This window comes from Nannospalax galili, unplaced genomic scaffold (genome assembly GCF_000622305.1).
Source record: "Nannospalax galili isolate Female #2095 unplaced genomic scaffold, S.galili_v1.0 scaffold671, whole genome shotgun sequence".
NCBI lineage: Eukaryota > Metazoa > Chordata > Mammalia > Rodentia > Spalacidae > Nannospalax > Nannospalax galili.
Window position 1 is genome coordinate 976836 of NW_008329133.1, and position 62832 is coordinate 1039667.

General features: G+C 41.0%; 2 protein-coding genes across 3 annotated transcripts; both read right to left on the minus strand.

Moving 5' to 3' along the window:
• Positions 1–7717: 7717 nt before the first annotated feature.
• Positions 7718–17671, minus strand: Morf4l2 (mortality factor 4 like 2). 2 transcript variants are annotated; one of them, XM_008832427.2, is made up of 4 exons: positions 17490–17671; positions 16089–16178; positions 10455–10555; positions 7718–9271 (listed from the first exon to the last, which is right to left on the minus strand). In XM_008832427.2, the coding sequence occupies exon 4, from the start codon at positions 9245–9247 to the stop codon at positions 8381–8383; it is 867 nt and encodes a 288-aa protein (XP_008830649.1). In that variant the 5' UTR covers positions 9248–9271; positions 10455–10555; positions 16089–16178; positions 17490–17671; the 3' UTR covers positions 7718–8380. The 2 variants fall into 2 exon arrangements, with proteins under 2 accessions (XP_008830649.1, XP_029419034.1); XM_029563174.1 differs by lacking the exon at positions 17490–17671 and adding an exon at positions 17391–17409.
• A 17490-nt stretch (positions 17672–35161) lies between these two features.
• Positions 35162–60319, minus strand: Glra4 (glycine receptor alpha 4). Its single transcript, XM_008832436.2, has 9 exons — positions 60086–60319; positions 55770–55900; positions 55428–55495; positions 54517–54740; positions 54294–54376; positions 52107–52247; positions 47677–47891; positions 42699–42848; positions 35162–37473 (listed from the first exon to the last, which is right to left on the minus strand). Exons 1-9 carry the CDS (start codon positions 60151–60153, stop codon positions 37183–37185), a joined length of 1371 nt encoding a protein of 456 aa, XP_008830658.1. The 5' UTR covers positions 60154–60319; the 3' UTR covers positions 35162–37182.
• Between the last annotated feature and the right edge of the window lie 2513 nt (positions 60320–62832).

Here is a 62832-nt window from a genome sequence, read left to right on the forward strand (position 1 = left end):
AAGTCAGAAAAGGTGAAATGATCTGACAAGTTCCTCAAGCTGTGCATGAGTGTGGTGCTGGAACTTACTCTAAATTTGTGGAGCTCTAAGTATACATGATTTGATTTAATGTTTTTTTAGTTTTATTTTTTATTTTATTTTTGAGGGTTTTTTTTTTTTTTTCTTTTTTTTTTTTTTTGAGACAGGGTCTCCCTGTAGCTCCAGCTGGCCTGGAACTCGCTATGTAGACCAGGCTGGCTTGGAACTCACAGAGATCTGCCTGCTTCTGCCTCCCAAGAGCTGGGATTAAAGGCATTCACCATCACACCCAGGTTTAATGTTTTTTGTTTGTTTGTTTTGTTTTGTTTTAAACCTAGATCCTAAACTAAGCTTCAAGGAAACACATGAAACAATTAAATATGATAATTATTGTCTCCTAGCTTTAAGTTCTGAAATGAAAATGTGATAATATTGTTCATTTTTCTATACCTATACAACTAATTCTGGAATACAGAAACAGTACTGAAGATCATATCTAAGCTTTCTCTTTGTTATATCTGCAAAAGCTCTTTATGATATCATATGTCAAAGGCATGATTCAAAGGAAGGGAAGAAGCAAATCAGGAAGGAAACTAATATTAGCTTGAGTACCCACCAAGGACCAGCTGCAAGTGTTTGGTGTTGCCTAATTCTCATAAAAATCCCATATGATGGGTAGTAATAATTCCACTAAATGAAGAAGAAACAGAATTCAGAGAAGCTGAGTATATGTTAAGTCCTTAAATGCAGTAAGTTGTGGAGCTTGGATCCTACAGTTTTACCATATGCCAAAACCCATACTTCTCCTACTCTGCCTTTTAAATGCCTCTTAAACATTAGACAGTGACCTTGTAGGACTAGAACACTGGTTGTTTTAAATTTGCAGGATAAAATGTCAAATTGTAACTTTCCTCTTAGGTACTAAGATATAGCAATTATGAAATAAATTAAAACCAAGTTTTCAAACAATAACCAAGACACTCTAAAACATACAAGGAGGACTAAAAAGGGACAAGAACAGAATCATGAAAAGGGACTATTTTAAAAATATTTTTCCTTTTTTGGGGGGGTGGCAGCGGGGGTTGGGGGAAGAGGATATTGAGTGTTGTGGATGAATCCTAAGGCTTTGTTAAAAGTTAGGCACGTGCTCTATTGGGATGTCTTCCCTAACCTATTCTCAAGGGGATTTTTAAAATTTTTATTTACTTTTTAAAATTTTATGTGTATGAGTGTAATGTCTGCATGTATGTAAGTGCACCTCTGTCGTGCAGTGCTGTTGGAGGACAGAAGAGGTCGTCACAGCCCCTGGAACTGTAGTTATGGACAGTTCTTAACTGCCATGTGGGTGCTAGGATTCAAACCCAGGTCTTCTGCAAGAACAGCCAGTGCTCTTAGCCACTGAGCTATCTTTCCAGACCCCTGAAGGGGATTTCTTTGGAACAGGTTTCCAGGGTAGAAGAGTGCAGTGCTTTTTCCTTAATCCCACAGGTTCAGCTAAACACCATGAAACTGAAATTGAGAGACAGTGGTTCCAGCCTGACACATTTTATTGGTTAGAGAATGGAACCGAGGTGGAAGCAAAGTAGATGTCACTGTACTGTGAACTGCCTGCATTTCTAATTAATTAAGTTGAGAAAAGATGCATGAGTTTTCCTGTGTACCAAAAATGCCTCAGGAAGGAGAGCCAGCTACTTGATATTGAAGCCAGCCAGAGAAATGTTTAAGTAGGCTATGGGTCCCAGTGGAGAAACTATGGAATGTAGAGCTGAATGGGGGAAGCAGCAATAGGATATTTGGTTGTTGGTACGTGAATTGCAGTCCAGTAGCCTCTAATAAGAGTCAGCTTTAAATATCTGCTAGATGCAACAAGCGTAAAACAGTTTTATTATGGTACTAGTCAAGCATTTACAGCTCCTGTCTCGCATACTCTTTCTTCACTACAACCCCAGACAGGCCTGAAAGTCAAAATTAGCGAGCTGAGGAAGGAGGATTAGCAAGGAGAGGAAAATTGGCACACCCTTTCCATCAAAAGTGATGTCATCTGAAGTTGATGCTAGTTGTTCCGAGGTTGATCTCTGTATCAAGTTCAGGAGGCCCTTTCTTATTTAGTAGTGGGCACTGGCACTAGCAGAAAGTGTAGCTCTAAATCAAGTTCACGAGACCTTTTATTATTTGGTACTAGGCATTCTAATCACTTAATTGAGGCTCACAGTTTGTGATTAAAAATGAGTGTATGGCTTTTTAGAGGATAGCAGAACCATGAACCTGAGACAAATTAAGTTTAAAGTTATAATATTATACAAATTTAAAGCTTCATTTTCATGCTATCTCCCCAGTAGTTTTTGTCACTGTACTGACCTCATTTGCTTGGTATGGTGTTTGGCACATGCCATGCTCCTGTGGATACTACTAGTGCTTTTACTTTAATTTTTCTGTGCCAGCTTCCTTCGGCTCTAAGTTTGCCTGCTATATATTTTTCCATTTTATTGTTTCTGGTTCTCAGGATTGAACCCAGGGCCTTGCACATGCTAGGCAAGCACCCTATCACTGAGTTATACCTCCAACCTCTCTCCATCCTTTTATTTTGAACTTTTCTGACTACTTCTAAATATACCTTTAAAACCCTGAAATATGTGCCTTGTAAAATAATCCAATCTGGGTTTTCTTTTAATATGTGGGTTTAACTCATACATCTTTATTATTGTTAACATAGATCTATTTCTACCTTCACAGTTCTTTGCATTTTCTTTTACTGTGTATTTTCTTTGCATCTTTCCACCCCCTTTTCTTGCCCATTGTTGGAACAACTGTTTTTTTTTTTTTTTTTTTTTTTTTTTTTTTTTTTTTTTTTTAGAAGGGTCTCCCTGTTTGTAGCTCCAGCTGTCCTGGAACTCACTATGTAGACCAGGCTGGCCTTGAACTCTCAGAGATCTGCCTGCCTCTGCCTCCCGAGTGCTGGGATTAAAGGTGTGCACCACCATGCCCAGCACAACTGAGGTTTTAAAAAAAAAAATGGAAGGTATTTTTTTAAAAGCAGCAAAGTAAATCTACTCAAAGCTAAGTAATAATAATAGTACAGATGAGAAAAGGATACACTGTAAAGATTAATAGCAGGCCACATGAGTGAGGGTACTCAAGGGCCTCAGGTTACAGCCTGGGGTCTCCTCTATGAGGTCTAAAAGACGAAGGAGTTTGGTTACTTATACATTACATTCAATTTTTAACTTTCAGTGATTATTGAAAAATTTTCTAAATTATTTGTCTAACTATATACTTTTTAACAAAATAGAATATCCTTCAGTTCTATATTCTATGCTTTCCCTTGTACAGTTTTTTACATTATAATTTAGATATGTATATACATATATATACATATATAAAACTTATGATGGGCATGTCTATAAGGAAGGAAATGATTAGTTAGTTGGTGTCACAGTATTAGCTCAGTTAATTATGCATTTTAAATTATATTATCTCATTTGATTCTAGGAAATTCTGAGCTAAATCTTACCTTGGAAATTAATAAAAAATACATATATAATGAAGATAAAGGAATTATCCATTTTTTTTTAAACTGAACTCGTGAGCATCCTTCCATACCCTTCCAAGTGCTGGGTACCACAACATCTGGTTTTCTCCAATTTATAATTTTCTCTTTAAAGACCCTTAGTTACCTTAGGCATTTTCTGAATAATCCTGAAAACTTAAAAAAAAATGAAGAAACGATATCCAAAGTAATAAGAAGCTACCTATGACTTTAACTAGAAAACATTAAATTGTCTGGCATTGAAATACTAATATCTATGCTGTGTTTCCCTGTATCTCCTATTTGCAACAGAGTCTCAAGAGATGGAAGTTCATGGCAAAACTGTAAGAGATGCTTGAAGCTAGCATCTTTTCTTATATTTTGATAAGGCTTTTCTTTTTTATTTTTTTTAAATGAAGGAGAACCCAATAGAGGGATGCTTTTGATAAGGCTTTTCTTATATTTGATAAGACTTATATTCATTCAAGAAATCAAGCCACATGTCTCTGGACAGGAATATAGTGCATTGAAAAAATAGCAAGAGAAGAGGTTAGGATTTTTAGGTCTCTTCAGAAGCAAAGACAAGGACATTTCTTCATGTAAGTATCCAAGACACATTCTGTGATAGGCCTGGGAAGAATGAGTGCACATATTCTTGACACAGACTCCTCTACTTAGAAAGTGGGATGGAAGGAACAGGGACAAAGGATCTGAATATATGGCATTCAGAAAGTGAGCAACTTATCTCTAACTAGCATAGACAGCTGATCTTATAGGGATCTCCTCAGGATCTTGTGCCTGATAAGATCATAGGATGGTTTGTACGAGTGGAAATGAGGAATTAACCAATAACAATGAAGTAGATTTTCTATCCGAATGCTAAGGGTCTGTGTCAGGGTCATATTTGTGTTTATTTAAAGACAATATATATTTTGTTAATATTTTATTTTTATGTGTATGAGTGCATTGCCTGCATGTATCTAAGTGCACCCATTTCATGCAATGCCTGTGGAGGACAGAAGAGGGGTTCAGATCCCCTGGAACTGGTGTTACAGACCGTTGTTAGCCACAATATAGGTGTGGGGATTTGAACCTGGGTCCACTGTAAGAGTAGCCAGTGCTCTTTAGCCCCAAGCCCCAAATTTATATATTTTTAAAGATTTTATTTTAAATTGTACATTTGCATGTGTGCCTATGTTTGGATATATGCACGTGAGACCAGAGAGGGCATTAGATCCCCTGAAACTGGAGTTATAGGCAATAAGATGTCTGGCATGGGTGTGGGAACTGAACTCAGGTCCTTTGCAAGAGCAGTATAAGCTCCTAACCCCTGAGCCATCTTTCCAGCCCTGAGAGGCATTTTTTAAAATGTAGTATTTCTTACATGCTTAAGCATGTAAACTAAAACCCATTAAGTGGTAGGCCACTCATTCAAAGTTTCATTAAATTGTCTCTTTTATTCCTTGGAGTGTTTCATGAATATCACTTAGGAACTATTTCTTGGATTGGATAAAATTTCTTAAGAACTGATTTAGTTGGTTCAGCCCTTGATCCCACAGGACTTGAAGATAAAGGGTCTCTAAACTTCTCCATATAGTCACCCATTAATTACCAATACAGGCTTGAATCACTTATGCCATCTCACCCAAATACTATATTCATCGAACTCAGATGAGCAACTAGACTGATACTTAGGTAATCACTAAGGTGCAAAAAACTGTCAACACCCCTTTATTGTTTACACTGGTCCCTCTGCTACTCCTCTTCTGTCCCTTAACCACACAAAAAAAGGAATTTTAAGAGGAATAATTAATATATGATGGATCTAGTCATTACACATCACAAATAATCACAGTGCAGCTGGGTTCTTCTGACTGAACACATAAAAGCATGCCCAGTAATCAACTTAGTAGTGTTCATTATATAGGGGGTGACAGTAACAGTAAGAAATATATTAAGAATTTATGTTTAGGATAAAGATACCTTACTTGTAATGCAGACTTTTAAAAACTAGTCTGTATTTCTGGCCCTATTTTCCTTGTCCTTTATTATTTGTAGGAAAAAAAAATTTCTAAGATATCAATTATTTTCCTTTTGTATGTGTGATATGCACATTATCATGCTGTTCATGTGCCATGTTGTCCAACTTCTTTCATCATGAAGTTATTTAAAATATTTCTGGACTCAAATTTGCCCATCTTTTTCTATGAACACTCTTGACTACACTCTAATGTTAGAAAGGCCATCAATGAGTCAAGATTATAAAAACCTCCATTTTAGGGCAGCATCCTTTAGTCTCATTTATGAAATATTAATCACTAATCCACTTGGAATGTACTTTGTAGTAAAGTATAATGCAAAACAAATCAAAATCACTCCCAGAAATATTTTCTCCAAATATTTGACTACCTTATTCTTTCACTGATTCAAATGTTTTCAACATACGAAATACAAATAGACATTCAGGCATTTCCACTGTGTTCCTCTATTTTGATGCCTAAAACAAAGTGTTTCAGAGTACCATTCAATACTGAATTGTGTATGTGGCAACTACTTTCAGAATTTTCCCATTTTGGTATTTCCACCCACTCATCTAAAAATAAATTTCTTTTTCATATCAGTTTGGGGACAAAAATAAAGGATTTTATATATATTCTTCTACTACCTTTGTTAAAAATGAGACCTTTATTTAAAATATCCATATGCCTAATTCTATGTATATATGGTAAAATAGTAGCTATGGTTAACCCAGGTATACTAGATATCCTCAATTTTCACTTCACCTCCTCCATTTTCTCCCTGCTCTGTGTAACACAGCCTCAATCAAAAGTGGTCCCTCTCTAGTTTCTAGTTTGCCAAGAGGGAATAGAAGGCGTAAGTGAAGCAGCTAGGTTAGATACTTACCTTGGCTTCTCTTCCTCAGGATTCCTGTGTGCGTCACAACTGCTGAGGCAACCCTTTCCAGTAACCCTTGCCCTGCTCCCCATGACCTCCTTTACCTAAGGGTACTAACCCTATGTGGTCGACTAAATTGTACATCCCCATTCCAACTGCCCTTACACTCAAAATGCTACTACATTTGAAAATAGGGTCTTTACAGAAATAATTAATTTTAAATGAAGTCACTGTAGTAGTCAGTCACTCCAATCACTGGCTCCTAAGAAATCTGGAAATAAATGAAGACACAAGGAAGGGATGGCCAAGGGCAAGCCGAGGAGAGAACTCAAGAAGCCAACTCTGTCATCACCTTGACCTTTTATCCTCTAGAAAGTAAGTTCCTATTTAAGTCACTCATTCTATAGCACTTGATGTCAACTCAAACTGATCAACATGTACTGTGATCCTACCCCTCTTCTGATTACTTGGGAAAACACTACTAAACTCTCAGATCATTTTGAGGTCCACAAAAATCTTGTTAGGACCCTGACTGATCCTGTAGGATTATTCATGATTCTTACTGCTGTTATTTGTCCTCAATCATATTTCCCCAAATTTCAACAAATTAAGAGATTATTTTTCTTGCTAAAGACATAAAACAGCCATAACCATGGCCAAAAAAAAAAAAAAATCCCCTGGGTAAATTTCATTTTGAGTCATAAAAATCTCCAAGTTTTTCTGATAAATATAATACCTAAAGTGACTATCCATGTTTCCTCTGGTGGGAAGCATGAAAGCTCTACATTAAATATAAGGAGCAGTTAAGAGCAGCCATTACATATCCCAGTATACTAGGCAAAATCTCAGACGTAAACAGCATCAGGAATAAATCTGGCTGGTACTAGCAGCACTATTGAGCAAGCTATCTAGGGAAGCCATGCTGGGGTGGGGGCGGGGAAGATAATGGCTTGAGAGGGCTTATACCGGAGGATTATTTTTTTAACTTAATTATGTGTATGCATGGACATCTGCGTGGTGTTCTGTACATGTGTGTGCAGGTGTCTGTGGAGGTCTGAAGGCTTTAGATCCCCTGGAGCAGGAGTTACAGGTAAGCTGCCCGACAAGGGTGCTGGGAACTGAACTAGGTCCTCTGCAAAAGCAGTGAGGGCTCCTAATCTGCTGAGCCCAAGAGAATAATTTTTTCCCTTGGGAGACACAATTTTCTTCTGTGATACCTTAATCTTGCATGAGCCCATGTTTGTCAGTCACCGCAATATTAAAGGCACGCTGCAAACATTTTTGCTTTGAAATTTAGAAACAAGTTTTATTTAAGATCTGAAATACAATTCCTAAAATATCAACTTTTCAGAAAACTGTGGCTACACAATAATGCATTGCCTCTATCATGTTAGAACGTGCATTAGACTCAAATACAAAAACCAGGAAACAAATCACCATCCTTCAACAATTTGCGCAAAGATAGAATGAATGCCTAAGGAACAACAGATGGATTTGCAGAGGATGGGCTGTTTTACGTCAAGCACCATGAAAAAAAAAAAAGAGCACAAATGCATGGGTTTTCAGGTATATACATTAAGTTGAACCTTTGGCACTAGGAATCAGGGCATTTTATCACGTAGCATTAACACATATTAGAAAATTGTGTAGTGTCAAAGGGATAGAACCACCAGCATTCAAGCAATGTTGTCAACTAGGCAATAAAATGTTCTACTGAATGTTTCTTCTTTGTCTAATTACTGCATACACTGGTAGCAACTCTGAAATGAGGAAAGGAGTCAGGCACTCCTTTTATTTTCTGTTTACAACAGAACAGGAAACAAAGTGAAACATAAGCCCTGTTATACATTGACAATTTTAAAGAACATCAATTATACAATGAAAAGACTAAGAACAGAAGTGTTTACAGATACCAGACAACAGTGAGTGGTCAGTAGACCCTCACAGGGCTTTGCGATGATACTCAGCAGAAGCCACTTTGTAATCACTGGCAGTAAACAGAGAGGCAGAATTCTTTGCCAGATATTTAAGGAAATCATGCAAATAGCCCAACAATAAAGCAAGGCTCTTCTCATCAAGGGGTGTATAGGCCAACATCGCCCCAATTCTCACGAATAATCTCAGTAGGTGTGGTGCCCCATAGACCTGAGACATTGGTGCATCAGGGTGAGCCAAAAGGATCTCAGCATACTGGGGCCTTTCAAACTTGTAGAGCAGCTGAGTGCCCAACATCACATTGAAATACTCTTTTATCCCTCCCACAACTTCATTAACTGCATACTCCTTATTATCAACATTTCCCTGCGATTTCTTACAATTAGCATACTCTTCAAGAATGGCATCTACATTCCTTTTAGCAGGGAGTTGGAATAATTGCTTCTGCCTAGTAACCAAGTCCCAGTCCTCAACAAGCCATGGTTTCAATTCTTCAGGAATCTTCACTTTAACTTCCATTCTATTCTTGAATGCCTCCTCGCTCTCAACAGTGGGGTCTGCCCGTGCCCTCTTCTTCCGGGGGGGCTGGGGCACCTCGCTGGTACTGCCGCCATCTCCATTTCCAGGAGTCTTCTGCTTGTTCTTCCTGGTCTTCCGCACAGATCCCGAAGGGGGGTTCTCAGCAGAGCGACCCCCCCATCTTCCTGGGAGAGATGGCTCAGGATTCTTTGGCTGTGAGCCAGCCGACTTCTTCCCGGAAGCAGCTCCTCTCATCTTACTTCTCTGCATGTTGCTTCTCGTCGGCTTCTTAAAGTTGTCTTCTTCAGCAGATTGTTGTCCACGCGTCTGAGAAGCCTGCTTTCTGGAACTCATTCAACCCTGTTTTTATTCCAACCACTGTAATATATAAAGTATTTTATTGGTTGTTTACTATGGTGACCTTTATGCTTCATAAAGCTCAACAGAGCTCACAACACATGCTAAACTGTGTTGAGTGTGGATTTCAGGACCATTCTAAGTGACTTTGTCTTTCCTCTCCCTTTCTCTGATCCTTACTACCACGCACTACTCTTGCCTCACCTAACAACTCTTCAGATACACCCACACATTCGTTTTTATGCCATTTAAAAGATAGAAATTTAATTTTAGAGAAAGAACTAAGTGTGATGAAACCAAAGACACGATGCTGAAATTCAAACTTTGGAACAGGGAGAATCGAATTTCAAAGAAATTAAACAAGATCAATTTAGTGGAAGGAAAAATGCTTTAACAGTAAAGGTTTGGGTATCCAAGTTTAGGTAGGCCTTAACTAGTGTGATGACAATGAGGAGAATGAGTTTATACTGAAAGATACAGTAAGTGAAGGGAAGGGAGAAATCAAAGGGGGCTCTACATCTTCAAGCCTGGGTAATTAATCAGTAAGAGCACAACTTTTAAGGGGTAGGCTGACATCAATAAATGCAAGAACATCACTCAGCATTCCTGGATATCTGTTCCTGGGCAAGTATTATTTCAGGTGCTAGGTACTAAAACATCTAATTATAAAACAGTATTAGTCCAACAATAGCAGCAGGCCTAAAATTATTTTGGGGAACACACAAAAATGGTATTATAATATCACTGGCTCCTGAAAGAGATGAGAAATTCACAGGAGTCAGTGACAACTCTCAGGTTTTGAGGATAGGTGATTCAGTCATCTGTATTACCATCAAATGAGAGGGCCGTTTACATGTAGGGTATGCTGTTAAACAGAACTGTCAAACTCAGATGAAATACCAGGGCAGTTCTAAGAGCAATTATTATAGAGCTGGTAGTATACTATATGAGCCAATGAAATCATTCAGGGAGAAGAGAGGCAAAATTTCATAGAGAATTCTGGAAAACCTAAGGAAGAAAGGTATTTGCAGAGTAAGCAACAAAAAGACAACAAATGAAACAAAATTGTGAGAACAATTGTAAGTGAATGCTATTTTGAAAGCTAAAGATGTTGAGTTTCAAGACAAATAATCTACATTGAAAATGCATTAAAATAGTCTTCTAATATTAAAGTATGACTCATGAAACAATCCCTTTGACTTACACAATCTTCCTTCTTTCCCTTCCAAGAACTCCTGGTGATTCCCAGATGGAATCTTACAGATCTTCTGGGATGGTCTGGAAAGATGAACTGGGAAACACAACCTAGAAAGGAAAGGAGGTATCTGCAATGAAGATGAACTTTTGTGGTATCACCTAATTTATAAACGTAACCTATACTAGACGAGTGAAAGATGATACAAGAGTTCTTTTTTGAGACAGACCTCTACTCCAATTAGGACCCATGACTGGGGAGTTATGAGAACTCAGACAAGAAATGTACAATCTCAGGCTCTTTGCACCAATACCCGGGGCAAACTATTCCTAGTCACTACAGGCTATAATAACAATGTTATGTTATGGCTGAACAGCTAGCACAGCACAATAGCAGGAACACTTCCACTTGTGGAAGTAGACACAAAGATGTTTCCTGTAGTTGAACTGTAGACATTTATACATTCTCAAGCAGAGACAATATAAATTATATTTGCATATTACAGAACATTCAAATAAATTAGGCAGAGATGCAAACAGGTAGCACAGAAAAGGATCCTGAGGTAGAATTAAGCAAAATTCTTAAGCTAATTCTTTTGAACAATATGATCATATTTGAGTATTGAATGTGTGAGAAAAAGATGACAGCCAAGTTTAAATGAAAGCCAGGTTTCTCCAATAAATTCTACACAAAAACCTTGCCAGCCAACCACAAGTTCTTAAAATGTGTCAGTGGGTATGGAAGCTCTAAGGAGTAAAATCAAGACTTGTGTCATGCTTGAAACAAGAGCTAGAGGTGCCACATAATCTTATGCAGTTTAAGCAAATATCCTTTAATAGAAAGGACACAAAGCTCTGAGCAGATAGTAAAGTGCAATACCAGGCTTCAGACCATTGAAATCTGTGAATAGGTAAGTTGACCCGGTAAGAATGAAAAGCATTCTGGCTGATGGATAAGAATATATCCTATAAAGGTTCCATGGAGGTAGTAGCAAGTATGTCATATTATATTGTACACTCTCATGCTCATAAAATGTTGCTTAAAAAAGGGGATCTCTGAGAATGAATCAATTATAGAAATCCCACCATGGGGCTGAGTGTAGAGGTTCCACAAAACAAAGGGATGGCAGATGGCAAAATCCAAACTGCTGGAGAGTGAAATCACCCAGGAATCATTTCAGAATTCACATTGATCATTTGCAATTTCTTACCAGGGAACTTGAGAATGATAGATAGCTGAACTTACTGTATAGCCTCATTATTGACTATATTCTTGCATACAAATGCAGAATTCATTCTGTAAGACTATTCCTGTCATGCATGTACACTCCAATGCTGAATGCAATGTCTAACATTGCTACAGGAAAAAAAAATCCCTGCAACATTCAAAGTTTGTGTGGCAAGACAGCATAAAGACAGGTATGCAACCTTTCTAAATAATTTCCTCACTGACTTTCACTATGTATCCCACATATCCAACAAATTACTGCTATCACCCAAGAAGGGCATAGCCATCTTTTGACATCTAGCTGGTATATCCAGCTCCTAGTTGTGATGTGAGTATAATGAGAGCTGTACTAGTTACTATGCTTTATACCTCCCTTTCCAGAAGCTTAGCATTGCTCCATGGATCTGTGACCATTCTTCAGTTTTATAAAGTTGCTGTTATAATTAACACATTGTTCCATCTTTAAATTTTCAAGTTGCCAGTTTCTTGTATTTTTCCCAGGTTACTAAACATTGTTGTTCACTTAGCATACCTACTCCTGGCTCCAGACTTCCTCTCCCTCATAAATACCATAAGTCCCACAATAAGGCTTGTGATACACCTATCTTGGATCTTTGGCAGCAGCACATAAGTCCTTAATAGATAGTCAAAGTGAGGAGAAAACAGGGGCATGAACTAGGCCAATATACACTACTTCCCACCTGCTTCCTACACACTAAGTCTAGAATAAGCCAGAAATGCTTTTGTAGGTTTCAAAATTATATTTCTATTATATATCAGCATTATACTTCTTAGTATGTCTAAGATGTTATCAAATCTTAGATCTTACCTTTTAAAAATTGTAAACAATTATTTTCCCATGTTGAGCTTATAGTATGTACCTTTGAGGCTATGACTAGGTACAACATATTTAAGTCTCTTCATACATTGCCAAATTACTTTCCCCTCAAAAATTATGCCAATTTATAATGCCAGCAGTGAGTACAAATGCTGATTATGCCATATACTCTGGCCAGCAATGGAGACTCTCCACTTTAATTTGGCCTTCCAAGATGGAACCTAGGGTCTCATATATGCAAGGCAAATATTCTACCACTGAGTTAAATCTCCCAAACAGCTTTTTTTTTCTAATGTTTATTTTTTAAATTGTATTAATCTGGTAAGAAAAATCGGTTTGTTTCAGCTGTCCAGTTTTAAATTTGTGTTTTAAAAATATCCAAAAAAACTCCACTCCCCATTCATTCATGTTTTTGTCCTGAGGGTGCTTGTGATTTTAACAGTTAATAGAATATCTTCAAATGTTTTTGGCAAATACTTTCTATTGTTCATTTAGTATCTGGCATTATAATTTTTAATGTACCCAGTCCTTTAGATGATGTGGACATTATTCTCTTACCACCAACCCCTTAGCCACTGGAGAATTCTCTGAAAGTAAATACCCCTTAAAATCTCTATATATTAGCCTATAATCTCTCAGGCACCATCACTGAACCAGCCTCATAGTAACGAGCTTTTAAATTCCAAATATTTCATTAATACAAAACTGCAGTAGCAGACATTAATCCATAGATATACTAAGATTAGATATGTATCTCTGAAGGATATATGCAAGAGGAACTATCCAAAGTATTTTCTTAATGATATAGCCTGATTCACCTCAAACTGTTTTAATCTGTATTCCCAGCCAAAATGTGTCAGGCTCATTGTTCCATCTTCAGGAAAACTAGGTAAAGATATATTTTAATACCAGGAACTCAACTGAGGGCTTCCCTATACCAGGCAAACATTTTACTATTAAGTCTATACCCTAAACTCTAAGCATTCTTTTTCATAAAAAGCTCCTATCCGAATCTAATTTACAGTAGTAGGATATTTTCATTTGAGTATCTCATCTTCAACATCTTTCCAATCACTGATCATATATCATTTTCTTGGAAGTGTATATTGTTTTCTATTAGGGTGCTTCTGCTTCATTTATTTGATGAAGTTTTAAAGGACACTATTTTATTAGTGCTTCTTGCCGATTCATAACAAAATGTTTTTGTTAAAATATTTGAAGTGTTTAATAGCTTCCTGTAAGACTGCATGTCTCCTGTATATCTCAGTACCACAGATAAACCTGTCAGTTTTTTCCTTTGTGATCTTTGACTTTGTCATGCTCAGGGATAATGCTGCTAAACAAATTTCTCATATTATTTCTTGGTATGTTTATAGTATTCCCCAAATTTATATCAATCTTTTCTCAATATTCACTGTTGAAGTGTCCATTCTTTCTCCAAAAATTTGAAATGCTATTTTATAAATACTTTAAAATTCACAAATTTGTCTTTTAAGGGGCTCTTTTCCAGTCATTTTTTCATCACTGTATAGCCCAGGTTGGCCTGGAATTTGCACTGACCCTCCTGCTGCTTTTGCTTCCCTACTGCTGAGACTGCAGCGGTGAGACACCACACCTATCTCTAGGCCCTTTGTTCTGTCACACTAGTAATTCTGATCATGCTCAGAACAGTACTACATTGGTTCAACTATTATGGTTTAAAGGCATAAATATTGCCCTAGAATAACACTTGGAAATAAACATCAAAATGTCTGGTGTGGTATTATTTTCATATCCATTCACCGGGGCTATAGTGATTTGACAAAATAATGTAGTGTTATTCATAATATAGAGTATCACCTTAGCTAAACGCATGTCACTGTGGAAGAAATACCATGAAATTAGACAAAATAAACAGTAGTTGTAAAACAGTAGTTTAACACCATATTTGCAAAAAGAAAAACACTTTTATGTATATCTATATATATATATTTTAGGCAGGTCTGTAACTAGGTCATCTAGAAGGAAATAAAGAAAACTGGTAAGTGATTGACTGTTGGGAGGAACTAGGGGTGATGAAAAAAGAAAACCCAATTCTATAATAAATTTACAACATTCTATTCACAATATGAGATCACAAATTTTAATCACATATCATTCTTGAATTTCTGACATTTTTGTGCAAGGATCTCACATACCGTTTAATTTTTTTCCAGTTGAATACCACTGCACACTGTATGATTTATAGGCATACCACTCAAAAGGTTCCCAGGGTCCAGGTCTTTTTCCTCTTTGAGACTTTCCCTATTTCTGGTCCTTGCTCCTATTCCTGGTCTCTGCTCCTACTGATTCACTCCTAGCCCTCAATCATTCTTGAAATTGCCTCTTCTACCTAGGAAATGCCGCCTTCTGAAATCTAGCTTTCAGAGAAAATTGAGGAATATATGTATATATATTCCTTAATTATGTGTGTGACACACACACAGATATAAAACTTCACGAAAAAAAATGTAGCTGTCAAGAGAGAGACACACCCCTTTCATTTCGAAATCAGACTCCAAATGTTCAAATTTTTGTTCATATATGTTACAAACGTGTGCATAACAACTATAATTTTCCTAATAAACCTTTAACTGTACATGTGTGCACTATATCAGTTAGATTCATATCTTATTGTTCGCCTCATCTTGGTCTTTGGCTAAGCTCAAGCACATTGTCAATTTTCTCATTTGGACCTTGGAATATTTTTGAAACAGGGTCTCATGTGTCCCAGGCTACTCAAATTCACTATGAGAACGATCTTGAGTTTCTGATTTTCCTGCTTCCACCTCCCAAATGCTGTGACTGCAGGCATGTGCCACCATACCTGGTTTCGAACAATCTCCGGGAATCAAATCTGGAGCTTCCTGTATGCTAGGAAAGCATTTTACCAACTAAGCTACACCCACAACTCAACAGATTTCTTTTAGTCTGAACAAAAGAAGAAAAAGACAGAAGACATTTAACATGCTGGAGATGCTAGCTGTAACTCTCGATCCTGGAAATGCCCTTCTAGGTAAACATACTAAAAACCTTCTTAGATTAATACGATAAGTGAGAAGTCTTAATTTCAGAATTCAGTTCTATGAGTAACTGCTGCTTCTGGAAAATGAGAGAAACCAATATTGATTTTGTATAGTTCCAAAAAAATTGTAAAAATGGAAATGTGTTTAAGTATCCATGTATAAAATGTTTCATTAAAGCCATGATTATTAATAAACTAAATATTTTTATGAGGAAATTTTGGAACAAAGGAAGTTTCTTGCTCAAGATTATAAGTAAGTGGCAGAGCCAGGATTCAAATTCAACAAATCTGTATTTGCTCTCAAGGAAAATAACATTTAATTCTGCAAAACCACTAAAAGATTACAATTACACAGCCCTATGTTGTTTATTGACTTTCCATACTAGAAGTAGCAATGAAGTTAGGTTCATCCTTTTTCAGAATTGGAGTACTTTCTCAGATGAGAGCTTATTGACTTCAAAATATTCCTAGGTATTTAGGAAGGTTTTGTGGTATTATTCTGTATGTGAACTAAGGCTAGAAAGAAGGCACTTACCCAGCACACAGCAATCAGAAATGGTTCTGCAATCAGGGTCAGATCTCCTGATCCTTACTGTATAGCAAACTTAGCTTTTCTGATGGTGACCTAGAAGGTCAAACAAAGAGACAAAAAAGGACATAAAAAAGATATGAGATGGTGGTTTTCTTTTTCCATCAGTCAATGCATTTTTATCTCACACAAAGGACACCAAAGCTGAAAATGTTCAAGTGTTTTGTTTGATTTTCTTGTGGTTATATTTTCAAATTTACTTTATTATACATTTTTTAATTTTTGAAAAATAATTAATTTCTGTTAAGGGTAATCTCAAATAAAAATGGACAGGGAACAGTACTACAAACCGACGCGAATCCATCATCCAGCTTCAACAATTACCAACTGAAGGCCATCTTGTTTCATCTGTAACCCCACCCACTGCTCCCCCCGCCGACTTTTTTAAGCTATCAAATAAATGATTTTAGAATTATGAAAAATTTCAAAAATATACCAAATGAAACAGATTAATACAAATCCCCCATCTGCCTATTACTCAGTTTAAACGATTATTAATTTGGGGTCCCAATTATACCCCTCCTATCTCTCTTTAATGCTGAAATGACTTTGAAGCAAATCCTAGTCATCCACGTATTTTGTCATTCTCAGACATTTAATCCGCAAGCATTTTAAAATAATTTTCTCAAAATAAAGGCAATCTGAAAACATAACCACATCGCCATCATGAACACCTAAAAAGAACTGACAGCAATTTCCATAAAGAACATCAAATCCGCATTTAAATGCTCCCAATGCGTCTTAAAAGAGATTTTTGCAATTGGTGTACTCAAATAGGGGTCCAAATAAGGCCTACTCATCGCATGTGCTTCGGATCTAGCTCGCTTTCATTCTCCTCCTTCCCCCATCTTTTTTTTTTAACTTTTAATATAGGAAAATTGGAGTCCCCGATATTTTGAAGCAATTCTCGGCTAACAAATTTTATCGATAAGGATTAACATGTGCCTTTTATCGTAATTTCTTTTTAAAAAGTCACTGATGAGCAGGAAAAGTACTAAAACGCGCGAATTTGCGTAATTTATAATTTTCTCCTCCTGCCATGCAAACATCTATTTCCCGTAACAATAGCTAGTATCTTTCGGGGACTGGCTTCACAGCAAATGCTTTTATACGTAGTAGTCTACAATGCTCGTCCGAGTCCACGTCTCTGAGATAGATACTATAATTATCACCATTTTACAAACATGGAAACCGAGACACAGAAAGGAGCTTTGCCCGAGTTGGGCGTTGGCGAGCAGGAATACGAACCCAGCTCTGCCCGAATGTGAAGCCACTAGCTAATCCCGTCTCTAAACCCGCCGAGAAGAGGAAATCATCGACCCTTTCTCCCCACCCCCACCCCGAAACCTGAAACGAGAATCCAGTTCTTTCCAGCAGCAGACGTGTGATCACTGCCTCTCCTCCAACCGCCATAGTAAAGCCAGGTTTCTCTGGCAACTGATATCCATAGGCAGACACGTCACCCGGGAGGCGGGCTTTAGCCTTTTAGCCAATCACAGCCGTCTTGTCCGAGTTTTAGAATGTTCCATAAGCAGATGGTTGGACCACCGCCCTCACGTCAGCAGTGACACTTCGCCGCAGTAAAGGCGGGTGCTAGCAACCTGCTTCTTCATGCTGAGGGCCGAAAACCAACCAATCAGCTTCCTCCTTTAGTGTGCTTTCCGGCCAATGACGATTGCCCTCTTAGGTTTTAAGCCCGCCCTCCAACAGCGCTACACCGTTGGGTCATAAGTCTATAGGGCAGTCTGTTCACGTGGCCTATTTTCACGACCCAGAGTTCCCCTGACCACAGGTTTCCCCCCCTTTCCCTCTCTGTCTCTCTCTTTTTCTACTGCAGGGAGGCATTATGGGTTTGTACCCCCCCCTCTCCACACTGAGAAAGGAAGTGTCTACGTGGCTTGCGGAAATAGGATAGGCGGAAATGAGCTAAAGTTCCCGCGAGTGGGGAAGAGCGAGGTCAAACCTCGTGCCACGCCCCCGAGCCTGTTGCGTAACTCCCGGAGCAGGAGGAAAAAAAGGCATAATGAAGGTTTTGATGTGTGTGCGAGTGAGAGTGGTGAGTGCCACAGGCGGATGGCGCGAGGACCAGGGTGTATGTGCGTCGGCAAGCTCCTGTGGGTGGAGTGTGGGTGTGAACACGCACCAGCCCTCGTGGCTTCAGTCGGACGTGGTGGGTGTGCGTGCTAGCTGGTGGAGGGAGGGGCCGTGAATGTGTGTTCAGGTGAGCTGCTGTATAGTGGCTGATTTCTGTTTTTTCATAAGTTTGGAGACCGTTTTAATGGAAAATGAAATAAGTCAACGTATAAATAACAGAAATAAAGGGCTTTAGAAATCTCTTGATCTTCCTTACCGATTTTATTTTAGACTCTGAAAATAGACTTTATTCTCACATTTTAGTCTGCCAAAATCCTGTTCTAAAATAAAGTCTTACAATTGTTAGGATTCAAACCTGTATTAGTAACTTCCATTGGCGGCTTCTTTCAGGTCGTCCCACTGCCTTCTCCATCAGCTGCCACCCTCCTTTGCCCTTCACCAAGTTTCCTGCAGTTTGGGCAGAAATAGTTTATAATACGAATATATGCAGTCGAATTCCCCCATGATAAGACACCCCAAATTTCTGTGGGACTTGAAGCTCACCTATTTTTTTTTTTTTTTTTGGTTTTAATATCGAAGCATAGTGCTCTTCAGGCAAATATGCACTCAGTCAATTTTCCAGAAGGTTCACTGGGTGAGGTTTATATCTCTCGATTCTGCCACTAGATGCCACCAAATTCCAGCAAAGGATTTGCTGTTTGGTTCCCAGAGATTGTGAGATTTTTGCCCCTCATCTCCATTTCTGCTTTGATGAACTCTACAATCTACAGGTATCATACATATATGCATATATTTCATTCCTAAAGAAAAAAAGAAAATCCACTTGTATAAGTACCCATGCTAGGCAGGCGATTATGACCTCAAATGCAAATATTTTTGTTAAGTTCTTCCAAACAGAAAAACATCTGGGCTGGAGAGATGGCTCGGCGGTAAAGAACACTGGTTGTTCTTGCAGAAGACCCGGGTTTGAATCCCAGCACCCATATGCAACTGTCTGTAACTCCAGTCCTAGGTGATCCGACAGCCTCTTCTTCTGACCTCCGCGGGCATTGCACAACACATTGCACTGACCTACTACATGCAGGCAACACACGCATACACATAAAATGAAAAAAAAAAACCTGTCCAGATTTTTTTCTCTTGCTTTTTTTAGGGGGGGGGGGTCAGTGTTGCAAAATGACCCTAAGTACTAATATTACAAATCTTTGTGAGGTTTGATGGTACACTTGTAATGCCAGCACTAGGGAGGCAGAAGCAGAAAGACCTTAAATTCAGCACCAGCCTATTGAGACCCTATCTCTAAATGAATTAACAAACAAAAATCCTAACTCTTTTTGCTTTCTTGTGTATACATGTGCACGTGGGAGTACTTGCCTGAGTCTGTGCATATGGAGACTAGAGCTCAACTTCACTTTTGATATCTTCCTCTATTGCTTTTCCTCTTTTCTGAGGCAGGGTCTCTCTGTAAACCTGGACCTTGCTATTTGGGCTGAACTGACTGGTCAGTGAGCTCCTGGGATCTGCCTGTTTCCACCAACATCCTCCTCCCAGTGCTGGGGTTGCAGATAGGCTTTTATGTGGGTGCTGTGGAATATGAACTCAGATCCTCATGCCTGAGCAGCAGGCACTTTATCCACTGAGCCATCTCTCCAGTCAGACTCTTAAGGGTTATTTTTTTAATACTTTCTAAATTTCTGATATTGTATTATATCCTTCTCCCATAGATATTTTATTTTCTTAACAAAACTCTTATTAGATGTGTACTACTACACTATAATCAAACAAAAGTTTTCTGTTTCAGTTTTCCAGCGTGGGTACTTGTACACACATGGGTGAAGGTTTTTAAAGCAGGAACAATGCATTTCCCAGGCAGACCGGAAGCATCATTATCACCTGGTGAGTTGTCAGCCATTTATGTTCTCAAATACCTTCTGAAATCTATTAAATCAGAAATTCTCCGGGTGGAGTTTGGCAGTTTGTGGCACTGCAAATTGTTCCAGTGATTCCAGTGAACCCTAAAAACTTGAGCACCTCGGCTTTGAAGAACAGAAATACAATATTTATTTCTGTGCACACCACTAGAGGGTGCCTGTTTTGCAGAGTAACACGTGTAGAAGTGTCACCATAATTGCTCATCTTTCAGAGCCTCAGAATACATTATATTTTGTTCCCTTCTTTAACTAACGTTGAGTGAATGTGTATGTGGAAATATCTTGATAATTTTCATACCTTTCCTCGTCTCCATTCTATAATACAGTATTGCATAAGCGCAGGAGTGTTCTTGCTTTTTTATTTCTCAATGATTTTCTTATTCTGTAGTTATCCTTTGTAGCTGATATCAGAATCTCTTATGTATGATATAGGCCTGAGGGTGGTGAGGAAACAGGATCATTGAAAACTCATTTGGGGTCACATACTCTGTATTGCTCTATAACCATTAGTCCCAACATATTTTGTTGTTGTTGTCGTCATTTTGAGACAGTCTCCCTGCAGCCCCAGCTGGACTGGAACTCGCTATGTAGACCAGACTGGCTTCAGTCACACAGAGACTTGCCTGCCTCTGCCTCCTGTGTGCTGGAATTAAAGGCGTGTGCCACCGTGCCTGGCTGGTCCCAACATTTAAGCCAGTATATTAGGTGAAAGCAACATTGTCCTACAGTGTTGAAAGTAAGTTCTAATGTCTAGTTATTTTCATTCACCATTTAATTTACAAGAAATAAAGTCTAGATCATTCCTGATATATCCTGTTCTACTATTCTAATAAGTTTTCTAGTCCTCTGCTTTGAATCTGGTTCAGTTTCTATTTAAATGACTTTTAACAAGTTCTCTTAAATTTTCTAAGCCTCAGTGTCACCATATATTAGGTGGGAACAAATATTTCCACTTCATATTCTTAGAGCTACACTATATAATGAAACATCTACTTAGCACATTTGGCTCTTTAAGTTACAGTTAATTAAAATAAAAATTCAATTCACTTGCTTGTTCTGGCCATATTTCAAAGGCTCTGTGATATATATGGTTAGTAGCTAGTGTCTTAGTGCAGATGGCAGACCATTTCACCACCACAGAAAGTTCCGCTGGATAATGCTGGCGTAGAGGACATAAGGTAAAGGACAAAGGGGCCTCATATAGTGTATTTCTCTTGACAGGTGTCTAAGAAAAATGATTTGTCTTTGATCTGTTCAAGATCAGAGCTGTGGTTTTATGGATAGGATCAGGAGACAGACATAACAAAGTACTTTAACACAGGGTATGTTGGGCACTGGAATCCATATCTGACTATTGCTGCAATAGTCTCCTAAGTTCATCCTTATGCTTTACTGAGTGGGGTTTTAAGAGCAAAAGAATGAATAATATGAATTAATTTTGGAATCAAAATGGTAACAGAAAATGCATAAGGACAGAGCTTCCTTTATGCAGGGTAACACAGCATCCAGCTCTTTACATCTGTTGTCTTAGTAACTCCTAACTGAAACCCAAAGGAATTAGACAGTGACCTAAAGTTGCTCAACCAGTAAATTGCAAAACAAGGACAGCCTTGTCTCTAATTCTAAGTCCACGTTTTTTTCCTATTATGTTATGGTACCCCATCAAAATGAATATTCCCCTGCTACCTCAACTTACTAATGGGATTAAAGTCAGTTCTTAGAAAATGAGAAATATTCTTCTTTAGAATTTGCAGCCAAAGTATTGTCTCCACATTATTTCAACTGGAAAAGCAAGATAGCGTAAATTTGTTATATTTCAATCCTAAGGCCAGACAGAAACTCTTTATGGTCCCAGCCATCACAGGACACTCAGTGGCTCCACGAACCCTGTATTAATTTGGAAGGCCACCATTAGCTCATACAAAGCCTTTCTGCTAATCAGAAACATAGGCCACCCTAAGGGCAGACAAATTGATGAGATATATGCACTCCAGTGGAACAGTGGGAAAAATGACCCTTCCTAGCTGCTGATGACTGCTTTAGCCTCACCAAGGCAGTTAATTGGAAAACACGTTTCAGCCTGAAATTTTCCCTTTTAGTTGAATATCCTTTTGCAGCAGGCAAGCTGCCTGTCATATCTACAGTCCTTACTTGTATAACCTTGTGAGTAACAGAATCGTCCTAGGTCTGGAAGGCAGTGGTCAGTAGTGGTCAGACCATCCTCATGTATATCACCAGTGTCCTCCTAATGTCTTATGGCTAGTTGCTGAAATTGCTTTATCCCCAGGTTTATTTGATATTTTAAAAATGTGGTTCTGATTAGTTTATTGCATATTTCTTGAAACGATTAATGTGCAAGTTTAAAAAATGTAATATTTCAAGTCTAAGGAAATGGAATTTCTGTAATAAAGTTGTTTTCTGTCAGCTTATACTGCCTCATTCCATAGGAATTTCACAAAGCCAGTCCAGCAAATTTGTCTGCATCTGTCTAGTGTGTTAGCCCATGGCAGAGCAAAAAAAGGAAATAGTCATGGGGAAAGTTTTATCTTTTTAGTGATACCTATTTTCTCTTCTATGCTTAAACCATCACCTCCTGACTCCATTTCACAGAATAAAATAGAAACCACTGAGAACTGAACCTAACCAGTGAAGACCTTGGATGACCTAGAGATACCAGACTTGCACATAATCCCTTGTTATTCTCTTCCTGAGTTAATAGTTTAGCTTGAAGTTTACCAAAATTCATGGTTTTGTGAATAACACATTTCATTTGGAAGGACCATGTAAAGCCACCCACAGTATACATTAACTAACAGAGATAAAGATTGACTTCTATCACTGATTGTTGGTGTTTTTAGTTCAAGCTTTGCCTCAAGGGTTTGCTTTGAACCATTTTTCTCAAGTTTTTTTTTTAATATACTCTCCACTTACATAAGTCTACGTTTCACCAGAAGTGATAAAGGTGCTTGAAAACTAAAAGCTCTATAATGCTTTTGAAAATACCTATTGCCATTTGAAAGTACTTATCTAGATTGTTTAATGGGGGACATAGGGATTCATTACACTTTTTCCTACTTTTGTGTACTTCTGGGTTTTCTAAAATATTTCATTTATTTTTATTTTATCTGTAGGAGTGTTATGCCTGCGTGTAGGTAGGTACACCTGTGTCGTGCATTGCATGAGGAGGTCAAAAGAGGGTTTTGGATCCCCTGGCACTGGAGTTACACATGGTTGCTAGCTACTGTGTGAGTGCTGGGAATTGAACCTGGGTCCTCTGCAAGAGCAGCCAGTGCTTTTAAACTGCTGAGCCATCTCTCCAGCCCCTGGAATTTTTTTTAATAAAAATATTTTTAAAAATGAGAAAAAGGGGCTGGAGAGATGGATCAGTGGTTAAGAGCCCTGACTGCTCTTGTAGAGGACCTGGGTTCAATTCCCAGCACCCACATGGTGGCTATGAACCATCCTTAACTCCAGTTCCAGGGGAATCTGAAGCTCTCCTCTGACCTCTGGGGCATTGCACGACACGGGTGTACTCACGTACACGCAGACAATACACTCATACACATAAAATAAATAAATTTTTTTAAAAATTAGTTATAGATAAGACAATAAGTGTGAGTTCCTCTTTAGAAGAGGAGCTATTAACCAAGAGGTTGAGTAAAATGCACACCCGTTAGTGGAGATGGACCTTGTGCAATTTGGGAAGGGAGTCAGATTGAAAAAAAAAAAATCTTTTCACCAGCAATTCTGATAAAGTCTCCTTGAAGGACAGTATCCTCCTATGTAATGTCCCCCTCCACCAGACTCCATATTAAGCCTTGCTATAATGAGCCACTGTTAGTGTAAGAAGTGTCTCATCCCTCAGGCATTTAAGACCAGATAGAGTTTGAAAACCACAGAAAGAGGCCTCAGCTCATTTGTGAAACTGTTAGCTAGCAGGCAGAGAAACAGGCACAGGGAACCTAGGGGCAAGAGAGAAAGAGCTAAGAGTGTGTTGTACCTTTGAGTTTGGCCTCAGTGAGTGTTCAGAGGTCAAAATTGCTAAGGAAAGAGGTGACCAGGTTGCAGAATATGCAAGAGGACCTTATGTCTCTTTTTGGAATGCACCTTTTCCTGCCCTATTTGCAGTTTTTAGGAGTGGAAAGCCATCGGAAAGCAAAGACCTTGTAAGTTCATATGCACATGTGTATGAAAGTGCACACAAATTTAAAGACAGTGCCTTATCACCCATGTTGGAAAGACAGATTGTACAAACTACAGGTTGAAACTGGTTTTGACTTATTTGTCATTGTGTTTTGCCATGTGGATAAGCAAAGGAGGTGCTTCTACCCTACTGCTATGGAGCAGATAGGGCTTAGTGTATGGGAATCTCAGTGGACATGTTCCTTCAAGGTCCTGAGGTTGAGATAAAATTATTAGAAACTGAGGATAGAGAAGAGAGCAAGAAGAGTTCCTGAAAGGTACAAAGCTGAGACTCACCCAGCTGCTCCCAGGCTAGTGTTGTGGGTGGGACGTCAGTGGTACCCAAGTGGGTACAGTCAGCTTTCAATAGAGCTGGTCTGTGAAACTTGGCTAAGAGGACAGAGGAAGCTTGATGTTTGCTCCAGAGAGGGGCTGTCAGCTGTGCTCACCGCCTCACCAGGCTCCAGCTGTAAACAAAAGTCCTGGCCCTTCATGGCACTGCAGAATAGTCCAGGCTGGCGTAAGTCTCTGAGGACAGCTAGACCCATTTTCTCATCCTGGCTGACAACCAGGAGACAGAAGAAACAAAAGAAGGTGGGTGGAGTGAGGGAAGGGAAAGAATTGCAAGGGGTAAGGAGCAGAGACCATTGGGGGGCAACTGTCAATTTCAGATCGTTGGCCTTTCAATGAAAGTAGTAGAAATATTTTAGGAAAAGCAGACCCCTTGTGTGAACATCCCAGACAATAGTGAATTATAAAGGATGCTTAAGAGACTCCAGTGCATTATTCACTGGTTCAACTAATACCATATGTGTTCATCATCAAGCTAGGAATCCTGAGCAATGCTAATGTAATAGCAAACAGCTTATATATTCAAAGCTCTTAAAAGGAGTTTGGGTATTATTATGAAGTTAAGTTTTAGCAGTACCAAATAGATTTTTGTTTTGGAGACAAGGTTTCATATAGCCTGGGTTGGCTTGGAACTTGCTATGTAGCCAACGATGGCCTTGAACTCCTGATCTGCCCTCCTCCCCCCCACCCCCTGCCTTCAGCTCAACAGTGCTGGGCTTACAGGCATCTAACACCATGCCCAGCAAGTAGTATACCTTTAAAACTGTTACATGTCAGATATGGACTAGGAATAGAGAAGTAAAAATATTCATACTTGGCTATCATCACAGAAGATGGGATTTGAGAGAACTCTAGAAAGATAAGCATGATTTGGCTATGAAGAAAAGGCATGAGAAATTTGAAGCACATTGAAACCTGCTTTGACTGAAACAGTAGGTTAGTGTGCCTCACTCTCTCTTCATTTCTCACCCCCTCATACTCATCACCATGGCTAATGCAGCCTTCAAGTCTTCCTTTAAATATTACTTAATCACAATGGTCCTTACCTGATCTTCAGGACCACATTAACTATCTTGCTTAATGTTTCCACAGCATCCATTGATTTCCACTTCCCTAGATACCAGCATTTTCAGTTGAACTAAGCATATTTCTCTACAATTTGTTCAGTGCATTACAAATTAGGAGGTTTTCTTTGTTTTGGGGTTCCTCCTCCTCCTCTGCCTCCTCCTCCTCCTCCTCCTCTTCCCCTTCCTCCTAATATTTTCTTCTGCAAAATTAAATCAATTCCTTCAGTTCCATTTTAAAACTCTCCTACCTCTGACATATTTGTTTCCCCAGTCATTTCCACTCTTCTCCAGCTTTTCATTTGGATTACAACTTACTGTGTCTCAGGGAAGACTTCTAGGACATCCAGTTTCCCAACTTCAATCACAGATAGGTTGTTCATAATTCCTGTGCATTTTCTCCATTTTGCTGTTCACCAACAATTTGCTCCAAGTTTGTCTCTCTTGCCCGAATATAGGACCTCTGAAGGCATGAGAGGTTTCTTCTTCAATGTGTATCCCCTGTATTTAGTATAGTACCTGGACAGTGAAATAAAGTACTCTATGAACATCTGTGAATGAATCCAAAGGAAATGGCCAAATGTTTGTAGGTTAAAGCCAACCTAAAGGATTAATCATGTTCCTATGTACAAAGAAAAATCTAAAATTTTCAGCTATAGGAACAGGAAATTATTTTTTTAAATGGAATGTGGGTTTTGGTGCTAGAGATGGAACTGTTTGAGTATGCCAGGCAAGCACTCTACCACTGACCGGCATTTCCATTCCCTGAAAGAACACTGACCTCTGGGGAAAAAAAGGAATGCAAACCTTAGCTTACCCCAATCTATTGCCTCCTAATTGTGGTCTTAAGTTCTCTACCCCACTGTTTCTCCCCTGACTCTCACCTGCACAAACACAAGAAAATTTATTCATCAGTCCTAATGAGAAAAATTTGACTATATGGCCAAATACTGTTTTTTCCATGGGCACAGTTTGTATTTATTGTTTACATCCATTGTACCACACTTGATACTGATAGCTACAGATGAAGGAGACCTTCTTTCTGTCTTAATGGAGCTCCTAGTTACATGAATACCCTACCCTGACCAATCATGGTAGCTTCAAATTCCTGGTGAAGGGCTTTGCTTTATATGGTCACAGTGAGGGAGACTTCCTAATACTAGAGCCTGAAAAGGAGTTTCATTTCAGCAATGGACCTTCTGTGTAACTGGAGACTCAATGAGTGAGACACACAGAATAGATGGTTATGCCACTTAATACCAGATAGTTCCCTTTCCATGTAGGGGCAAAATGGCACGGTAGAGAATGTCTAGAAAGGCATTCAGGCAGTCTAGAAAGGCATTCAGGCAGTAGCCATTCCTTAACCTTATGAGTGGTCTTACTAAGATAAATAATCCACTAAGTCACATCTCTTAAGTAACTCATGATAGAGAAACTCAAGGCATTACAGGAGAAGGAAGCATCAGATTTCCCTGGAACTGGCGTTACAGATGGTTGTTAGCCACCTCTGGGTGCTGGGTCCTCTGCAAGAGCAGCCAGTGCTTTTAACCACTGAGCAATCTCTCCAGCCACCAGATTTCTTATTAAAATAGAGGATCTTCCCTATACTCTTGAGGGGGTTTTCAGAAATAGCTCAGCTCTAAAACATCTTCCAGAGACAATTAGACAAGACCCATCCTCACACTGTGGTCATCATTAATGCCAGGATATTGGTTTCTTTTCATCATTGATTCAGGTCCGAGGTGATTAAGGGGATAGCAAATGAAGACATCAGGGAGGCAGTGCATCCCACCCCCCTTTCACACCATTTCTCACCCAATGAAGTAGAAAGAGAAGAAACGGTAATCTGTAGCTACACTCCTAACTGGATATCACTTGGTTGAAAAATAACATCAGCCATATTATCAGTAATATTTTGGAGATGCATTCATTAGTTTTGACCCCCTTCCTCTCATTTCCTTGGATATTACTCTGCAGCACGATGTTAGGAAGAAAGTTTATATGTGTAACAGATGGAAAATGATGAGATTAATTCTATGATTAATTGTTCTTCTCTATTAGATAGCTTTGTGTGAAGAGGGTTCATGAACTTGAAATTTGAAATCCCAGTAAAATAAGACAGGATGTCAACATAGTACATTTCACAGAAGGATGATGATTTATTAATGAGAAACTATATTGTCTTATTCTTGAAATGACCATCCTGAATCGCAGGTCAATCAGCTGATGAGTACAAATTCTGTTCCTACTAGGGAAAAGCTAAAAGAAATATAAATCTAAGGGATCCCTAAATTCATGAGGATCCTCTGAAGAAGGCAACCCTGAATGTCAAGAAGTAGAGCTCAGCATGATCATTTTATACCTGTAATATTATCTTAATTATTCTAACTCTTGCCAAGATTTGTATTCTTTTACAGGGACTGTGGCTTTCTTACATGAGTATTAGGAAAAAGATGAGGTAAGCAGAGATTGAGGACTGAATGGTCACAATTTCCCATAATAAAAATGACCTTTAGCAGGAGTCTGTTTGCAAACTAAGCCAGAGCAATCCTAGAATGAGCTTTTTTTAGCTAATAAATGACACACTTTGTTGAAGAACAAAGGGAACTTAAAACTTGGGTGTGAGCTTTGCTCAATTAATCCCTCAATATTCTCACATTATTTGATGAAGAGTCAAGATTAAGTGGTTAGAGAAAATCCATTTCTGTTGTGCAAGGTACTAAGATTACAAGACATTGTGATCTGTTGACTTGGGTATCATATGGGAAATTCTATGAGGTGCTAGTTTTCTAAAAGAGTCAAATATTTATCTGTGTGAAAATGTGCTGAGTGTTAAGTGCATGCGATATAGCAAATGTGTTACTATGACCAAGCACTGAGATGCTCAGTAAGGTAAAGGGAAGGAGGCTACAACATATTTTCAACTTGTGTAGTTGATCACTTGAAGCAGAACACAGAGTCTGAAAGATGCCTAATTACTAGATTTCTTTGTCACAACTGCTCTCCACTTTACTGCTTCCTCCTCTGATGATTTATCTTTGTAGTCAACCTGACTGGATTGAGACTCACCAAGGAAAGTAATGAAAGGCACACCTGTGGGCATTTCTATGAAACTGTTTCCGGGGAGGATTAACTGACGGGAAGATTCATTGCTTAATGTGAGTTGCACCATCCCATGGGCTAGGGGCTCAGCCCAAATTAAAGGAGCATGAAAAGAAAGCCTTTCTCTGCTTCCTATCAGCCATCAAATGAACAGCTCTCATTCCTGTTTAAATGCAGATACAGATCATTTCCACATCAGAAAGTTCTGCAAATGTCAGCCATGATGTGAACTCTTCTTCCTCTTACTCCACAAAGTTTCACAGAAGCATGTGAGGCCATGAGACTGCAAGATCATCCCTCTGAAACTGTGAGCCAAAGTAAGTCCCTTGCTCCCTTCCTCCCTTCCTCCCTTCCCTTAAGTTATCTGTGTCAGAAATTTTGGTCACAGTGATGAAAAGCCAATTAATACATCCCCAAACAAGATTTTCCTATAATATTAGCCAAATAGTATAGTTGAAACACCCTTGAACTCAGAGGTCTGCCCAGCTCTACCTCTAGAAGCTGAGATTAAAGCCATGTATCACCACATCTTGTGTTGATGCAGTTTTGATTTTCAAAATTTTTAAGGCAAGCCAGGTGTGGTGGTGCACACCTTTAATCCTAGAACTCCAGAGGCAGAGGCAGGCAGATCTCTGGGAGATTGAGGCCAGCCTGGTCTCCATAGAGAGTTCCAGGCCAGCTATGGCTACAAGCAGACCCTGTCTCATAAAAACAAAAAAAAAAATTAATATTTTTATTTATTACTTTTATTTTATGTGTATGACTATATTGCTTGCATGTATATAAGTGGGATCCCCTGGAACTGGAGTTACAGACGGTTTTTAGCTACCACGTAGGTGCTAGGAATAGAACCCAGGTCCTCTGCAAGAGCAGGCAGTGTTCTTAACCACTGAGCCATCTCTCCTGCCCTCCTCCGCCCCCCAAAACCAAACATTTTTAAATCAATAGCAAACCGGTGACAGACAACGTATTTTAGTAAAGCAATTATGCAAGCTAAAAGTAGAGTTATTCCAATTACAATGAATGTCAGCATGTATAGGTGCAGATGTGTGAGGATGCCTGTTTTTTCTCCCATGGGACCTCGGGACTTCTTGAAGACAACTTTGAAAAATCTTTTACCCAGTTGATAAGGCACTGTAGTGAGAAATCATAAACTTGGTTTTGCTTCTGTTGTTTGACTGGAGTAAGTTATTTAAACTCTTTGAATCTCACATCCTTACTTCTTGCCTGGATATATGGTTATCTTACATCTGAAGTTTGCTTTATGGATGAAATTCTGCTAAATGTTTGAAAAAACCTACAAGAATACATGTTACTTGAATAAGAGGACCCTTCATGTCATAACCCTTTTCAGAGAAGGAATAGTTAATAAAAGCTATCATTATAATTGAGTGGGTTAAATTTTTAAAGGAACTACAGTGCTCATTAGTTAAAAATTTATCTAGGGAACACTAATTCATTTCATACTGTGGGCTTGCTACGAGTCATACACCAATAAATACATTTTGATTCCTAGCTTCAAGCTCAGATGTCTGTGTGAGGGATATAGGGAAATGAGCATTACATAATCTTACAACTACAAATATCAAACTATGTATAAAACATTGTTGGAAAATCTAAATCTAGGCTCAAAAATGCTTAACAGAAGGCAGGTATGGTGGCTCATGCTTTTAATGCCAGCACTCAGGAGGCAGAGGCAGGCAGATGCCTGTGAGATTGAGGCTAGCCTGGTCAACACAGAAAATTCCAGGTCACCTGGAGCTCCAGGGAGGCCCTGGCTCAAAAAAATTCAAGAATGCTTAACAGAAAACATGTTATCTCGATGGAGTCTTGACAGATGAAAAGTCCCTGAGGTGCAGAGATCAAGGCAATGTGTTTAAAGGCTAGGGAAAAAACACAAAACATGAGACAGGATCTGTGCTGGGTTCAGGGTTCTGTAGATTACCATGGTCAAACAGGATGAATTTTGGAGTGGGGAATGATGGAAAAGAGTAAAGGCACTGGTGGGGGCCAGAGGAAAAAATCTAATAAAAGCCATTGAAAGGACCTAGGCTTTTTCCTGAGGTGTGGAGGAAGCTGTTGACAAATTAAAAACTCAGATGTATGAGAAATAGCCTGTTTATGGTGAAATTTCCAGTAATGAAGAGGATAAAAAAATACACTGGAGTCAGTAGTTGAACAAAATTAGGTCGGGGGATTAGAAAAAAGGAGACTCTGAAAAGTGGACTATTCAATAGGACTTGGTTGATTTTATTTGAGGTCTGTGGAAGGAGTTGTTAAAGATAACTCCAAATGTCTGGCTTAGTTGCCTCAAGATTTGGAGTATTGAATGATAGAATAGAGCAAAATTGGAAGAAGACTGTGAGCTGTTTAGTTCTAGGCATGTTAAGTTTAGAATAGTTGTGGATTGGAGTTTGTAATTTGGTAGCCATTAAGCATATAGATTATCCTAGCCATGGAAATAGTTGAGAACATCCAAACTTTAGGTATGCACTGAAGAGGGGTGAATGGAGAATGAATTTCTGGAGAATAAGAACTGAAGGGCCTGGGGAGATTGCTTGGTATATGAGACCATTTGTTGCACAAGCACAAAGACCTGAGTTTGAATCCTTAACCCTCACTTAAAAAGCGAGGTATATCTACAAGTGCCTGTAACCCCAGATGGCGAGCTTCTGGTGCAGAGAGAGACCGTGTTTCAAGGAAATAAGGTAGAAAGTGAGACAAGAAACCACTTCATGTCCTCCTCTGGCCTCTGAATGTGCACTTTTGGTTGCACACACCTGCACACTCATGTGCATGCACCATACACATACATACACACACAAAAAAACCCTCAAGAAATGGTTAAGGGAGGCAAGAGAAGACATTGGAGAATAAAAATCATGAGAGAAGAGAATCTCAAAGCAGGTGTGACAGCTCTGACAAATGTTTCCATGAAATCCTGAAAGACAAGTATAGAAAAGTGTTCACTTAGTATAGCAATTAAGAAGGTAGTGTGAGGAATATGGAAAAAAGCATTTGGAGAGTGGGTAGGCAGAAGAGTCAAGGGATTACAATGTGGTAAGGAATAAATGACAGAGGTGAGGATGTGGGAATCACTAATAAAGACATTTATTTTAGAAAACTCGGTAGTGGTTGGAATAGCTACAGAGAAATTCAAGGTCAAACAGAGGATAGTTTTTATTATTTTGGTGGGAGAGAGCCATTCTCTTTCTCTCCCCTTCGACACTGCAGCATGACATTGTGGTCTACAAATGTGTTGGGCCACATTCATAGCTATCCTGTGACACATGCAGCCTCCTGGCTGCAGGTTGTACAAACTTTCAACCAAACAAAACATAATAAAACCACTAAGGCTCAGAGAGATTCAGCAATTTTCCATGGTTCCATGGTTTTTAAGCGTGTTATATCCCAGCAGGAGTCTACTACCAGTGAAGAGACTGAAAATTAAAAAGAGAAGTGATTTTTAAGCTAACTTTTTTTGAGAGTGTGGGCTCAGTAATAAGACTCACAAAATGGAAATTTGAAGATCTAAACAGGCCTGGGCACTAGAAATCTGACAGGTGTAGAAGAGAGACTATAATACATTGCTAATTTTTATTGAGCACTTACTATGTGTCACATTCTGACTTAAATACCTGCATTATCTAATTCGCACAACAATCCTATGAGTTACTTTTATGAGGTAGTTACTATTATGTTCACTTAATAGATATTAAAATTGAAGAACAGAACAGTTAAATGATTTGCTCTAGGTAACATAGATACTGTGTACTAGATCTTTCCAAGCCTTCTAATGATCTTTTAGAGGAGGAAACTGAGGCTGAGGGAGGTGCATTAAATTTTTCCAGGCACATACATCTTATAATGCTTGAATTGTAATTCAGACCCAGGCTCTGTTACTAAAGTTACCACACTGTCTTAATCACCATGCTGTCATGAATGGAAGCTAGTAAAATAGAGAATATGCTTGTATTTTTCCAGATTCATTTTATAAGACAAAATGATCCTTGAAATTAGGTGATGGTAAGAATTTTCTCTTACTCCAGGAGATTGATAATGAAAACATGTCCTTTCTTACAGTGTATCACACGCAATAATGCGGCAGGGTATTTGTAGAAAGCTTTACAGTGAAAGCCGGGGCTACAAAGGAGCTTCTCAGGAAGAGTGGTGAGTAGGTGAGTTGTCATGTGACTTCTTCAGGTGGCTTCATGACTGCAGACTTTCTTTGTCCATCCACGGAGAGACTGCTCTGTTAGGGTGCATGAGCTCAGATGTCCTTCTTCCACCTGTCTTAAGATTTGCTAACAAGCTGTTCTGATTAACAAGCCATCAGCCCCATATTTGTAGACTATAAACATTATTCTAGTTGTGGAATGTGTATAGCAGAATGTGCAGCTAGGAGGAACAGATTAATTGCTTTCCTCCAGAGATGACTGTCTGTACAACAGAAACAATGTGTAGATCACGGGGAAGGAAGCAGATGGTTGTACTGCCTAAATTACCAGTACTGTGTTCACTTCTCACCACCAGGGTATTCATCCAGTGATAGGTTTCTTAATTATAGCTTGGTACTGGTTGTAATTTATGTTGTGTTGTTAATGTTTAATAAGAACATTATAATTCTTACTTCAATAATGCAATTTACAAGGATTTAGTTTTTTAATTTTGTTTCTTTTATACCCAGAAACCAACTTACCGTGTATGTATCTGTGTGAACTCTGAATTTGGAAGATTTCTTCCAAATCAATTTTTCTGTGATCAAGAAACTAACGGAAAGGAAATGAACAAAAACGTATGTGGAAAAGCAAATGTGAAGTTATGCTTTTATTCTAGTTACACATATGGAGTATTGCTAGGTACCAGGAGCTGTGCAGGCTAGCCAGTTCTAGAAAATGCAGCTCTTTCCCTTGAAAAATTCATTCTACATTTCTTCCATTGAACAAGTGATAGGAACCTGGCTTCCTCATCCCTGAGTGGTTCCTGAGCTAATAGTGTTCACTAGCACAGCCTAACAAGAGCATTAGTCTCAATACACTGAAGTAAAATTTTAGATTTTTGTAGCCATAAATAATAAGAGTAATAACTGCAACACTGATCTAGTCAATTGAGAGTAGAGGGAAGACACCGAAAAGTTCCAAAGAGGTGGTAAGTTCTGGATAGAGATGATATATTTGCATGGCTCAGTGAAAAGAGAAAGTAACTTTAAATCAGTCTAACATTTTAAACAGAGGAATGCCTGTTTGTTGTTGATGGGGGGGTGCTTATGGGAAAGGTAAAAGTAAATTGCATTCAGTACTTTTCTTTCATGCAGAAAGCTCCTTTGGCTTGGCCTGCGAATTTTGAGAGAGCAAAAGGGCCTGCTAGTAGATGTAGGGCAAAGAGGAGGCCAAATCACTGGCTTTACAAAGTGCAGAACAGCTATAGGGAAGATGGAGGCACCGATACTGTTAACTGAATAAATAAAGCCTTTCCTCTCGAAAACTAGATGAATAAAATATTTATCTGACATTAAATATTAACAAAGAATTAATGAAAATACCCTAAACATTTTATCTGCGCAGGACGTTTTTGCCCTTTTAAAAATGCTGTTTTAAATCCCAAAATCACTTCAGATGTGATTCAGGCAGAAAGTAGGTGAGTCTCTAGAGGGGTAAGTACTGCACAAAAGGTGATAAATGGACAAGACCTCCAAATGAGAGTCTTATGTCACCTCTTTTCAGTTCAGAGGTAAGAAAGAATAAGCTTACCAATTCTATGAATGAATGGATTGCTAGGTGTCAAACTTTCTCAGTGAGACCTAGCATTTCCCCAGTTTCTGTACATATGTGGGAAGAATAAGGAAAATGAAAGCCATTTGCACCAGATCTGATGTTGCCATTAGGCATACCCTGTCTCTGCTGAAAGGTTCCAATGGGAAGGATGCTGCCTTCCACCTGGCATTGTTTCTGAGTAGCTTTGTGAATTCCTTTGGGCTATTATGTTAGTTGGTACTTTGGATTCTTTGGCACCCAGCACTAGCTGATGCCTTTTCTGTGTTCCAGTTGGACAGGCTTTATCGCTCAGTACTGTAGCTGTCTCCAGGGCATTGTTCTTGAGACTTCCAACAGGGCAGATTTGTGCAGTTGGCCCATCTGGACAAGATCTATAACAAGTAGAGCTCTGTGCAATAAGCTCATCTCCATACTCCACCCCCTGCCGCTATCCCCGCCTTCGAGCTGCAACAGCCTGACACCCCAGCCCAACTGCGGATAGTATCAAAGAGATACTCTCTGATCCAGTCAAAGAGGTATTGCTTGTGGCCTGTTACTGATTGACAGTACCTGGGCAGAAATGGGAAAATAGGGGTTCTCTACCCTTTTCAATTCAATCTCCTCCTATAAACCAGATTTAAAATTTTGATTCTTGGCATGAGAGTGCTAATATGGCTAATAAAAATACTTTCCCCATCTGGATGTGGTAGTACACACTGCTAACCCTAGTACTACAGGGGCTGAGACAGGAGAATTATGAGTTCTGTGCTACCCTGGGCTGCAAGTAAGTTCCAGGGCAGCTTAGGATACACGGCAAGATCTTTTCTCAAAAAAAATGAAAAAAAAAATTTCTAGATTAGGTCCCTTGGCCACTCTTTTCAAAATTAATGGCCACAAGAGTATCTCAGTGAACAAGAACGCTCGGACAAGCTCAGTATGAAAATGGAGAAAGCTGAGCTTTTCCTTTGACTGTAGCATTTACATTAACCATTGAATTTACTGAGCTTCAATTTGGAGCACTATGTGGAATGAGATAGTAAGAGAGAGATGAAAAGGACAGGGAGGGGAGAGAAGAGAGGAGAGGGGAAAGAGAACAAAGGGAGGAAACTTGGGAAGGAAGGAAGAAAGGAGGGGGAGTGGGAGGGAGGAGAGAGAGATTGGATTACATAGTTAATTATTATTCTGGGTCTAGAAAAAAAGAACATGATGTTTTAAGAGATTATTTGTTCATGTATTCCAACTGCTATCCCGTACTTGAATCTCTTTCATCTTATTTCTTTGTTCTTCACAGTTGTGTCACTCACTTCAAAGGACTTGGTGTACCCAGCCCCATGTATCCCCATGCCCCAGAATGACATACCAACTCACTCTATTCTGACCTTCTGGTAGCTTTATCTGAGTCTTATAGACGGAGAAAGGGAAGCAAGAAAAAGGTGAAGAAATAGGTTGTATTTTGACTATCTAACTTACAGAACTGCTACCCTGAGACAGAACGAGTCAATGTCTGATCAGGATAGGGGCCTTCTACATGCCTAGTTCTTCCTCTGGATCTCTGAAGCTCACTCTATCCAGAACGTTGCATGGCACCATTATTTCCTCATGAAAAGGAGGTGAAGGACAAAGTTGGAAGGTCCTGGAAAACAAAGAGACTTTGGAGAAAAAGGAAAAAAGAAACAAAAATAATAATAGTCTCTCCAAAAATTGTTTCTGTACTTTGCTCTTCCTGGGTTTTCCTAGCTTGTGTCTCAGTTTTTCTAGCATCATCAAATAACTTTCTTAAGGACTAAGCCTACTCTCCCCTTTTTTGCTGCCCAGCAGCGTAACAAGCCCTGTGGCCATGCTAGTTGGTTAAGGATGAGAACAAATATTTCTGATACCAAGAGGCTGAGGTGGATCTGGAAGGGTAGTCTGTCTCAGGGTTCAAAATTGTTGCCCCAATTCTGACAGTGTTAGATTTCCCAGAATTGAGCCCCTCTTCTCTTGGGCCATGTAACAGGACCCTGTCCCAGTGCAGCCTATGACTAACCCATCCTTGAAGAGGTGGGGAGCCTTTGCCACTGTTTCCTGTCACTGTAAGGACACCTGACTGCATTGTTCAGGGCAGCATTTGTGGGTGGAAATGAATCCATGTTTGAGCTTGCAGTAGGAGGGATAGAAGTGCTGAGAAAAGGTCAGGCTCTGGGTAAAGTAGAAAGACAAGGAGTGATGCAGGTTAAGATGATAAAACAAGAATCCGGTAGTCTCAATATTCTTCTCTGGACTAGGGGAAAACAGGAACTCCAGCGATGACAAAATCATCTTAGCATCAGGAACATGGCCAAACCTCAGTCATGAGAAATAGGAGAGTATGGAGTTAGCCGGGGTGGGTAGATAAGCCATGTTTATAATCACAGCCTCCATTGACACTAGGGAGTATAGACCCACATAGCTTAGTGACTGGTAGGTAGTTGAAGTTATGAGTGGGAGATCAAGAGGGAACCCCTGGTGGAGATTTATGGAAGGGAAAAGCCCACCTGGGAGAAAGCAGGAAGCCAGCAGCTGGACTCTAGAGCCCCCACCCTATTCACCGTGCTTGGTGGATATCTTCTGACCGTAGAACTTTATAGATAACCCAGTAGAAGATATTGAAAATAAGAAAAGTGAAAGGGAAGACAGCCCTAGAGATGCTGTCAATTCTCTTAGCTCGGTCCACACAGAGTTTTCTTGGTGTTTCTCCCTCCTTTAGAAGAGGGGCTGGAGGCTGGGGACTATAAATGCTGGAACCTTCCATTGGACTTCCATCTCTTGCCTGTAGGCAGTGTCCTAGGCCATAGCCTCGGAAATAGAAGCGGCTTTCTCGTATGATGTCTTCTTCCTGGAATTACAAAAGATAGAAGGTGTTATTTGAGGCCAAAGTTGTAAGGCACAGTGATAAATGCCAGACCACATACAAATGTCTCATAGGTAATGCAATGTCGGTAAATGACTGGATACATAAGCCCACTGCATGCTTTTTGATGACCACAAAATTATTTGTGAGAAATATATATATGCTAAGCAGCTATATGCTGTACATAGGTTATATGCTACCGAGCTGTCTTTTAAATATTTACAACATCATTCAGAGCCATCTAAAACCCACTGATGTGCCAACATTTCAGTGTCCCATTATCTCTGACTGGTAAACAGAATAACAAAATCACCAGACAGTGAAGCTGAGATATCTAGACTTGGTGAAACTGACTGATGAATTTTAAAAGCTTTAGAATGTTTGCTTTGTGTATAGTGCATTTTTTAAAAGAAATTATTTTTTCTCAAAGCTGAAAACTCCAAAAGCTTTAATTGATCAACTGGGCTAGGCAAAGTAGAGTAAAGTTGATCATTCGTCTGCAGATCTGTGTGTTTCTTTGCAAATCAGCATATTTGACATGGGAGTCATTACATCTAGGGCAACATTTATTACCCAAATGTACATTCCATTTCTTTGCAATGCATGCCTTTTGATAGACACACTAACCCTGAGGAGGTACATTTTATGTACGAAGTAAGCAATGTGGTTGACTGCTGAAAGTCCATTAATCCAATAGTCAGCTGATAATCTTAAGTAGCTATAACACCGTTGGGAGGCAGGAAGTAAGTACAGAGAGACAGAGATAAAAGAAATGGAAGGGAGAGGAGGAGGAGAGGGAGGAGGAAGAGGAAGAAGAAGGAGAAACACTCCAAACCCTGAACCATCGTAGAATTTTACTTACATAAGAGGCCCTCAGCCCCTCCACCTGGAAACTTTATTATTCTCTCATTTTAGGGCAGATTTGAGAAGTATATTCTTCAAATAGAAGATGACTATAAATTTTTAAAGTATTGAAGATTCTGGAGCAGAAGATTCAGCTAAGAGATGCCTGAAATGAAATACTGTTGTAGTATGATTTCACATACAAACTCAGTTTGCCTAGAACTGAGGAGTTTCCAGGAGTCCTTCCATGCTAAAATTGGGAAAGTCCAAAGTAAACCAGGAAGGGTAGGTCACCCTAGTTACCTGAGTTAGTTCTATAAATTCTAAGAATAAGATCCATATATATTTTATGGGTATGACACACACATTTATATGTAAAATGTACATAAAGAAGATGTTAAACATTTTGTGTAGTTACAGGGACATTATGGGATCTCTATAACATGGACACAATGAAAAGTGGTTTTGTAGATGAGCTATTGGTGTGCTATGCCCTAGTAACCCTTGATTACTATGTCACCCCAAACTGACCTATTGTGAGGGCAAGCCTGGTAACTGGGCATCAGGGGCAAACTCAGGTCAGAAATTCATGAGCATACCCTAGCCCTTTCTCTGCTGTCTGCAGGCTCATGTACAGACTTGTTCACTACTGTATTCCTAATAACAAACACCAAACCTACAACGTAATAGGTACTCAGTAGATTTCTACTGAATGAACAAAAGGGCTGATGAGCAACATGCTTCAGAATATAAAGGAATGACTTTTTGTTCTTGTGATGCCAATATCCTGTCACAGTTCCAAACTGAAGAGTACTCAGAAGAGACTATCACTCAGTTATAAAATACTTGGCACTAAAAAAATGTTGTTTGTGATACCCTACACAATGGTTTAATGCCCTTTGGCTTCTAGAAAGGGAGTAGCACCTTTACCATAAGAAAAAAACTGAAGTCTGCGTAGTGGAAGCTTTGATGCCCTGTTCTTGATTTGCCAGGTCCTTACAGAAAATTGCATGTATATGTCAGGGTAGTTCACTATTGTGATTCTTCTTCAACCCTGAGCTCTTACAGTGTGGCAGTCTAAAAGCTATGCTCTGTTATTCTCATGGCCTCTTTCATCAAAGACCTTGACTAATTCATGTGTATTCCATAATTCATTTTCACACCCTTTCTACAGTGGAAGTTTGCTGGGCCCACTTTACAAATAAAGAAACAGGCAAGCAAAATATCTCACAAGAAATTGAAAAATGAAAAGGGTAAGTAAAATGGTTTTCTCCCTTGCATTCTAGTTCAGGATCCTGTACCTCACTATTCACCAGCTCCCTCTTCCCCCCAGCTAGAGGACACAACTGCAGAATATGTTTTGGAAAAAATGCTCTGAAAGAGAAAGTTAGGTCCAGCTGCTATTTGTGTTTCTATAAATCCAATTATTTCCCCTTTTATCCAATAAACCTGATGGAAATTATTTGGAAATATTTCCCAGGGTAGATAAAGTCATTTCATACAGAAGAGAAAATATATCCAGTAGAGTAAGCTGTTCTTGGCTCTTTTAAACTTTAATATGTATCTTTTGTGGCTGGTGCAGCAAAGATGAGTGGCCAAAAAGTCCAGGGCAAGGGGGCTTGGGTTTGGATATTAGTGATTTAAGACAAACTGAGGGTGTGTGTGTGTGTGTAATGTGTTGGGAATGGACCGTGTGCCATGAAATAGCACTTTGTGATTTCCACAGCTATTGAAATGGAGGTGCAGTTTTCCCACCTATCAAGAAGCAGAGTGCTGAGAGGCTTCAGAGAGAAGACAGACCAAAGCTAAGCTGGGGAAGAAAGGCTCAGTGTACAAGGCGGGGAGTGAAAATGGGAGAGTGATAAGTACTGAAGTGGGGAAAGTGGAAAGAAAAGAGATTGAGAAGGAGACCGGTGCTAGTTGGAGGGTGAGGAGGCGAACAGAGTTCTGAGAAGATTTACTAGTATTTTGAGATTTTTTTTTCAGTTTTCAAGTTATTCTACTAATAATTGCAAGAATTTCTGCCTATCCACTTTGAGAGCCTTTGCCCATCAGCCTGGAAGAGGGGGCTGAGACCTACTGGGATGATGGAAAAAGAAATTCACCCTTTCCTCTGAATCTTATAGACCAGCTGGGAAGGCAAAGTAGAAAGCCGTGCCAAAAACCACTCATCATTTTACACAGTGACATGGAAGAAGATCATCATGTAGTAGAAACAGGTGGTTGGGGAGCTTAGAATGAAAGTGATTAAGGCTGGAGCTGGGTGAGCAGTTGGCTGACTCTTAGCAAACTATGGGCTCCTGAAGATCACAGGGTTTCTCCTCTCCATTGGGTTTTTCTGAGACTAAATACTTCTCCTTTAACTGGAACATCAAGGCCCAGAGAGAGTAGAAGAAGATGAACTATCAACTTGTTCAGCCTGTTTGGGGCTGCCAGGAGTCCTGGATAGTTCCCCTGGGGTGGCAGTAGCATTAGGAAACTCAAGAAAGGGACACGATTAATAGCATGGGTTTGCTTTTCGTGTTTTATTCACAGTAATAATAAAATTTGCCCACTTTCAGGTAAACCCCAGGGTCCTAAGCAAGCATCAGGCTGCTGCTAAGCAATTTTGTAATAATGAGCACCATGACATACTCTATTATGACCTCACTGTTAACCTGCATATAATCAGGGAGCAAACAGAATATAGGCAGTAGGGGGCTGGATGGGTGCAGGGTAAGAGGTAGGACTAGCATCAGCCTGAGTAGCTCTATAGTAACGGTAACAATCTTTGTTGCTGAGACATCAACATAGGCACTTTAGCTTGGAAAAGAACTTTGGACTGTTTGACGGCCTGCTCTTCTTTTCTAGGTAGGAAATGTTAAAATACCAAACTCAGAACTCATACGAAGATAGATTTTAGTACCTGAAGACAGGTTTGACCCAACTAAAGAAGGGGTTGGGACACTTGTCTTAGAAAAGGGAGCATCCTCGTTTCTTTCCCTTTGCTAGTTCTGTGCATGTTTTTCTACCCTCAGTATGGTTAAGGAAAGGCTTGTCGGTCTCTAGAAATGAGTCTTATTCAAGGAAATGTAGTTGTGAATCAATCCACTAGAGGGTGCACTACCCAGAAACCAAGGAAAGAACTAAGGAGAGGCAAAACTAATATTCAGAAAAACCCCTAAATATAGCAGGAGCCCTGCCTTGCCGAGAGAGGACCCATATTAAGGAACATGAAACCATGGAGATAGGTTGTATGATATTATTAGAACAGGCATATGATAGGGGTGCCTCGGGAGCAGCTGAAAAGGGAGCTGGGTGTTAGGAAGAGCAAAGAGTTCTTGTATTAGTGTGGCAGGCTAGAGGCAGGATGTGTGTGTGTGTGTGTGTGTGTGTGTGTGTTACTTTGGCTTGAACCCAAGATATGTACATGCTAGGCAAGCATTCGCCGCCAAGTTACAACCTCTTCTCCGAGAGCCAAGATTTTAACAGTTGACTCAGGTTTGTAGTCTATCCTCAAGAACTAATTATGTGTTTGGAATTTTGGTTTTGAAGTTTCCAGATTAGGCAGGAATCATGGAGTCAGGGCTCGAGACACTGTGTCTGAAGATTAAGCAACCAGTAGCAAGACTTTCAGCTTTGCTCATAATTGGAGCGAGCTTCTCTCAGGGTAGACCAGGCACCTCTGTTGTCATGGCAACTTACCTAGTGCTATTGTCTGGGCAATTGAGGGTAAACTGCTTCTGTTGTCATGACAACAATTTCCTCTTATCTCTCCCCCTGGTGATCACTCTGCTGTGGAAGAAATGGGGCTAACAAGCAAGAATGAGGAAGAACAACACCTCAAGCCCAACAACTCTGAGTTGCCTGATGAAGATCAAGAAGAAGCCCCACAATCAGAAGAGGCAAGTAGTGATCTCTCTATTCCATTGCAATATGGGGACCATCTCATAATGCTCCCTAGAAGGGAACCAGTTTCTGACTCAGAGTTCTTAGTAGTAGGACAACTTGAGATACCTTCCTTCTGAATGTGGGCCAACCAGAAACAGCTAGTACTACTTCTCAAAGCAACACCATATGAACTAAATTAATAAGGGTCTAATACTGGCTAGCATAGTTTAAGTGCTTACTATGTGCCAGGCACTGTGTCCACACTCTCTTAATTCCTCTATTGCCTAATAGGGGTTAATGTTCCATTAACTGGGACAGAACCTGAGAGATGAAAGTATTTAGCTTAACTGTCCCCAGCCTGGGACTAGAATATGGGACTCCTGATTGCCCAGTCCTTGAGCCCTGGGTTGGATCTTTGTTTGTGGGAGGAGCAGTAGGGGATGGAGTCCAGGAGTCCAAAGGAGAAAGGAAGTGGGCCCCTCCCTATTGGCCCTCACCATGCGTTGGCGCCTCTGCCTTCTTCGAAGTCTCATAAATTCCTTATGCTGACGAGAGACAAAATTGACAGCAGCGTACTCCAGCAAGGCAGCGAATACAAAGAGGAGGCACACAGCCATCCAGATGTCAATTGCCTTCACGTAGGATACCTGCAACATCCATCAACAGACCAGTCAACCTTCCTGGAGTCTTTCCATGGAGTATCCTGTGGTTTTCCAATCCATATCGATTGCCTCCTCTTGTTCAGTTTTATCCTGAAATTCCCATAATTTTTGAACAAGTTTGCCATGATGTGTACCTTTACCTGAAGGCCTATGTTAAACAGATTGGGCTACCCATCATCCTTCATCTCTCTGCACTCTCTACCTTCTACTTTTACCAGCCTTTCCTCCATACTTTACTTTTCCTTCCTTTCTTCATTCTTTCTTGTCTGTTTTACTTTCTGTTTCTTAATATTCATTCTGATTCTTAAATTCTTCTGATTCTCTCTCAATAAATAGCAATACTCATGATCATAATATTTGTCTGCTTTCTCATATCCCCTGTGTTTCTCATAGCCGTGATGAGTAGGCAGGGTTCGCAATTCCCATGTGAGGTGTGTGGAAACATTTAAGATGCAGAGAAAAAGGATCTTAGTGAAAATCACTCAATAAGAAGATGGTACTAGGACTTGGGAGTTCTGGGTTTTCAAGCCAGTAGCCTTGCCATTTACCCAGGCTGCAGCCTCACTGGCAGATTAAGAGCACCTTCATTCCTGCTCTTCCATTAACCCTGTGGATTTTTCTGCTGCCTTTGCAAGAGTCCCTGCTGAGGAATTGAGCTCAGCTGTGAGCTAAGGAATCATCTCTCACCTTGGAGAGAAGAATGGAGGAGAAACCCGAGGGTGCACCAGATAGCCCTCATCATGACACTTCATTAATTTCAAGGCACTTTAGGCATCTACCTATCAGATTCCTAGTGCTCTCTTACTACCTGCCTTTGGCAGCCTTTAAAAGCTTTTCTCTGCGACTTCCCTGGTGAAAGTTGAACACTGACCTCTCCTGGAACAGGGTACAGGTAGATGGGTCCAAGAGGAGGGACAGAACTTCAGTTTATTGATGTCTTTCACTTCACTGGATACAGTGACTCCCTGTGTAGTTTTGAGTTCACTCCATGAGCTCCATAGCAAGAATAAGGTTCATGAAATAGGGCTTTCAACAGGTTATGGTATATTTGACATTGAGGGAGTTACAGATCCCAGGTAAGGAGAAGCTTCACTGGATAAATTATCTACCTTGCTGGCTTTTTGTGGTACTAGAGATTTAACTCATGACCTCATACATTCCAGGGAAGTGCTGTACACTAAGCTACATCCCTAGCCTCCCATCTTAGTGGCAGTTAACTGGGAAAAACTGTCCCACCCACAAGAGCATTTGGCAATGTTTGCAGAACACTTTGGTCACACAATTTTGGAGTGATGGTAGCAAGTAGCATCTAATGGGGAGAAGATAAGGATACTGCTAAGCATCCTCACATGTACAGTCCCTCCAGCATATACACAAACACACAGGCACACACGGACACATGCATGCACGCGCGTGCACGTGCCAGAATGATGCACCCCGGCTGAAGTGCTAAGGTTGACAAACCCTGCTTTGGGGATCAAATCCACTGAAAGGATGGTAGTAGGTTACTCAGTAACTCTGATTATGAATTCCTTGGTGTCTCTGCTTTGCCACCTACTAAGAAGACATCCTATTTAATTTTTAAATCTCTAAGCCCCTGAGTCCCCAAGGATGCCAAATACTGGTTATGAAGGTCAGTAATGAGGTAATGACAAGGGATGGTCATGAGGGCTATAGCACATGAACAAAAAGGATCCCTTACACATCTCTGCCTTGCTAATGATGAATGTGTCACTAATACATTCCTGGAATGTAGCTCATCTGGTGGATGGCCAAGTATCTCCTCTTACCACCTCCAGTCTGCTCCCCAGAGAGCAGACAGACTTGTTTTTGTTTTCAAAATGTAAATCTGAGCTGGGCATGGTGGTGCATGCCCTTAATCCCAGTACTTGGGAGGTAGAGGCAGGCAGATCTCTGTGAGATTGAGGCCAGCCTAGTCTACATAGAAAGTTCCAGGCCAGCTGGGACTACAGGAAGACCCTGTCCCAATAAGACCTGCCCCCCCCAAAAGAACAAAATGTACATCTGAACGTCTCACTCCCCTCCCTGCAACCCTTCAGAGGTTCTTCATTATTTTTGTGAACTAGTATATGTTCCACTTAACATGGCCTTTGACCTCTGCCCATCTCCTCAGCCTCATTATGACCCTTGTAATCTATGATCCTGCCACTGTGGCTCAATAGGTATTTTTTGTTTCATTTCGTTTCATTTTATTTCTTTTGTTTTGTTTTGTTGAAACAGGGTCTCACTATGGAGCCCTGACTGATCCAGAACTCACTATGCAGACCAGGCTGGCCTCTAACTCACCTGCCTCTGCCTCCCAAATACTAGGATTAAAGGTGTATGCCACCATGCATGTTTTATATATTTAAGAAGCCAGTCTCCTCTCCTCTCCTCTGTTATTTGGATGACTTGCCCTTCAGCTTCCAGTTTTGCTATCACATCTTCTGCGAAGCCTTCTCTGATCATCCTAGTGTGTGATGTGCCCAGATTACCCATACATCCTTTATATTCCTCACATATCTGGCCACTCCACCAGATTATGAGCTCTTCCATGTCAGAAACTATTTTTATGCTGTTTATTGTTCTAACCCTAATGCCTAAGTGTTTGGTACACAATAAATATTTTTAGAACGAAGAAGTGGATGGAAGATTTAGCAAAATGCTTGCTGTGCTGGGCCCTCCTTGGTGTCTCTGCCCTTCTGTCCTCTCTGCCTCACAACCTCAGGGCTAGATTCTGATATAGGGTCTAGCGATGTGGACCCTTCCTCCCTGCTGCAACTTTTATCTTCAATCTAGCTGCTGAGCCTCTAGCAGCTGTGGAGATCAAGAGCCTGGGAGAGACATGATCAGTGCCTTCGGGGGCCCCCACAAGGCACTGAAGGACTGGTTTCGTGAGAATGTGAAAAAAAGGCCACTCCAACTGAGTTCCCTTACATAGAAATCCTGTCTTTCATCCTAGACAGTAGAGGTATGTTGGGGGGTGGGATAGTGTTACTGTCAGAAGCTCTGGCCTGGGCTTCTGAAGCCCCCAGTGAACCTAATGTTGCTCAAACTCATGGGTGAGCAGGAGTTCCCTGGCTTGCTGAGTTCTTTGCTCCATGGGTTTGACTAATGAGGCTACTCAGTTCAGAGTATATGAATGCCTGGATAATTTGTTTACTGGCCAAGGAGACTGTAAAAAAGGCATAAAACTATGAGAAGGTACTAAGTGTTGCAAACAGCATAACAAAGTCCATTTTTTTCCAAATGAGGAAAATAAGTAATTCCTAGGAACAGATGGATTATGCTCACTCAGGAGGGGACCAGAAAAGGAAGTTCTCTTGGCAAGAAGGCATAAATTGTAGTATGTCCCTGGGTTAGACAAGAAGGCATAAATTGTAGTATGCCCCTGGGTTAGGAAGCATCATCCTGCCTCGTAGAGGCAATGAACTGGGACAGGCTTCTCAATACAGTGCTCCCTTTCTGTCTCTGGTCCCCATATATGGCCACTAAAATAGTGTAATCATCACAGCCCAGGGTGGCCCTGTGGGGCTCATCTAAGTATAGCCTGCCTCTAAGAGCCTCATCGATACACCTGTCCATGTAGGTAACACATACAGGAAGTGATCCTTGACAAATTCTCCTCAGGTACTTGATCCTGAACTGAACTTTACTGCTGTTATCCCTACTAGGGGGCTTTGGAATAACTCAGAAATTTCCCAGCAAATGAAAAAATCAGTGGAAATACCATCTACTTTATTCCCATATCTGTTGAGTAACTCTTGACACCTGCTAATTATAAAAATAATTAGCATTTATTGAGCGGCTATTATGTGCCAAACACTTTCCTGTATGTTAATATGTAATTTATCTTTCACAATAACTCTATGGAAAAGGTAGCATTCTTATCCTTATATACAAGCAAGGCAATTGAGAGACACTTTACCTAAGGTCAGACTATTAATAAATTATGGGACTTGGATTTAAAGCTAAATCTGCCTGACTCCAGTCTCCTACACTTAATCCCTACTTCCCACCTCCTCTAGAGCAAATTCATAAATTCACCATCAGTGTCCCAGATTACCCCCTGCTTAAGTCTCCAGTTTTAAAAAAAGTCTTATTAGGAATAAGCAATGGGAGATAGGAGATCTCAGAGACTAGTTCCCAACAAATTAGAATAAGGGAATACATTCAAGGGAAGATTAATTATTCTTCTATAACCATATATAGTAACTGATATATAGTATGTGCTCAATAAATATGTACTGGATGAAAATTGGCTTCACTCCCTGATTTGCTTAGAGGTTTGCTGACCATAAAGACTTTGAGGTAACCTTTAAATTCCCTTCATGAAGACATGAGACAGGGAGTGCTGTTCCTAGTCCTATCAGCACAAATTTTTCTGCATAGTCAAAACATTATCAGGCCCCCAGATGATCAGAGTCTTTAATTGCTTATTATATTTGCAACCTGAAAATATTCTCAACCACCTAAAATAAACACTGTATCTAGAGCTCTTTGTGATAGCATCTTGTTTTCTACTGCTTGGATGTTTCTGGTCAGCATGACCTTGAGAAGGTCATTTTACCTCTCTGGTCTGTATTCTCATCTGTTAAGTACTGCCTCTACAAATTCACTAGCCAACACCATGCCTACCCTTAGTCTTCACATTGTTGCAGTACTGGAGAAGACAACATGTTGGGTGCCAGCTATTATATACTCAGACCTTGCAACCTTAAATCCAAGGTAAACAGTAAGCAGTGGGGAGTACGAGATGAATGGGAAATAGGGAGCTTGATGCCAAGCTTGGTTCCCTTGCTTATCTCTTCACCTTAGGCAAGGAGGCCCGGGAGCCAGAGCTCTGGGTTGTCATGGTGAGGACGGTAGTGATGCCGAGGCCTACACGGGCAGGGGCAGCATCCATATTGATCCAGAAGGACACCCAAGACAAGATGACAATGAGTAGGCTGGGGATGTACATCTGAATCAGATAGTAACCCATCTGCCGTTCCAGGTGAAACTTTACCTCGATGCAGGTGAATTTCCCTATAAGAAAAGAAGTGTTAGACTCTAAGTCCCCAGCCTGTAGCTTGGCCTGAGGGGTGGAGGGCAGGAATAGTGCAGCCCCATCTCTGTTGGTCCAGCCTCTGGCATCCTCAGCTAAGCCAATAAATGATACTTTCAAACCTGCCACAGGTAGTACCTGATGTATGTAGTTATAAAGCTCTCAAATTTGCATGAATTGCCTTCTCGTTCCTAGCACTTTAGCTTCTAGCACAAGTTCTTTCAAGTAATAGTTACATTAGGGGGATAAATAGTGAAAGAGGGCCAGAGTCAGACTATTGGGGTTGAATCTTGAACTTTCTATTCAATAGCTATATGCTCTTAAGCAAATTGCCTGAGCTTTTTGTTTTGTTTTCCTCTTTGTTTTTGAGACAAGGTCATTTTTTGTATCCCTGCATGACACTGAACGTGGAATTCTCTGTCATGCCACCATAAAAGGCTCCACCCTAGATTTTTGAACTTTAGTTTTCTTACCTGAAAAAATGGAGCAGTTAAGAAAATCAACTCCATCCCTGAGTTGTTAGAAAACTTAAATGAAATAATGTACTTGAGATTTTGAGCACAGTAGCTGTTTCAGTTGTTAATTCATTAAGACAGCAATTAGACTTCACTTAGATCTTACTGTTGTTCCTTGCTTGCACTTGCCCTCAGTCTAGAAGCTTCTAGCCACGCTGCTAGAATAAACACAGTCTGTGTCCTAAGCAAGTGAGAGGAGCCACATAGTAGACATCTGGAAACAACACCCAACAGAGATCGGCTCTGAACATTGTGCAGCAGGTTCCCATAGAGTATCAGACAGCAGTATTCTGTTCTACTGTGAAGAGGTGCGTTGAGCCCAGGCTCATATCCTAGTGTTCTTCCTCCCTGACTTTGCTTTCCCTGTCTCCCATGGCTCTGAGGCTAAGAAAGCAGTAGCTTGCAGCTTCTCTCAGAACCAGAGGCTTGGATCAGGTATGTTGGCACATGCCCTTGGTCCCAGAACTCGGGAGGTAGAGGCAGGCTGAGATCGAGGCCAACCTGGACTATATAGCAAGTTCCAGGCAAGGCAACCCTTTGTCAAAAAGACCAAAAAACGAAGCAAAACAAAAAAACAAGCAAACAAAACAAAAAACAGAGGCTTGGGATAACCAATAAGAAAAGGACAGGATTTGTCCATTCTCTAAGTATCCATTGGATGATTGGTTTCAGGACCACCTACAGATACCAAAATTTGAGGATGCTCAAGTCCCTTATAAAAAATGGCATAATATTTGTATTTAACTGTACTCCTACATTCTTTATGTTTAAATTATTCATTTTTTATTTTTTGTCTTCTGTTTTTTGTTTTGTTTTGTTTTGTTTTCTGAGACAGAGTCTCCTGTTGTAGCTCCAACTAGCCTGGTACTCGCTATGTAGAGTAGGTTGACTTTACTCTCAGAGAAATCTGCCTGCCTCTGCCTCCCAAGTACTGAGATTAAAGACATGCACAACTGCGCCCACCCAGCAAATTACTCATTTTTAAACATTTATTGTTTATTTTTATTTGTGTACATGTGTGTGTGCATGTGCCACAGTGCATGGATTTGGAGGTCAGAGGACATCCCATGGGAGTCATTTCTCTCCTTCCACCATGTGGGTCCCAGGAATTGAACTCAAGTTGTCAGGCTTGCAGTCTTTACCCATGAAGCCATCTCACTGGTCTTAGAATACTTATGATCCTGAAATTCATGTAAATTCTATGTCAATACTTGTTATACTGGATTTGTTAGAGAATAATAACACGGAAAAAACTCTGTACATCTTCAGTACAGATGAAATTTTTGTTGAATGTTTTTAATCTGCAGTTATCTGGATCCTTGAATGTGGAATCTGTGGATATAGAGAGCCAACTGTTTTGCTATTTTATTCTGATCCAGGCTCAACTCTTACCAAGAGTATCTGATTATTCAAGGCCAGTGCTTTCATCAGTTACTGATTGAGGTTTGACATGCTATGTGATAGTCTGGCCTGCCTACTTTTCTTTGAGTCTACCTCCTGTTCAACATCCTGGGCTTCTTCCTATGACATGCCTTATTGTACCCATATTTCCTTTCTCTTCTTTCCTTCGGTTCTTTATTATAATAATAGTTTGGGTTTAAATTATATGAGTAACATGTATTTGGAATAGAAAAATGAGAAGATAAGGGATAATAACACTCATAAGCTTATACTTATCAAATCAGTACTAAGTGGCCTAACTGTATACACTTTATCTTATTTAATCCTATAACAACTTTTGGGGCTATGTGATAGAAAAATGAGAAGATAAGGGATAATAACACTCATAAGCTTATACTTATCAAATCAGTACTAAGTGGCCTAACTGTATACACTTTATCTTATTTAATCCTATAACAACTTTTGGGGCTATGTGAAATGATTTTCTCCCCTATTACAGATAAGTAAACTGAGGTATAAAGAAATAAAATTGTTTCTCAAGTATACCCAATTAGTGTACACACACACACACACACACACACACACACACACACACACACAATAGCTAGAGTCAAGTCTTTCTGACTCCAAAGTTCTTCCTTTTATCCATTGTATCATACTACTTTAGAGACATTTAGTGCTATTATTTCCTTTCATGTATTTTAAATACATGTTTTTGTTTTGTTCCTTTTGTCAGAATATAGTCATGCTGTGTATTCAACTTTGAATCTTAACTTTTTTTCCATTTGTACTTTCCCATGCAGATATACGCACCTTGACAACATCCTGCTCATGACTGCCTACTATTGTACCAAGCAGGCACACTGTGTAATTCACCTCTGTCCTATTGGTAGATATTTAGAGCAATTCTAAGACTTTGCTAGCATTAACAGCAACACCATGTTTCCTGGACTACCTGCATCAGAATCCTCATGATACTTCTTAAGATGCAAATTTCTAGACATCTCCACAGCATGTGTGATCAGAATTTCAGAGAGTTGCAGTGCAAGAATCACTTTTAAAAGACTCCTTGGGGGAGGTGGATGATATTGAATACTAAAGCTTGAAAACAGTTCACCTGCATACAAATTGCCAGTCTGCCCTCCCAAGTTTATACCAATTTCTACTCCCATCTGTATTTTCTAAACTCAAGGTCTGTTTTTCTCTCCATTACCACACAGCTAAATTTCCAGGAAAATGAGAAACCCATAATTCTTAGGAAAGATGAAAGGGGTGGATACCCAGGCAGGCAAAACAACTCCTCTCCACTTCCTGGGACATATTTTTTTAATTTAATTTTTGTATATTTCATACAGAATATCAATCTTAATCATCTTTATATCCCCTTCCTCACTGGCACCGTCCCATAGTCCCCCCCTCTCCCACTGGAATTCATACATTCTGTCTTTTGTGTTAAAGCACATCTTGGCCTATATTTTGTACCTGGGAAAACAAGACAGTTGGGCAGAGGGGGACAGTGGTGTAGTAACTGTGGGAAGTGCAAATGGGAAGCTGACTGCTGCCCTCCAGCCTGTTTCCTCTCTAGTTCAGCACAGTTATAGACCACTCCTAGATGTAGATTTCCCTGCTCTCATAAAAAAATTGGCCCTAGGAAAAATGGGACACTTTTGCTCTTCATTGTCCCAGGATCATTTGCTCTGTAGCATGTTAGAGAGAAAAGAACATGGCCCTTGGGGTTAGATCTGGATTTGAATTCCAAATCTGTATTTATTAGTTGTGTGACAATTTAGTTAAGAACATGGCCCTTGGGGTTAGATCTGGATTTGAATTCCAAATCTGTATTTATTAGTTGTGTGACAATTTAGTTAAACTCTTAGAACCTCTGTGTTTACTTTCCTTGTCAAAATTTATTTTATAGTTATTTATTTGCTTTGTTATTTATTTGCTTTGTGTGTGTGATCGTGGCCATGCATGTGCTACAGTGCTCTTGAGGAGTCAGTTCTCCCCTTCCACTGTGTGAATCAATGGGGTCAAACTAGCTGTAAGCTTTGGCACCAAGCGCCATTACCTACTCAGCCATCTTTCCAGTCCCTCTGTGTTGTCTTTCTGAAAATGATGATGGTAACCTCTACCGTGATGAAATAAGATGTAGGACACATGTAGCATCATATTTCTTTAATTGCGGCTCGAATAGAACCCAACTGCTTTGTCCCCTTGTCTCTCATCTGGAGACCCTTGGGTGCCTCACAGACAGTACAAAGCCAGATTCTTGATTCTTACCTGTGTTGTAGTGCTTGGTACAGTAACCTAGATCTTTCTCATCCCGCAAGATGAATTGGGGGAGGGTTAGCCCCTCAGCCACTTGGACAGCAGGAGCATCTTCTAACCACCCAAACATGAGGTCATTCATCGTGTAGCCAACTGCAAGTGACAGATATATCAAAGATTTGTAGAATGTGGGTTTTCAGTAGGGGTAGAAGTGGAGTGAACAGTTGTGGAGTGACATATGGACTTTAGAAATGATGTGCACATCTTGGAAAGGGAAACACTTCTGAAGAGTGGATTTAGTTGATTGTCTCATGGGTCTGAACTAAGTGGGAAAATCATGAAGATCCTAGACTCCTCTCCTGTGTAGCTCTCAACTTTAGAAATGCCTAGAGAGAAATTATTCTGGCCGACCTAGAATGCAGGCCAAGAGGTTTGGAAAGATGTCAAGGACCCCAGCTGGGAACCTCCTGCCATATCTTAAGCCCGGAGGAGTAAGCATATGTACCAACCACATGTCTTGAGCTGAGCCAGCTTCAAAGCCAGGACTTCTGCCACTTTACCTCAGGGAAGACAGAGCTATTTCTGTCCTTCCAGTCATTCATGGGGGAATATGCATAGCACAGATTCCTAGCCAGAGACCTGAATTGGGACAAATTGAGAGTTAATGGCTGAACATGCCAAGTTGCTCACAGATAGCTGGCAGTTCATGCCACATTACAGGACTATATTCTCACATGTCAGGGGAGACCAAGGTTTGCAGAATCTAGCATAGGGCCCACTGGACCTGTGTAACTTCAAAACAAATCATTTCCTCTTCTATAAAATGGGTCTAGTAGATGCTGCTCCACTCATCTGTCAAAGTTAACATTAAGGGATAATTGGAACATGCATGTAAATGTGGTTTATGAATTCTAGAGTGTAGACCACACTCTCTATCAATGTTACCACATACTAGAAACAACCTTAAGAGCTTTCTTCTCTGAGGACCTTGCGGATGTCTCCTGGTCTTACAGTCTCACCTCACCTAGAAGATAGGTGTAGAATGAAAGTAGATGATGGCCAAGCCTTGCCATGCTCTGATTTCTCTGCACATGCGACAACCTGTACAGGTTGACACCTCTGGTTCCCATCTGTAGGCGCTGTCCTATGCCTGGAACTGTCTTTGCTTACTTTTCTGCAATCATTCACCGTATTCGTGGGGAAATCAGAGTTACAAGGTTACCCCTACCTTTGTAAATATGGGCATTTTTAGTATCTTAATTCTGGAAAAGTAAAGGTAACATGATTTGCAAGAAGAGACATACATTTGTATAGAGGAATCACCCTTCACATAGTCCCCCCATGGCCAGCATTAGCACATTTTATTTTTGCTTTTATTTTGTTTTGTTTTGAGTTTTGAGACAGTGTTCTGGTTTATTTCTTCATTGCTGTGACAAAATACTCTAACCACTACCAACTTGGGGAGGAAAGGGTTTATTTAGCTTACATATCCTGGGTCACAGTTCATCCAGGAGCCCAAGGTAGGAACTCAGGGCAGGAACCTGGAGGCAGGAGCTGGAGCATAGGCCATGGAAGAACACTGCTTACTGGCTTGCTCCCCTGGTCCCTGCTCAGCTTGCTCCCTTATCCAACACAAGACCACCTGCCCAGGGGTGGCACTACCCACAGTGGGCTGGGCCCTCCCACATCACTCACCAGTCAAGAAAATGCCCCACAGACATGGCCACAGGCCAGTCCAATGGAGTCAATTCCCCAATTGAGGCTCCCTCAACCCAGGTGTGTCAAGTTGACACTAAAGCTATCCAGCACAGACAGGGTCTCCCTGTAGCCCCAGCTGTCCTGGAACGTGCTATGTAGGATGTAGACCAGGTTGGCTTCAATCTGAAAGATTGTCCTGCCTCTGCCTCCTGAGTGCTGAAATTAATGACATGAGCCATGACGCTCAGCTCAGGAGCACATTTTTTATAAGGCTGGAGCCATTTTTCTCCCCTAGCTCTGTGGAACACACAGCACAGCAAGCGGTGTGGGAGTTTTAAAACACTGGGCTTGGTGTCAGGGGACCTTGACTTCTAGTCTCATCCATGACAAGAATTGATTATGTGTGCTCAGGCAAGTCCCTCTTCTGTCTAAAACAGCATGGGACGGTATTAAATAGCTGTTACTCCAGGCCTTGCTTACTGACTCAATAAAGATACTTACAGCTTTCCAACTGCATTGTGCAGGTCTGGATGTCCATGGGGAAGTTCTTGAGATCCATTGGGCAGGACAAAATGAGGGTCAATCTGGTGGAGACAGTAAGAAAGTAATGACATCAACTTACTGGGGTCTAGTACCTCAAAGGAGGTACCATCCTCCTATCCCGCCACCTCCATCTGCCTTCCTTCTCGTGGTACAAACTCTCCTGATTGTCCACCAGGTGCACCTGATGCTGTAGAGCACATTCCCATTCTTGAAGATGCGCAGTAACTTGTTGTCTGTGGTCACCTCATGGAAGTTGGCCCCTTTCTCATTGGCAAAGAAGAGGTCTGGCTTCCAGATAGAGTCAAGCATGGAGGGATCTAGATCCAGAGAGTCATCAGGATATTCATGGTAGGCCAAACGTGGGTCATTCCACTGCTGCCTCAAGAAGACATTCACCCGGTAGTCCTAGAAGGTAGAAAAGAAAGACATATCAGAGGCAGTTCTGTGACATATCAGGGCAGGAGGTCCATGAGGAGGAATTGCTGGAGGCATATCTTAGGGGAAATAGGCATTTTCCAGTGGAGAAGGAATCTGCTTTGGCAAAGATGGGAAGAAAAGAGACATTTATTTAAATGACTATTTGTGCCAGTCTCTCTTTTAAGTAGGACTGGAGGTTGAGCACAGATCCTTGGGCATGATAAGCAAACAATGTACCACTGATCCACCTCTTCCAACCCTAAGTGCTTTATTTATATGTATAATCTCATTTAAAGTTCACATCAATCTTAGAAGAAGGGTGTTTTCATGATCTACAGTTTGTGCAAGGGTAACAAGGACCAAGAACAATTGAAGCCAACCTGTTAAACAGAGTTATTAGGTGATGGAATCAGGATTTGAATTCAGGTTATTCTGATTCCAAAGCCTGTGCTCTGCATTAAGGTAATTCACCTTTTTGATCATCTGCTGCTTAGGCTAGTTTCTCTTTAGCCATGGAAATCCTGGGCTAAGTATAATATCCTTTCACTGACCAACTTCAGGTGTCACACAGCTTTAGCCATGACCACAAAACAGAAAGAGGAAAGAGGAAATGCTTATTTGGTGAGTTTCCCTGTTCACACTGGAATGGAAGTAGGAAACAGGAAGACCCCTTACCATGGTAGTCTCAGTGACGGAGCCGAAACTATTGATGAAGATGTTGCAGGTCACATTCACAGGTGGGCCTAGGGGTAGCAAAGCATAGCCCATTGACAGGACATTCCAGAAGGCTAGGTGCAGGTTCCAAGACTTGCTCTCTGAGCTTCAGGCCAGGCCACTGCTGGGAAAAGACTGACAGCTACACAGACCCACAGACAATAGTGGAGCTTTCTGAGATATAAGACCTAGCCCTGGACTTCTAGCCTTCTTTCTTAAGGCAAGCCAACAAGAGCTGGCTAAGTACTATGCCACTAAAAATAGTAAGCATTGGGAGCGATTTAGTACATGAATGTTTCTTACCTTTGAAATTAGGTCGAATCCTGGCATCATATCCAGATGTTCGCCCCATAAGCTTGTCCAAGAAGTCAGAGGGTGACATGGGCTTGGATCCTTTGGGCCCAGATTTGACATCCTCTTTTGCTAAAGCCACACTGGACAGAGAGGGAAAGATGTCTGAAGACAATCGTTTTCTGCATTTATCAGAGACTGTGCATTTGTATCCCTGTCCCCATCTCCCCTTTGCCACGTCTGCCCATCATGTAGGAAGTAAGAAAGGATGAGTCTCTGAGTAACAATGTACTAAATAAGGAGAACAAAACAGGAATGAGCCAATATGACAAATCAACAATCGTTCTAGAAAGAGCCGTCAAATAGATTAGATCCTTTTACCCTCAGTTCTCAATGGCATGTGGTTAGAACTGTTATCTCTATTTTACAGATGAGAAAAAGCAGTCACTTGGCCAAAATCTCTGAGCTAGTGAGTGAAACTGTCAGGACTGAGACACCGGACCGAGGTCCCATCTAATGCTCCCTTCCTGAAGGTGGTTTGAAAGAATTCAAAGAATAATAATGATATTTCATCCAGTATGTTGCAATCTGACCCAAGGATAGGAGGCACTTTAGGACAAATTGCATCCCTGAAAACTGGCTCCAGTGACTCAGGCTTCATGTGAGACTGCTCAGGACATGGAACCCTCCTTCTAAAGAAGGAAGCTTGCTTTCTTCCATTTCTTTTTTATTTAAAAATTCATTTTTATTTTTATTTTATGTGTATGAGTGTATTGCCTGCGTGCATGTAAGTGCACCTGTGACATGCAATGCCCACAGAGGTCAAAAGAGGGCATCAGATCCCCTGGAAGTAGAGTTACAGATGGTTGTTAGCTGCCATGTGGGTGCTGGGAACCGAACTTGGGTCCTCTGCAAGAGCAGCCAGTGGTCTTAACCACCGAGCCATCTCTCCAGCCCTTCTGCCATTTCTTATAACAGGAAGCTATGTTTAAGTTCAGGGCCATGGCCACTACAGGCAGATGAACCCAACTATGGTAAGTATACAGGAATCTATGATCATGGACCAGTTTCTGAACAAGGTAATCATGCTGAGGTTAACTCCCAAATTCCCCCACCTAACAACTTGATTTGGGAGAAGGGGTCAGTATGCTTTGGCCTGGGATAGAATCCAGCCTCTTTTCTCCTATCAAGATTCCTCCTAAGAGGACTGAGAAGATATCTCAGTGGATAAAGTGCTTGCTGCACAAGCATGAGGGCCAGAGTTTGGATCCCCAGCACCCAGGTAAAAGCAGGGTGGGTAATTCTAGCACTCAGGAGGTAGAGACGAGATCCCTGGGGCAAGCTAGATAGTTAAACTACTGAAATTGGTAATCTCTGGGTTCAGGAGGAGACACTGCCTCAACATATAAGGGAGAGAATGTTTGAAGAAGGTACCTGACATCAACCTCAGGCCTCCACACACATGCATGTGCACTAACACACGTATGCCCACACACATACAAATGTTCATAGACATACACGTTTCCTTCTAAGAGCATCAAAGCCTGTTCCACATACGCATTTACCAACTTACTGACATATAGACCAGGCACCAGGGACTCAGCAAAGACTTGGGAGCACGGATAGATCTCAGACCAAACTCAGGCCAGACTCCTGGCTGGACCAGATGCTTCCTGCTGCATCTTTCTGTCTGTCATTACTGTGCTAGACAGGGTAGCCATCTCCACTGCTGCTGTGACTGCTGTGGGGCTGAGCAGCAGGGTAACTGCTGCCTTTCTGCATCTTGATTTTTCCTGAGCCAAGGGGCCCCTCTTCTTCATTAAGACTGTGTACCAGCCAGTGACTGGTGGAATAATGAAAGTAGCTAAGGTACCATACTAAATGCTTCAGAAGCCTTATCTAGGTTAGTTCTCACAGAGGTCCTCCCTGATTATCTCTATCACAATTGACACTCTATATCCACAGGGCATTGGTTCCAGGACCCCCTACATAGATAAAAAATATGTAGATGCTTAAGTCTTTTATATAAAAATGGTGTAGTCTTTGCAATGACCTATGCACATCCTCCTGCATATTAGTAAATCATCTCTGGGATATAACACCCAATGCAGTGTAAATGTTACAAAGATAGTTGTTATACTATACTGTTAGAGAATATGGACAAGAAAAAGTCCATGTATGCTCAGTAAAAATCCAATTTAAAAATATTTTGCATCAGTAATGGTTGAATCTGAAGATGTGGAACCCATGGATATGGAGGGCTGGGCTGGCTGTACATAAATCAGAAGACTGGGGGTCAGTAATGTGAAATGATTTCTCCAAGACCATATAGCTAGTGAGTAATAATGCCATGATTCAGAGCCAGAGAGCTATTGACTTCAAGACTCAGTGTGTCTATCACAGTACCATAAAGCAAGCAGCCCAAGGTGAGCTGCTGATGAATCAGAATGAGGAAAGGTCAGGGCCTGTCAACTGTACCTAGAGATCTGCCTCCTTGGATCCCCAGAGCAAGAGGAATCCCTTACCCTGAGGACAGAGGGCACCCTGACCCCCTGCAAGAGTGGCTGAGGCAGGTGGCTTAAGTAGGCTGTGGAACTCCAAGGAGACTGATTGTGATGCTGGAGCAAGCAGAAGTCTTTGGCTTCACCACGGGATGTCCATGCTAGCCAGGTGCCTCTGCTGCTGCTGTTGCTACTGTTGGTCATCTGCCACCTGCCTGCTGGGAGGGCACATTGTCTTGCATACAAAGCAAGCAGACCTCTCCACTGTCCTTAGCCCCACTTAGGTCACCTCTTCCCCTAGTCCTAGTCCTAGAACTCTGGAACAGGCTGTGACTCATCTGTCTTCAGCCCCAAACCCTGTTGTGGTCCCCATTCTTCTTGAATTAATCTTGTCTGATGACCTGAGAATAAGAGTCACTTTGTTTTTATTGAGACAGTGTCTCCCTGTAACCCTAGCTGGCCTGGAACTCTCTATGTAGACCATGCTGGCCTTGATCTCACAGAGATTCACCTGCCTGTGCCTCTGGAATGCTGGGATTAAAAGTATATGCCACCACACTTGGCAAGAACCATTCTTTGAAACCACCCCTTCCTCCCATTCCTGGAAAGCTCCAAACACTGGCAGAACCTAGAAGGATCAAGAACTCACAGTCCTTTTTTATACAAGACCCTGGACTTGTATGAGGGGAGAACTCTGACTCAGTAACTGGGTATTCCAGCAACCTTGGGAAGGTCAGTACCTCTCTTTAGGCTTCAGTTTCCATATGTAAAACAAGTGGCTTGAATTTAGGGCTCTTCAAGTTCATCTTGCTGTAATTGCCTCTAGTTTCTAAGCACATGTGGAAATTCTACTACTGGAGCTTATGTCTTGAGGTAGCCTCCCCTCTACCAGGGCAAGCAAGCCCAACTGAGTGACTCTTGGTGCCCATTATGTCCCCATCATCTTGGCACTGCCCACTGGACAGCTGTTCCACTTGGAGCTGCTTTTCACTCTTAGGCTTACTTTACACTCTACACCCCTTCCTGCCTGCCATTCAAAATGTCTGCAAGCACTGGGGCAGGAAGCTCCTCAGAAGCAAAGCACTCCTGGATGCATCTTGGATTAAGAGGAGGAAGAAGACACTGCTGTGGCATTCACTCCTTACACATTGGGAAATATTCCACTGAAGACCAGTTCAGTCCAAGCCATAGCCATCTTTCCTGCTCAGGATACCCTGTCTGCCTAGACTGGCTCCTCTTACAATGAGTAACTGGCAGTTGATGAGGGGACATTTACAAGGAGCTCCAAGTATGCCTTGCCTGCAGACCTAGGAAATAACTGATACCTGGTGCCCCTTGAAAGACAGTGAGCACCCCTGTATACACAGGCAGGGTGATTGCAGAAAGGCAATGTTGGGGCAGCCCACTGCGATCTTGGGGGCAAACCTATGCCACCTGAAGGCTTTTTGACAGCCATCTGACAGTTGTTGATGTTGCTGTCATTTTTAGGGATCAGTATATGATCCAACTGATAGGGTTGTGTGGCAAGACAGATGGCTTTCATTTTAGGGTTCAGCTACCTAGCCTCTACCCAGGCCCATGAAATTTACCCACGCAGAAGCCCTCCCACAAGCACTGGGGCTCTACATCTGGCTGGACAGCTCATGGGTGCTGATTGGGGAAGGTGTGTCCTCCCCTGGAGCCCTGCAGATTTGGGGGTTTACTGGGGGGGGTTGGTTTTTTTAATTTTTATTTTTTTTAACTTAGATGAAAGTGTGCCAGCTATCCCAACTGCCCCCACCCCAGTCAGGGTTCACATGCATCTCCTTCTCACCACACTGAGCTCACCTGAGGAGGACCTGCCCTGGCAGGGTCCAGAGGAGAAGGAAGAGGGTTGCAGGAACAAAAGTTGTCATGCCGCAGGGACCTTGGAGTCCTTTCTCAGCCTGGCTGCCAAGGTGAGAGTGGATATCCCAGAGGAAATGCCAAAAGTACAGAGCCCTTCAGCAACTTGGGCCGGAGCAAGGAGCCTGTGGGGCCAGGCTAGGAGTTGTGCTTTTTCCTCTTCTGCCTCTTCTCTGCCCTGTCCTTACTAAGTCAGGGACTAGAACTGTTCCATTTAGGGGCTACAACTATTCCCCTGGAACTGAACCTGACACAGATAAGCCTACCAGCTCCTGCTTGAGCTTGCCTTGGGCTATGGAGGGCCTCAGCCTGCCAGCCAGGGAGCCAGAAAAGATCCCTTTTGGGTAGCAATCACTCTCCAAACCTTGGTGGGAAGGGAGGAGGGAGACTGGTAGAAAGATGTTCCCCTCCCTCCCACATCCCCCTAGATGCACCCTCTGAAAGCAGCAATTTAAAGGCACAGTCACCAGCAGCTGGAGTGGGGTTCCCAGATTGTCTGAGTACCAAGGAGGAGCTTGAGCTGCTGCTGCCCCTTGGGGAGAGCCTGACGTGTTAGGTCCAGCCTCCAACTCTCCAGCTGGAGGAGCTCCCACACATAGGCAGGCATGCTACCCCCATACCCAACAGCTTTCTTTTTAGACTGAAGTCAAGCTGGTACCCAAGAGTAAAATCTTCATGCTTTTTCTAAGGGGAAAATAGCTCTGAGGGGTTAGGAGGAGCCACAGGGTATCCTGAAGATGATAGCTTCAGGTCAGAGGGAGCTGTGGAGGAGGTTAATGGTAGGAGCTGCTTTTCTGTACCCTGTGGGTGGAGACACAGAGGATGAATGATACCCAGAAACTTTGGAGCCCTCCTGTGTGGCATGTCTAACCCACAGTCTGTCCTCTCTTTGCCCAACCCTATCCCCGTCCTATCCCCCTTAATTCCAGTAGTTGTATAGTATCTCTCCTGCTTGTTTACTTCCCTCAGGTAAATTTCTGTGGAGCCTGTGGATCTTTTGTAGCTTTAAAAATCTGTCCTCATTACTACCCCTTCTTCAGGCCTGCTTGTGAGAAGGAAGGACTGTCCTGGGTTGGGGTAAGGGTGGAACATGGCTTTGACTTTGGTTTTGTGTGCTTGAGGGAAATGACAGGTGGGAACTGGGGAAAGGCAAATGGTGACCTAGCAGCCCCACAGTTCTGGATGGAAGAGAGAGGGAGGGAGTGTGACATGGCCTCCTCCCTGTGTTTTACATGTTTGCCTATGGCATTCAGGTACTTAAGGCACTCCATTTTTTCCTGTCCCCCCATTTTCCTCCATGTATCATTTAAAGAAGCTCTGGAACTTCCCCCAGTGCTCCTTCATCCCTCCATTCCCCTTTCCCTTCCTCCCTTCCTGTTTTTCTCTCCACTGTCCTCTCTCACTGACATTTTCAGCATCTACCTTTTTTTTTTTTTTTTTTTTTTTTTTTTTTTTAACCATTTTCAGCATCTCCCTTTTTTTTTTTTTTTTTTTTTTTTTGTCTTTTTGAAGCAGTGTCTTCCTGTAGCCCCAGCTGTCCTGGAACTCACTATGTAGACCAGCCTGGCCTTGAACTCACAGAGCTCTGCCTGCCTCTGCCTCCCAAGTGCTAGGACTACAGGTGTGTGCCACCATGCCCGGCTCACATCTACCTTCTTTTTTCAATCTCATGCTCCCTCTCTGTTCCTTCTCCTCCATGTCTCACCTCCTGTTTCTGTCTCCTTTTGTCTTTCCCCATCACTTTCTATTTTCTCTCTAGCTCCCAGCTCCCAGCTCTTATTCTGTCTTGCATTAGAGCAGTGAGAAACCAAGGGTTTTCTCTTCTTCAGTAGAAATTCTCCCACTAGCTCTGCTGAGTTTGAGTGTGTGCTAGGAGAAGAGGTCAGTGCCACTTTACACAAGTCAGTTTGTCAGCTAGCTGTAGCCTCCCCAGCCTCACTAGAATGATTTGTGAAGACTGGAAGCTCTTCCCCAGGGGTCCTCTTGCCTATATAAAGGGATTAATAACAAGGCATTCATGTGTAGAACTTGTGAAACATCGCCATTTTGACTGTGTTATTATTAAGGAAGAGGAATTTCATCCAAATTAAAGATGAAAGCTAAAGAAGAGAATTTTGGCAAGAACAAATGCTGAAATATTGATGAGTGAGCCAAGCTTTTGGAACTGCGACTGAGAATGTTATATGCTTCAGTGCTTACATGGTGGGTAAAGCAAAAAAACTAATTATCCTAGCAGTATCTTTAGCCATTCTTTCACCTGTTCAGCCTTTCTCCTTATTTCCTTTAAGCATCACAATCCCCACTCCATAGTCAGGGACAGATCCTTATGGAATCTCTCGGAGCAGAGCTCCAGGATGGGGAGCTGAGGGTGGGGGTGCACTGGTCTCCTTTGTGTAACTCTTCCTGTCCTCTGACAACCCTGATCCTGCCACTTCCCCTGCCTCAACATTATCCCCCTCTTTCTCTCAGGTTGCAGGACAAGACCCTGCATAATCTGGTCATCTTTCTCATTCCTCTGATTTATCTAGAGCTGCCTGTTCTCTCCAGGTTTGGGATATTTTCACATGTTTCCTACAAAGTACTCTACCCTCTCTTCTTACCCATCTGGATTATTGCTGCTTTGTCAAGGAAGACTTACTGCCCTCCTCCACACACACACACACACACACACACACACACACACACACACA

Excerpts from the sequence above, each read along its gene's own strand:
- Glra4 (XM_008832436.2), bottom strand. The coding sequence starts at position 60,153 with ATGACAACTTTTGTTCCTGCAACCCTCTTCCTTCTCCTCTGGACCCTG. Across the intron at positions 42,849-47,676 it reads CCCGGGCCTCCTTGCCTAAG|GTATCCTACGTGAAGGCAAT; the intron begins GTGAAGAGATAA and ends TGGATGTTGCAG. Across the intron at positions 37,474-42,698 it reads GGCAGAGGCGCCAACGCATG|GAAGAAGACATCATACGAGA; the intron begins GTGAGGGCCAAT and ends TTGTAATTCCAG.
- Morf4l2 (XM_008832427.2), bottom strand. The coding sequence starts at position 9,247 with ATGAGTTCCAGAAAGCAGGCTTCTCAGACGCGTGGACAACAATCTGCT.